This window comes from Salvia hispanica, chromosome 6 (assembly GCF_023119035.1).
Source record: "Salvia hispanica cultivar TCC Black 2014 chromosome 6, UniMelb_Shisp_WGS_1.0, whole genome shotgun sequence".
Taxonomy (NCBI): Eukaryota; Viridiplantae; Streptophyta; class Magnoliopsida; order Lamiales; family Lamiaceae; genus Salvia; species Salvia hispanica.
The window spans coordinates 39,514,857-39,586,945 of record NC_062970.1 but is presented as its reverse complement, the minus strand read 5'-3'; the positions used below and the strand labels follow the sequence as shown (position 1 = coordinate 39,586,945).

Here is a 72,089-nt window from a genome sequence, read left to right as displayed (position 1 = left end):
TGGCCACATCATGGCTGACCATAATTTGACTTTTCAATCATATTTAATGCACTCGTAAAGAATAAAAAAATTCAAGACTATTTTACCCATTTCCTTAATTCTTCCATCAATATTTTCCTCAACTTTCGATAACGCTTTATACTTTATTTTATTTTATTTTATTTTATCAAACACCTTCACGGTGGAGGACGCTTTATACTTGTTACTCTTATTTTCTCGGAATTTTATTTATAATAAAAATTAAGAATATTAAATAAATGTAGTATAATATAATATTATAATTAAATATTTAAATTCATTTTATTGTACACGTCTGAAAAGTGTGTGTCACGTTTTGCACTAAATAATAGGAGTACTCTGTAATACTAATAGTATATGATAAATTAATAGTATAAATTTAGTGATATAAAGTAAAATACAAAGTTTAACATTTGAAATTGATGATTATTTAAAAAATAATGTTATTATAATAAAGTCAACGACAAATAGCATACATTAATAAATATTAATAATAGTAATAGTAATAATTACTATCACATTTAATTGTTTATAAATTATTGTATTAATTTGCAAATTTCGTATGACTAGTAGTACACTCTCATGTTTTGATGTTATCAATTACTGAAATAATTTTATAGAATATAGTATAATTATTAATATTGTGTGCTAACTACATATATAATGGAAATGATACACCCTCCGTTTCACAAGAGTACGTATTTTTTGGTTAGATACGAATTTTAACGTACAATAGGCAAAGTAAGAGAGAGAAAGAAATAAAAAAGTAAATAAAGTATTATTAGTGAAGAATGGGTCTCACCTTATTATAAATAATAAGAAATAAAAAATTTAGAAAGTACATACTCTTGTGGAACAGACTAAATGGAGTTGTAATTAGTATAGAGAGATTGATTTCAAATTTAAATTTTTATTAAATATATATTCTTTCTTCAAAATTGGAAGGATAAGGGTGATTATGTAAAAATACTTGAGCACTATCTAACACTATTATTTTATAATATTATTTGTTTCAATTATTTACAAAACTGTTATTGTGTGGCCAGTCACATTGTGGCCGCATAGCATTATTGCATTCTTAAAAAGAGTACTTCAATAGAAAACATTCAAAATTCAATAGCATGGTGAGGTAGAACACGTGTAGAATGATTAAGGTAGCTAAAACAATGACAAAATTAAGTGAGATGGTATGTTATGCACTTTATTAGTAAGGTAAGGCGTGGTGAACTTTTTGTCGAAACCAAAAAATTTGCATGTAAATTTAGCAGTGTGGTCCATATGCTAGAATCAGATCACATATAGATAGGTAGATATTGGGTGATTAATGTCATTAATTTGTCACTCCTCCACGCCTACAATATTTAATACGACTCTTAAAATTCAAGTTTTGGTCTTTTCCTCATTTCGTAATTTGTATTTTGTTGACAATACCATCAACATATTTTAAACTTCAATTCGGGTTCTCACTTATTTGTAGATACTTCTGTGTAATGCGTCATAAAAATTTCGAAATTAAATTATTCAAGTGGGTGAAGATATAATTTATTTCATGAACTTTGAATTCATAATAAAAAGGGCTAACAGCTGAAAATACACCAACTATATATGCCAATTTAGATATTTACCATTAATTTTGAATGTGGTGTAAAAAAATACTTACATAAATTTTTTAGTGTGTAGTCAATTTTCCCACGTTCAAGTATTCTCCTAAAATAACATCAAGTGAGGTATGTCAAATTACATTTTTAAATAAGGCGCAGATGATATGATAAAATTAGTGTTCAACACGTCAAATGATTTTGGTTTGATGATTGATTATGTGAACCTTTTTTAGTACATTGTAATTTGAAATTTTTATGTATTTTAGGACATGAATGACACTATTTCGATGTAGTTAGACATTCTAACATGGCATCTTAGAATTTAATTTTGGTGAAATTCAATTTTATAGGATTGGCTACAGAATAAAAATTTATGTATTTTCGGCTATTAAACCTTTATAAAATTAGCAAACTTAAATACTCTTCCGTCCTACAAAAATATGCATTTTCTAATTTTGGAAGATTTTTTTCTCTTTAATGAGATGGGACCCATTCAACCATTATCCACTAACAATACTTTAATTACTTTTTCTCTTTACATCTGTCTTAATTTATCAATTTTATATTAAAATTTGTGCCAAATTCAAAGTGTATATTCTTTGGGGACGGAGGGAGTAACAAAGAATGGCTTAAAACTTTCAACAAAATCGGTGAAAGTGGCACTAGTTTAAAATGGAGTGAACCCCATTTAAGAAGTTGTTGGGCCCATTTAAAACTAGCCCAATTTGGAGCTCGATAGGAAATGGTCCACATTCTATGTCTCTGGATATAGGCCCCTACTCTATTATTCTTGAATAATAAAGTAATATAAATTATCATGATAATAATTATTATAATTTTCAATGCCTCAATTAAAATGGAGTGAGAGAGAGAGTTAGTGAGGACAGCAGCCCCATGTGCAGTGAATGGAACTACCTCTATCTCACACAAAAACACACAATGAAAGGTTGAACAACACTCTGATAGTCTGATACACCATCCATACCCAATAATGTACTACTACCCATTAATAGGTGAAACACAGCAGGGGGAAAAAGAAATGAAAAACAGATAATTCTTCAATCTATGATTTAGGACACCAACACAGTGGGAAAAAAATACAGACAATAATGTTGACATTTTCACCACTTGTGAATCAATATCTGTGAATGTAAAGAATAATGATCTTGGCATGGACATTTTAATCATAGCATTCACCTAAGCATATTTTGAACTTACACAAACAATGGCTGCTTCATGTTAGATGTCGATTAGGGTGCGATTTCAAGTCTCGGTTCGAAGCAGAAGCCGGTGAAGAGCTGAAGGGGGAACCTCTTGATCACAGGGCATTTCTGAGACCACTTCCACTGCTTCTGGTTGAAATCGAAGACAAGAAGCGTGGGCGCCCCGTAACTCTGAATGTATACGAGATCGCCCGTCCCACTGCTGGCGAAGACGTCGTCCAGCTCTCCGAAGCCTTGGAAGTATTTATGGGGCATCCGGGCTATCTCCTGCCACTCCCTCCCCTTCAGAAGCCAGATCCCGATGCCCTTGATGATGCCTGGTCGGTCGTGTTTCCCGATGCCTCCAACCATCACGAGCTTTTCATTCAGGTTCATCAGGCGGCCGCATGTTAGAGAACACGGCACTGGGATGAAACTCCTCATTAGCAGGCCATAAGGCGACCGGCTTCTGAGGTTATACATGATAAGGCCGTGGCGGTTGTCGGGACCACCGCCTCCGGTGGAGTAGATCAAGAAGTATAATACCCCGTCACATATCACACTCTCGTCACCGGCTCTCCACCCTGTTAAAACCTCTGTCAGATCCGTCAGCCACTCCCTCGTTTCTGAATCGTAGAGATGGATGGAGAGATCCCACTGCACGAAGTTCTCAGGGACCTGCTTGGATTTGACAATCGAGACGTTGTAACTTTGAGTCGCTCTGTTGACTGAGACCGATAAAGCACTGTAGTCTGGAAATTTAGGGCCAGGAGGCTCATCAAGCCCCTTGCAAGATTTGGTGATCGGGTTGCATACATACAGCTCGCTCCTGCTATCATTATCCATGAAGCAGACTAGTCCGCTCGATGAAGCAATGAACCAGTTGGATTTCTCAATGCAGGGAAGGTCGATACCGTACCACTTTCGGAGAATGGGATCGTATGCATAACCAATTGGTTCGTCAGAGCTCGTGAACATGAAGTACCAAGGCTTGTGTAACAATGCATGAGAATTGTTCCAAAGAAACCTCTTTGATGTCACTATCTCATGCCATCTTTTGCACACACAACCCGCCCTGAAGATGCTAGCAATGGGGAGATAGGTTAATATCCGTTCCAGTAGATCATCGGGAAGAACTAGATCCATAGAAACCGCAGTAACGTCCCTGTTGGTTTCTTCATTAAGATCCGAGAATGAATCAAATCCCACAGTGCCACTGTCGACGTTGTCAATACAATGACTAACCCATGAGATTTCCTCCTCCATCGTTTAGCCTACGGAAGAAATATTCGATAAGCAAATACACAAGAACCTTTATAACTTCTGTTACATTGCTATAGGTACAAAAAACAAAGAACCAATAACACGAATGATATCTCACTTCACACCAACATCTTCTCACAAGATAGTACTAGAATTGAATTAATTTGAATAACCAATGAAATGAAAAAGCTCTTTCAACTAGCACAAGAAACATATATGGAGTATTTCCATAGATTCCAAAACGTTTGAGAAGGATTGAACCAACAAAAACTATAATATCCTTGTTCAGAGCAAAGATTAAAAACTGAAGATCTAAAACAAGAGAGAGATAATGTAGATTTACAACAAAAAGCAGCAATAAATAGATTTGAGCAACACTAAGCGTTGAAAAGCTTCCAAACAAGTACACATCACATTTCATAGGCTATTTACAAAAAGATGAAATCCAGCCACACAATAAAGAGGCAAAGAATATAGAGAGAGGAAAAGACATTAAGAAGAGAGGCTGTAGACCCTTAGCCCTTTGGGCTAAACACACCAATGAGATTACATTATTTACTATTCACTTAACAAACGTCTACTTCAAGAATTTCACACCAAACCTTGAAAATTTTGCATTCTCTAAAAAATGAACCAATGTTACCAAACACCCAATATCAGCAGCAATAAGGGAAAATTACCAAACACCCCATACCAATACAAACAAATCGTCAAACTATGAAGAAGAGCAATAGCTAGCACAGACAGATCTCAGAACAAGCTCAAAATCCCATCTGAAAACAGCAAAAAGATAGGATTTTTTTCGCATAAAACATCCAAAGATTGTACCTTTATGAGAAGGGTCACACCAAGAACCTCAAAACCCTCCAGATTCGATGCGAAACAGAGAGTTATTAAATGGCCCTAAATTCCAATGTATTTTGGTAAGTTGTATCCACCAATGTCACATATATAACCGGGCAGGGAGAGAGAGAGAGAGAGAGAGAGAGAGGGTATTTTTATGTTCAAATCAAATGAAGTAGACGAAACGACAGGAATGGATGAATGAAAGAGAAGGGCGCATTTTTTTGGTTTTGTTGACATAGACAAAAGTGAGTTTCACTAAGTGTTGAAGTGTTTTTGAAGGAATTTATCGAGGAATTTTTTGATCGATCCAGGGTTTTTAATGGATGACAGTGAAACCCAAAATTATATATACTCACTTACTTAAAAATTACTAGTAAAATGGAAAAATTGTGGGCAGCTTTGTTCATGTTTTTTGGTCACAAATTATAAATTTATAATGGTGTCTTACTCATCTTCTATACTATCGCCTTCCATTTTTCTTCCTTGAAATCGTTGTTTCGCTTATTACTTTTTTGCCTCGCTACTTCCACTTATTTCCATTTCTACCCTCAAGGTAATTATGAAAATAGTTACTCGTATCAAATACTAGAAGCATGGTCATTTTTTTTCAATAATTTCATCCCTAAATGAGTTATCACCCATACCAAACATGTCATTATTATTACTATCGTAAGTACTATATAATTAAAATGTAATCCAAATTACTCGGTTTCGACACCAAATATGTGTCTCCAATAATTAAATAAATGTATGCATCAAATACTATCTTTTAAGCACAACATTTGTTGCAGAGTCACTGTAAGACTGCTCTGCCTGCATACCTATCATCTACCACTTTGAATCGTTCTCATCCGTCCCTTGTCTATTAAGCACAACATTTGTTGCAGAGTCACTGTAGCCTGTAGGACTGCTCTGCCTACGTACCTATCATGTACCATTTTGAATCGTTCTCATCCGTCCCTCCTAATATGCTCTAATTTACTCTTTTTATTCTTATTTGCTGTAGAATAAATATACAATCTGAAAACGGTTATATATAATCAAAATTTTGGGAGAAAAGGAAAAATGAAAAAATGAAGTAAATATTAGGTCATGGACTTGGGATATGGACTTTTTGATCATTTGATGATTCATTTATTCATATTGAATCCAAGTTCCAAAACCTTGATTTTATTGAAACTGGGTTCCATCTTTTCTTGCATCAATTTTTTTTTTTCAATCAAGATTTCGTAGACACTATTTGGAGTTGAGAAATTTGAGTTTTTATGTATTTTTGCTTTAGATTTATTCATTAAAATGCGTTTTCATGCAAATTGTTTCAAATTAACAGTATAAAAACTGACAGCTGAATATTGTCTTGGCTTTACACGTGAATTGATATTTGAAATTAATAAGTTGTCAGTAGGTAATATTAGGAGTAATAAAATATACTACTACAACTGTATTTGTAATATGTTTGTGTAGCGCGTGAAAAAAATTTGTAGTGTCAATTTTTTTCTGATATATTATGATATCAATTTATGTATTTCGTAATTGATTTATAGTTTTTCATCAAACTATTAGTTTATATAGTGGATTTAAAATTCTCTCAAATCAATAGCTCGATTTTTTTTTTGTACTAAGTTTATAGCTCAATTTTTTTTAAAGTTTATATAGCCTTGAGGCTCCTAACTCTGATTTAGTTTATTTTATAGGTTGAACTTAAAAAAACATTTTAGTCCCCAATTTGAGAAAAGAATCCTAAAAATTCTTTTGTTTATTTATAATTAGGAAATTGGTCTCCCCTAAAACCATGAACTTTGCCTAAAATTTGGTATTTCCCATGAACTTTGAAATTGGTATATAATATCACGAACTTTGCATTTTGTTTGGTATTTTCCGAACTCACTCAAATAAGATATTTTAATCAAAATCTTGTTTAACATAGGCAACAATGATATGTTTTATAATATTTGAAGCCACTTTTTAAATTCATAACATGTAGCATAAAAAGTCATGTTGAAAACTACGTTGATTTAATTGTGTCAAGTATGATAAAAAAAGCCTCGTAAGTTAGTCAAATATAGTAATAAACATGCCGTAGGAAATACCAAACAAAATGCAAAGTTTGTGATATTATATATCAATTTCAAAGTTCATGGGAAATACCAAACAAAATGCAAAGTTTGTGATATTATATACCAATTTCAAAGTTCATGGGAAATACCAAATTTTAGACAAAGTTCATAGTTTTAGAGACCAATTTCTCTTTATAATTTTGGTACATTCGTTTTCAACAAGAACAAGGTTTCGCCCTTATAATGCATCAATGATACTACTATCTTTTTATCCCTTCACAACTTTTTACTGGAAAATTAAAATAAATTTTGGACATGTAATTAAAAATTAATAAACACTATAATTCAATAACTTTTAATACAGTCGAGACATTTCGTCAAATGTGCATGCTTTTACGGTTTTACCTAACCTCTCTATGCATCGAGCTTTTAGTGGAAAAAGAACAACATATTTTATCGCACTAATATTCTTCATTTGACATTAAGAATGGTAGGTTTGTCAAATACTATTTGTTGCTTAAATATTGTCTCTATGTAGTAGAAAATTGGTAAGAAAGAAAAATAAATACTAGTATATTTTTCCTGTTGGATTAGGGGAATGGATCCCTGCTGTGGCAAATAGCACAGCAGGGGACTGCAGTGTATAAAACGCAAGATATAAAGCATGAAACGCAGCTATTTAGTTTGATATGAATATTATATTCTTTGCATTCCATTTATTTTATTGTTAACATTCGTTTTCATAAGGAGTACTTGTCATCTTTAATTTTGGTTTCACGATCAATTATTTTATAAATTATTTTTCGGTAATGATTTAGTAATCATGCATGGACCATTTTCGTTCTTTCATTAAATCCAATAAAAAAAAAACTCTCTTTCTATGAATTAATATAACTTATATATTCTGATTACAATCACTCCTAAAATAAATAATTACCGAAATTATATTAAAGGAAAGATACTAGTACTGATTAAAATAACTTTAAAAAGTAATTTATGGTGAGAGGTACTGAGCAAAATTGAAGAAAATGAATGTCTTGCTTTTAAAATTTTAATAACAGTAATATAAATGGAAGGCAAAGAATATAATATTCATATCAAACTAAATAGCTGCGTTCATGTTTTAAATCTTGCGTTTATACATCAGAGCCCTTGCGTTTATTTGACACAGAAGAGGATCCATTCCCTTGAATTAGTGAAGACCTGGCAAAAATCCTGAGGGGGCAAAAATGATGTCTCTTTAAATTCAGTTAATTTTCACAATTATCATTATACAAACCGTTTTTTAAAAATAGCTGGGTAATATTTTATTGAAATAAGCACATGGTGAGAGGTAGGAAATAAAAATGAAAAAGTTCTAAATTTTTATTTTTGAATAATTAAAGTGATGAAGTTTGATGTGTATAAAATCTGGAATCACATGTTACACGTAAATTGATTAACCAAAATATTGCAGCCTTTGGCTTTGGGTAAGTTAGTTGAGAAATCTAATTAAGTATTATGTATTCAAATTTTATATAAAATGATTTAAATGGAAATCATCAAATATTAGAGAAAGTTACGGTCGAATTTTTGTTTTGGTAAGCCAAGCATGAATATGACTATTACAATAAAGAATAAGGTATTTTCGAAAAGTGCGTATAGAAGAAGTTGTAAATTTAATAATTAATATATTTGTTGAGAATGTGATGTATCAAGACAAAAAAATTAATTATTATTATTTCACATAGTTAATCAACATCAATTGTTTGTCAGTACTGCAACAATAATTTTAATGGCGCCAATCCACAGGTCAATTAATGTGGGTTAATTTTCATTAAAGAATAAAATTTGAGGTGTACATCAAAATCAAATTGATTGGAGCAGAACATGATTATTTAATGCTTGACTTTCATCGCACTATATATAGACTATAGAGTTTTAGCTACAAAACTTTACCGAACATCATTTATTTTTTAATTAAGTTGATTTTTCAGTAATTTTATTCATTTATTTTTATAGACAACTCGAGCTTTAATTTTGTGAAAATCGCATGCATAAAAATTGATATTTGTGAATCTGTGATATTGAATCAAGACTAATTGAACATGTAGTCCCATGTGATAATTTATTAAATTGCTAAAAAGATAAAATAAAAGTGATCAATTACTCAAAGTAATTTTATATATTAGTAATAGCTAAAAAGGTATTTGCATCACTACAGCCTGATATTTTAAATTTTTAATTACATAGTGTTATTAATTTAAGTAAAATAATTAAAACGGCTAAACGTATAAAAACAAATGAACGAATAAAAGTTCGTCCATGGAATATGCTATCCAATGCAAATCCCAATAAATTCGACTTAACATTTAATAATTCTTTCTTTAACATATAGTTAAACAAATAATATCACTTTCAACTGGATCGTGATGACGGCAACAAAAATCTTATTTAATCAAATCAAATAATTGGATTCATGAAACATGCAAAATTTTATTAGGTAGAAAATTTATCAGTTTATTATGCCCCTATCAATAATTTTTATGTTATGTGATCATAAATTATTAAAATTGCCAGATTATATACTATGGAAAAGAAATGAAATTTATAACCACTAGCACATTAAACAAGTCATGACTCATGTCTCACTTTTATTTCAATTCTGTAATGACTCGTCCTTTTTTCTATTTTTGTCCTTTTACAATTGTTTCCAAAATACGAACCACGTTCATCCAAAATTTTATATAAAATGTCAATTTGTCACACACAAACACATACAAATGGAATGAGACTTAAATTAAGAATGTGTGACACTTGAGTGGTGGCTAGGGTCAAGTTGATCGATCCACTCTAACGAAAGTTTTTCCCTTTTGTTTGGACACTTTCTTATTGATTAATACGTAAAGAAAGGTTGCATTTTCCCCCTTAATTAGTACTACCACGATCACAAGATTTGTGATTTTACCCATTTAATTAGTACTATATAAACTAGTATATAATTTTTCATAATTAAGATACCATATTACTGGGAGTGATCAATTGCTAACTCATCCCTTAGTTGCTAACTACAACTAATTTAAGACCATAAGATTTTAGAAATCTTGTGGCTACAATTTCATGTAATTTCGTTTTTTATTTTTTAATATTAAAAAGATAATAGCAATTATCAAATTTAGGGTTTAGAAATATAATGTCAATACGATATGAAATACATCAACACGAAGACATAATAATGTCAACAAAATTTCATATTGACATTTTACAAGCATAATATCGACATATTATATAGGCCAGATTGACATAATCGTTCATCAAAAATATGATAATTAAAAAAAAAATTCAATTTTTTTCAAATTTTGACGTCGGAACATATGCATGTAGTTTATCGTTGGACTCCTTATAAAATTATCTTTAATTTGATATATGTTATATGAATTTAAAGTTTTAGGATTTCTTTTAAAAGTTAGTTATAACTAACTTGACATTAATACCCCTATTGATTTTTATTAAAATTAATCCTATAGCCTTATTGACGTTTTTTGTTGATCGTATTGACATTTCGTGGTTGATGATCTAGACCTTTAATTTGAATATCTAATAGCTATTATTGAGTTGTGGTTAGCAATTAATCATTGAGTTAGCAATATAATACTCTCCCCCATATTACTACTATATAAACTAGTATATATTTTTTCATAATTAAGATACCATATTACCATGTGACTTCTATACATGAACAATCTTAGCATTGATAAACACTGATAATACGTGAATAACTAAATATTTATAGTAGGTTAATGATATTTCATGTTAGGTCATATTTCAATCTCCAAACTCGGATTTTGGGGAGATACAAACGAGTGATGTAAAATAGTCCCATTATATATGATTACTTACATACCATTAAAAAGAAAACTATATAATTGAGAAAAACTAATTTTATTTCAGTTAATTAGTTTTGTAAAATAAAATTTTAAATTTTAAACAACTAATAATTTATTAAAATAAGAAACTACTCCGTACTAGTTTTGCCTACACACCTTGATAACTTATTTAGAGATAGATCTTGTTACTCCTTAATAATTTTACGAAAAGAGTCTTGTTGACCTTTGACCGAGACTATTTTTAACACAATGACACGAGTTCCTACAAAAATGACCGAACAAGCGAACACGAAAAGAACCATAGTTTCTTGAATATCAATTAAATCTCAGAATAAAAATTGCATCTAAAATTTTTTTCCATAATATTTGGGGGTCCTAAAATTTTCTGAATCCCTAAACAATTTTAAAAAAAATCATAAGTTGAATGTTTTGCTCCTCAAACAACATCGTATGGATAAACTCCACTGTGCACCAACATTTTCACAACAAACTCCTAAGTTCAATTTTCTTGTGTTTCACGAGTCGTGTTCGAATTTGGACATTACGAAATATTTGACTTTTTTTGAGATAATAGTATCATAGATACACGACAGATTATTTGCACGTACTCGGATCTAATTGCACAAACTAGCATATTTCTTTTTGTAAATCAGATTGAATTTATCATACTTCCTCCATCCTATAAAAATATGAGCATATGATATGACACGAGAATTAAGACATAATCGATAATATAAGAGGATATGAATAATAGTTAAAGTAGCATTAAGGAATAGTGAGATCCATATTATTATTAGTGTTTTAATGGTAGTATCGTTGTAATAATTTGATGTGTAGCGGTAATAACTCGAGATGATTTTTTATAAATGGAAATATCTAAGGAGCGAAAAGTGCATATATTTTTATGAGACACGGAGAATATTTATTTTTGGACTTTCAGTAAATATTAGTATATCGTACTACTTACTTGATTTACCGACTGTTTACTTGCAAACTTTTTACTTAAAACAATGAAAGTAGTAGGATACTAACTAATTTATATGTTGGAGTTTATAATTTTCATTTTTGATGGAGTTTATAATTTTCATTTTTGATATCAAAAAGTGGGCAGGTGTTGGTGGTTTGGATTTGCGGGGTCCTTTTCCAGATTTACCACATCTAAAAACCACTACCAAGATTTTCAACCAAAACATGGATCCACATGTTGTTTTCAATTTCATCATTTTCCGATTGACCATATTTTGTTATATGTATTACACTCATAATTATTTTATTGTATTAAGAAATATCAGTATGAAAAATATAGAAAAAGATTTTTTTATTTATCGGACACTGAATTTTACTCCACCTAGAACAAATTTGTGGCTTGGACTTCGGGATAATGAATTGTCACGCACGCACTTTTGCTAAGGATAGCAAAGTGGGTAAATCGCGACTAATGGGGGGATTAAAGCGGGGAAGAAAAGGGGGAAAGAACTTGTGAGTATACTCGAAGGCCCAATCGAACATTTCATAGAATAGAAGCCAAATGTACCATTTCATGGTCTTAGAACTAGAATGAATATTACATCAATGAATCTGAGTTCGATGGTGAGATTCTAAGACTTCTCACTTTACAAAAGAGCAACGGAATAATTCCTTACTACACGACTTCGTGTATGAAGACACAAATCATGAAAGATCCATTGGATTTATTTAATAGCATCGACTTCGATCATTTCTCCATCCTCATGACGTTCAACCAGATCCTATGGATAACACTTACATCTCGTCTCGGCCTATAGGATTTTTTCTTAATCCTACCTCGGCTTTACTACTCGCAGAGTTTATTTATTCTCTTTATTAACTTGGAGAAATTCTATTTTCTCTAACTTAAATATTCGGGCACTTATTAATAAGAATAGGAATTCTTGGAAAGTCTCTTCTTAAATCCTTTTCTTCGGATTTTTCTTAAGGCCGCTCATGGCGTCGCGGGCACTCCGGCCGGCTTTCGCGTCTCCCACTTTACTACTTTATTTTCCCGGAATCTAGATAAATTATTTGGGAATTTATTCCTCGGCCTTCGAGCTCCAACTCTATTTTTCTCCATCTTTGGAAACTTAGTAAATCATTCGGAATTAATTTAAAGCCGAGCTCCAACTCATTCCTTAAATTAAATCCCAACTTCTCATAATTTAACTCTCGGCCCAAACAATAAATCCACTGGCCCAAATCAATAGAAATTCCTTGGCCCAATTTCTTAATTAACTACTAAGGCCCAACAACCATTTAAAATAAATTGGCCCAACACACTCTTCCATCTCCGGCGACGCCATCTCCGGCGTCGCCGGAGCCCTCTCCTTCTTCCCCTTATACATCTTCTCCCTTCAGACTCAATTATCTCAAAATTAGAAACCCTCTGTGAACAAGGGGACGGCGGCGGCTTCCCCTTCATCCCGGCGACCGGCGGTCTTCGCCGTCCTCTGTGTCGCTGTTCCCGTCACCTCTCGCGATTTCCACATCTCTTCTCCAAATTTCTCCCAGATTCGTCGAATTTCAAAATCCCTAAATTGGGAATCACATCGAAGAACCCGGCGGCGTCTCCTTCTCGTGCTCGCCGCGCTCCGGTCGGCGCTCCCTTTCCCCGGCTGGGTAGCGTGATAGCACGCACCGCCTCTGCTCCCTTCCTCTCGGCGGGATCGCGCCTCACCTGCGTCGGGCCGGCGAACTCGCCTCGGCGTTCTCCGACGAGCGCTCTCCGTCCCAGCGCCGCCGCGTCTCATCGGCGAACCTAAGCGGCAGAGAGGAGGCATCGCCTCCTTTCTCCCTCTCTCAGCCGCGACCTGCAGCTGCTCCGCGGAGGTTTTCGGACTCCGTCGACGCTCTTCCGTCGCCCGGCTGCCTCGCCCCTGCTGCCGCCGTGATCCGCAGCTTCTCCGCGGAAGTTCTTCGGCTCCGTCGACACTCGCCGTCGCCCGGCAGCCCCTCCGCCTAAGCTAAGTCTCCTCCCCCCCCTTCTACTCAAATTCCAACAATAAAAACGAAAGCTTGGGGCTCTCTAACACTTATTGATTCGAACTTGGCTGCACTTAATCACTGGAAGGAGCATGCTATTGTTTTTGCTACACTTAGTCTTGTTTATATGATTGTCATACTTGTGGTTTACTGATTTCGGAGTTCCCATACTTGACTAAGCATTGGTATCATGTGTTGGTGTTTGGTTCTATATGCTTGCTACTGTTATGACTATTCTATTGAGCTTCTATGAATCTAAGTTATTGGCTATCTATTGGTTGATCTACATGATGCGATGGAGATGGGTGTTGAGGTTGTTTACCTCACTTGTTGAACTTGTATCGGTGGTGGCTGTCCTTGCCGTCACCACTCGCTGCCCTCTCCCTCCTCCCTCGCTGCTCTTCGCGCTTGGTGTGTGTAGAATTTGTGGTGATGGAATGTGGTGGTGGAGGAGGTGAGGAGAGGCTGCTTATATGGTGCTAAGCTATTGAAAGCTAGGTTTGAGACTTGGAGTCAAAGACTCCTATTTTGGGCTTGTTAGCTCTCTTACTTTCGAGCTTGATGATTGTGAGATTCTTGCCGTTTTGGTGATTGTGGCTGATTCCCTTGGCTGATTTCTCGGCCTCGATCGACGGGGAGATGAGAGTTTGTCTCATCTTCTATTTTTGGGTTTGTGTAGGAGCTCGCTCTCCAATGCCCCTTTGTCTCGACTCCCTTTTGATGTTAGAGGAGATGGTGACCAAGATTTTCTTACCTCATGCTATACTTTGTAGCTTGCTTAGCTACATTATCACTAGATGCTCCATCTCTTTATTTAGCTTGTGTTTCCCTCTCTCTTTACTTGTGTGTCAATTTCTAACCCCAATTTGGTGTAAACTTTGTAGGTACATGGTTGGAACTTTGGAGCCTTATGGGCTGAAAATCGAGAAGGATGGGGAAGAAGAAGAAGAGGGGATCTTATCCCTACTATGCTTGCATTCACATTCTTACTTCTAGCTTGGAGCCAAAGTCTTAGGTCTTGAGACCATAGGATAGTAGTAGCTTGTCAATGTTCACTCTTGTACCAAATAAAGATGTATGTACTTAAATACTTTATTCTCATGCATTTTTATTTCTCCAAACATTTTCACATTTCTCTAGTGAAAGTATTTCCTCCACTTCTATTCTTGAACTAGATTTTCTTGCACTTTATTTCCTCCAACGAGAATACTTAAATTACTCCAAAGTCGAATACAACGAGGAAAAGTACGATTACACAACTTCTAAGAGAAAATTAGTTAAGCTACTAAATCCAATTTATCTCGAAAGAAAGGATCGAAATTTCCGGGGCGTCACATGAATTTAGAAAATAAATCTAAATACTAAAAGAATATGTCGGCGACCTAAAAATTTAAAGTATTGTAGATGACACGTGTCGGAATTACAAGTCCAGAACACACTAATTGCTAAATGAGAAAAAGTTAGTGGTGGTTGATTTGATATATTGTGAAGCGTCGCCCTTTTATGTGCATTTTAATATTTTATTGCATTTTTAAGGCATTAAATTTGATACACTCAAAATAAATTTTCAATCACAAATATCATTGTTATCAGCACATAGTTCACTCACTTCGATGAGTGATGATAAACGACTAAATTTTGTACGACTAAAATAAAGTAATATTAATAATTTAATATATTAATTATATATTAAAATCATAAATATAGTAAGTAGATAAGTTAAAAGATTTATTAGTCTTTAACTTTATTTTTAATTTTTATATTTAAATTTTTTTTCTATTATTTTTAAAATTTGAATTAAAGTATGCACTAATTACATTTATGGTTTCAAAAAATAAAAAATATTATACATAAATCATAAATATATGACCATAATATTATACACTTTCCATGTACTATATATGCATCCATATATTTTAATAAATTGTGTAAATAAACCTTTTTTTTCAAATAAACTAGTTTTTGATTGTACAAAATTTGGTCATATATACGTAAAAAATTAGCAGTAGTACTACTAAATAATTAGAATTTTGATTGATACAGAGTTTAAGAAATTGATTGATATAGAAGAAATAATTTGGGGATCGAAATTGTGTATTTACTTGAATGATTATTGTTACAATGTTCCACCTATTTATAGGTCTAGAGATAATCACATATGGAAAACTAATCTTTGCCTATTTTACAGGGATTATATTCTATCTATGGAAGGAGATCAATTAGAGTTATCCTACGATATCTTCCAACACTCTCAACTACTTTATGTTTCTTGCTCCTCCAAGTGACTAGATTTCCTCCAACAAAAGTGAAATATCCGGCGGTCGACTTTCTATCATTTGGGTTTCCAGCCCAATCCGCATCGGTGAGCCCATGTACTTCCAAGTGGCCATATTTTTTGAACAATATCCCATGCTCAGCCGTACCTTTCAAATACCGAACTATTCTTCGCACTGCCTCCCAATGATCTTCCTGTGGTGCATGCATGAATTGGCTAACTATTCCCACAACATATGTTATATCAGGTCGAGTGTGGGAAAATAGGTAATTTTTTCCCCCCAAGATATTCCCTTACGAATTCGCCCCCTTCGGTATCCAATCCATGGTTTTGTACCATGGGTTTCGGCAGTTTACAATCTATCTTTCCCGACTTCGCCAAAGAAATTAATTTTTTCTTTTGGTGATAAAATTTTTGTCTCGATCTCAGGACCTTAATTCCCAGAAAGTATTTGAGAGGGCCTAGATCCTTTATTTCAAATTCTTTGAACGGTTTTTTCGTAGCTCACTTATTTCTTCTTCATCATCCCCGGTGATAATTATATCATCTACATAAATAATCAGGCATGTGATCTTTCCATCCTTCTTCCTTGATAAACGGGTATGACCCTGATTGCTTCGTTTGTACCCTACTTTTTTCATTCCCTCATGAATCGCCCAAAACCCCACACCCTTGGGGGCCTTTTTAGTCCATACAACGTCTTCCCCAAGCTTGCACACTTCACCGGGTTGGAAATCATGGGAAAAACACTTGGAGGAACCATGTACACGGGTTTTGGTAGTTCTCCGTGAAAAAATGCTTGTCCGTCAAATTGGAGGGGCCGGCCTTTATTTCGCTTTTAAAAAATGGGCACTCTTAGGTATTAATCTTTGCCAGGGGAATGCTTGCAAAAAAGAAACCCCCCGTATGTCCTTTATATCCTTTCGCCCCCAGCCACCCTTTATATTCGTCAATTGCCCCGTCGGGTCTCCTTTTGATTGTGAACACCCTTTCCGCATCCCCCCGGCCGCCCCTTCCTCAAAAATTTTTCCCCTTTAACCCCGGATTTTTTTTTCTTTTAAGGTTTTCCCAATCTCGTGAACATCGCCTCTCCCAATGTTGTTTTTCTTTCCTTGGCGGTTTGGGGTATTTTTCCTCCCCTCATATAATGTTGCCGAAAAGCTCGGGCCATCTTCGGGGATTAGATTGGTCAAAGTTTGCCACTCCGTACTTATTTTTTCCCCCTTTTTTTTTACGGAAAATTTAGGTTTGGGGGAATTTCCCATTTTTTAATGTGGGCTTTCCCCCTTTCGTATCTCCATCTACCGTGTTCTCCTTGTTTCGCATCGTTAGTATTAAAAAATATATTCTCTTGGGGTTCCAAAAACCCCGGATATCGGTTAAAGGACAATAGGGGCGAGATGAGTTGACTCACGGGGGGTTTGCTCGGGGGATGGGAAACCCTCTGTTGGCTCCTCTAAAAGGGCTTGGAGGTGCCCAAAAACCCAAACTTAGGCTTGATGATCATTCTCAAGTTCTTTGTCCCCATGGTATAAGGTGGTGTGAATAAAAGAACTCGGTTTCTAAGAAATTGCTTTTTGGGGTGGTGATGATTTTTTTGGGGTTTGGGGGCAAACATCGGTACCCCTTTCCCGATTTACCCCTAACCCACAAAGACGATTTAGTCGCACATGGGAAAAGTTTGGTTCTCTCATGTTTTGGGAATGTGGGAAAATAAAAAAAAAAACTTTCGGTGTCTCTTTTAAAAAATTCGGGAAAGTTGGTTTTTTTGGAAAGGATATCAGGGGGTTTATTTTTTTGGATTTTGGTAGGGAAATCTGTTTTTAGGGGTAAAAGGCTGTGGCTATCGCTTTGGCCAAAGAAAGGTAGGGGCTTTGGAATCAATCATGAGGAAACACAGTTACCTCTAGGGTGGTTTCTTTTTTTTTCTCGCATCCCTTTTGTTGGGTGTATAGGGACATGAGGTTTGATGAACTAAGCCTTTCTCTCTAAAAAATTTTGAAAATGGTACTATTTAAAAACTCCCTCCCCTTGTCGATCGAAGGACTTTGATGGTAGTGTGAAATTGGGGTTTTGGGTCATTTGAAAAACAGGGTAAATTTTTCAACCACTTGATTTATTTTTCAATAAAATACCCGAATTAAATTTGGGAAATATCAATAAATTCACAAAATATCTAAAACCATTTCCCCCCCCAAGGGGCGGGGCCCACATCGGATGAATGGAAACAAACATAGATTTTGATACGGGTATTAGAAGATTTTTAAAAGATTGTCTTGGGTCTTGGGCAAAACATATGTCTCAAAAAAAATCTCTAGGCAAAAAATCGGAAACAATAGTTTAAAATAACCATGGGGGAAAGGGGGTCCCATGTTTCCCTCCACAACCAAGCCTCCTCTTTTTTGGATCCGTGAGCCGGATTGCACTCCCATGGTGAGCTACCCCGTCCACATAAATAGAGTTCTTGGTTTAAAAGGCCCCGAAACCTCCTAAAACCGAATATCCCCTGTTAAAAACTTGGGTACATTAACGGTTTTACAAAAATTCCCCTTTTTTACATGACTCACAGACATCAATCGTTGAGACAAGCTAGGAACAAATAAACAGTTTTATAATCGGAGATTTGGAGATATTTCTATAGTTCCGGGCCCTTCCACTATAATTAACTCCCCTTTTTGGCAAAATATAGGTTTTAGCAATTTTCCCAAAAATTTAAAAAAATCGGGTCGTTTGGGGTTTTAGGTTCATTCCGAAAAAAAAAAATCCCAAACCCCCTTTTTTTAACACTATCAATATTTTGTACACCTTTAAAACCAAAAATATTTAATAATGGTGCAAAAAAGATTATGGGTCTCAATTTTTGGTTAACATCCGGTCAAACCCAAATTAAGGGGGTTTTCGGGGGGAGTTTTTTATACTTATTCACAAATGGGGTCTAAAAATAATTTAGGGAAAAAAAGGGGGCAAAGAATTTTTTAATCCATATCCGATCTCCCCCGATGATATATCGGCGCTCCCTACGCCAGTGGCATCTCCGATTGGTGAAGAGGATGCCGGTGACATGATATTGCATCGAGTCGCCTCCTTTTTCACCAACGCGTAGGCCTCTTCGACTGAGGGGTATGGCTCAAGTTTGAGGATATCTCGCCGGATTGCATTATATTCCGGGTTTAATCCAGTGAGGAATTTGAAGAGCCTCTTCTCGCTTGTGAAATCTCTGAACTGCTTGATCCCCTTATCGTAGCACGTCACCGGTTGTTTTTGGCTTCTGTCGACATTAATCCATAATCCATGGATTCGACGGTAATATGTCTCAAGATCTAAGTTCCCCTGTCTGATATATAACACTTTGTCTTCCAGGTTGTAGATATGGAATGAATCCGCCTTGCTTTCGAACGTGATTCGAAGGTTGTCCCATAGAGCTTTGGACGTTTGATGGTGAGCAAAATCGTCAATAATATCATGTTCAATATTGTCGATTATCCACGAGAAAACCACGAGATCGGTTTCCTCCCAATCTCTATATCCCTTGTTGTTTGGTTCTGGTGGCTCATCGACTATGTGGGAGTATCATCTTCTTCCTCCTATCGCGACTTTCATAAGTCGTGACCATAACGGGTAATTTTTCCCGTTGAGTTTGAACGCCACGGTAACGTTCTTGCTTGACCTCAATTTCGAGGGTTCGATTATGGGTTTTTCATGATCTGTGTCTGACATTTTTGTGAATAGGGATGGATTTTCTGGGTTTGATTTCAGCCTCTTGGCCGAGTTTTTGGTATGGTTAGGGCTAGGATGAAATTTTTCTGAGCCCTAAAACCTGCTCTGATACCATGAAGAAATAATTTGAGGATCGAAATTGTGTATTTACTTGAATGATTATTGTTACAAGGTTCTACCTATTTATAGATCTAGAGATAATCACATATGGAAAACTAATCTTTGCCTTTTTAAAAGGGATTATATTCTATCTATGGAAGGAGATCAATTAGAGATCAATTTCAATTATCCTACGATATCTTCCAACAGATATTATGAAGAAAAATAAAAAAAATAAATTAATAGAATGTAAATTCCACTTTTATGTAGTAGTATTGATTTTATAATAAAATATGATGGCGAGGTTCATTTATGTGAAATAGTAAATAGAATTTAAAATTGTGAACATTTTAAAATAGTAAAGTAAAATATTTTTTCAAAGTTGGAAGGAGTATCAGTTTCCAGGCAATTACAAAAAATATTAACGTTTAAATTTTTTGCTTAAAAACAAGTTATCAGAAGATTTTTGTCCCATAAAATTTGGGCAATTTGGTTCAGATTTTTTATGGAGTATTTTTATTGTTATAATTAAAATAAATATTGAGTGCTAATATTTAACATCTTCGTACTACTGAAATATCAAAATTATAGAATAATCACCTTTTAAGATTATCTCCAACCATTTACACCAAACTCAAATTCATTTTTGAGTATACGTCACACTAAAAAGTAGTTTTACTTCAACCATTACACTAAATTCAAAATTTACACCATTTTTGGGTTTTTGTCTCACAAAATTTTTGCAGTAACATCATAATTGGAGTTGTTTTACAAAAAACACCAAAAATGAATTTGAGTTTGGTGTGTGGTTAGAGAAGATTTCTACACCAAAACTCATTTATGGAGTACGGTTAGAGACGGTCTGATATTTCTGTTTATTCATCTCTAAAAAAATTAGGCCCTGTACGACTTCTCTTAGTTGCAGCAGGAAACGTGGTTAAGGGGCTGCTAATAAATGAAAACAGCCAACGCTCTTACTTGAGCGGTGGGTTTTTTAAATCCGGTTTTTTTCCTATTTACATAAAAAAGTGAATTAGCTACACCCATATAACCCAAAGATATTCAATAAATCATCATAATATATGGCTGCGCCTCTCATATTATGACACCTGTCCGATTACATTATTGAATTTTGTTGTTGTGGCAAACATAAGTCAAGTCAAGTCAAGTCATGTCTTAAATATGGTTACTGTGTTGTTTAGGTATTTCATTAATGATAAATATATGACCTTTTCAACATAATGAACATAATGATTGAACTTTTCGACACACCAATGTACACTTAACTGAAAAAATTAGACAAAGGATTACTATAGATAAGAGAATTTGGTAAAAGTAATTAATGTGTCGCTGTTCGTTTATCCTTACTTTGTAGTTTCCTAAATCATTGAAATTGAAGTAAGAATGGTTTTATTTTTAGACTGTTTATCACTCACATAAGAACACTTCATAGAAATACATACATCTAAAACATTAAATTTGATATATTGAGAGAATAACTTGTATATATATCTTTGAAATGATAAACACTTTTGATAATAATTTACATAAAATATTAAATTTTTTATAGTATGATATATATACACGTATGGGAGGTGTTTTTAAATAATAGTAGAGGCTTAAGTGTACCAATACTCGTTGTAATTGTATAATTTGAAGAGGAAAGTCAAGAATAGAAATTTTGTCATTAACATAGAGAACTGACGAAGATTCTGTTAAAATCGATTCTTCCATATACAGGAAATCTCGTCATTAACAAGGACACCGTGCTCTACAAATTAAAATATTTTTACGCTCAGTCAAAGCTATATTTAAATTACGTGGGATATTTTTTGGTTATTGTATTTGGAGATTTTAGCAAAATAGATCTTCGAAACCCATTTATGTGAAAATGGATTCTAATTTCAAGAATATATGACAAGATCTCTGGGATGAAAATTTGGGCCAATAGGCCCGATTTAAAACATTTATAACTTATAAGTAATGTACCAATTTTTTATTCAATTTTAGTTTTGTTTGATTTTATAATTATTACCAAAAGTACATGCAACGCAAAACAGATATTACTCATATTATGGACTCGAAAAAACATTCGGATAGCGTTTTATAAAATGAAATTAATTTAGGGCCAGCATATTCATATCCTAATACTAAATAGGAGTACATGTAAAATACAAAACACATGTTAGTTCATTGAATCTTGTAATCTAACGGTTAGATTAATGTCACGTGTCATCTAATAATAGTATATAGATATTTAGCCTAATAATGTAGCATTATTATAGTCTAGTAATGTAGATTTTTGGTGTAATAATGTAGATATTAATGCGAATAATGTAGATTTTCAGTATAATAATGTAGCTCGACTATTATTATCACAACCATCCAATCTAATGAACCATGTAACACTCTTTACTCGATTAGTAAACCCACCCAATAAGTAATGTCACTATTTGGTATTGCCGACACTCATACATGTTTTATAATCCCAGGGCGTGATTTGTGTTGTGATTTACATCGAGAAGGTATAACGACCCTAATATACCTCAATATTGAAAATTATATGTACTTGGAAAATTTCAGAAGAATAAAGTACTCCACTATCAGATTATTTGTTTTTTTTTTAAAGCTAGTTGTTTCGGAGTCATGATCTTTCTCCGAGCTTCCCACCAATAGTCAGCCGGGCCCTCCAGTTGAAAAGAAACACAATTTAGTCGTTCTGGATCAGTGCATTGTAGTAGATTGAAAATACGTTCCATGCTGCGTATCCACGTCTCGGCATTAGCTGGGTCTCCCATCCCATCGAATACAGGCGGGTTTTGTTTGAGAAATGTTTCCTCTACACGCCGTCGTGGGGGTGGAGGTGGTGGACGCATATCATCCCGTTCCTCACAACATTCATATTCATTCCTTGGGACTCACTCGTTCCTTCTTGGTCGTCCGACTCTCCTCGGTAACATCCTGATTTGTTAACACCTATAGATTAACAAAGTCGTTTGCTATTATAGCTTAAAATTCATTTCCTATTGAGTTCTTTTCTTTACTCAACTTCTTTCTATGTTCTGTTTTATTTTTATCGTTCTAGAATACGATAGTAAAATCATTGTGATTCGAGGTCGAACCATATTCTTTTAGAAGAGAGGCATGCATCCTACAACATTCTATATTATGTGAGAACCGACTAAATTCTTATCGGACTCGTGCTGTAAAAGTTTGACTCAAACAAGATACCCTTTTCTTTCAAACATTATAAACTTTTCACGAAAAGTTAACAACATCGTAAAACTTTCACTTTGAGAATAAACTATTTTTCCTTGGTTCAAAACACTTTAACTGGAAATAAATAACTATAAATTTTAAACTTCAAATCTCACTCTTTTCTCAAAAACTCATTTTCCTTTTTCTCTGAATTCTGTCCCTTAAAAGGGAATACGTTTCCTCTTTCTTTACTGAACAAAACTTTGTCAACTTCTCTTTCTTTTCAAAAAGCAAAAAGTTACCTCTTTCTTGGCTAAGCGGGACGAGTCGGGGTGTTGAGCCTGTGGCAATTTAACCTTTTAGTCTAGGGATACAAATCTAGACTACGATTGAAAGAAGACTCTTGGGTCCAGAGCGGAAAGAAAAATTGCTCTGATACCACTCTGTCACGATCGCACTTTGCTAAGGATAGCAAACGCGGTTTATCGCGACTAGGGGATGATTAAAGCAGCGGGAAAGAAAGGGGAATCTCGGCAAAACTGATATGAACGAAATCAAATTGGAATAACTGTCAAAATATATCAGAGTGCATGATACAAAGGAACATAAGTTCAACTTTTACACTGCAGTGGAAGAGTCAAGAGAGAATGACACCGTGTATGGAGACACGATTCATCCGAGCATTATAATACTGAAACACATTCGCCATCTTTGCTCAACACCGCCCTTCGTCATCACCGCTTAACCTGCACATTTTTAAAACATATGCAGGGCTGAGTACTTGATGTACTCAGTGAACACAAGGCCGAAATATAATTTTCATAAAAACTGGTTTTGTCAAGCCATAACTGAGTGAACGCGGGGTTTTACTGAAAATGCCCGAGAACACTAAAAACATTTTCTCTTTAAAACTATGACTGCGCAGTTAATTTTTCCTGGAACATATACCATATCTGAACTTCATTCTGGTGCCGAGAATGTGGCCACATTCCATGGTCACAATGACCGGCCAACTCGAAGGATGGCTCCCGGTCCCTGGTGTACACTAGCCTGAGCAGGGAATCTCTCCCACACTCAGACCCGAATTCGATTCACAACATAACTGGTCTAGTAGGGACGCTCCCCTTTCTAGACGAACAGATAGGTAATGCTCAAAACAAAAACATGGCAAGACAAAACATACTTTGAATTTAAACAACTGAAATCATATTTGCCCACATAATAATGTAGGATATAAAGCCCACAGTAAAACTTTAGTTTGAAAGCCCACCTCGTTAGTTTTTCCTTAACTTGAATTTCTTGCTCCGATCTTAACTTGCGGAGGTAACCTTTTTGAAAACATCACAGTATAATAATGCACTAATTAGACTCAAGGAAAGATCTACTTAAATTAGAATGCATGCCTCATATTTAATCCCTTTTATTATTTTTTTTTCTCTATTTTTTTTAATAAATTTCTAAAACTCGCATACCATTTAATACTTCGTCTTTCACCATTCTCGACTTTGAATTGAACTTTATACTTTACTTCAAAAATTTACTCTCATGCAAAACTCTAAAAATAAAACAAAAGAGCAATTATTTGATCTTAGTTACACCATTAGAAGAAACCATATAAAAACATATCAATTGAACCTTATTTAAAACATAGACTAAAATTCAATATTATATTTTATCCCAAAAGATAATATTTTCGGAATTGACTAAACACTCTCCATCATTTCCAGCCCGTAAGATAATTAAATTCCGGCAGAATCCCATTTTGGAGATAAATTTCTTTAACTATCTAGTTCTAGCCATTGTAGGATTTTAATCTCTCCATTCCATGTGTTTTGTGAATTGTGAGTATTTTTCTAGCTACTTAAAAGAAGACTTGATGGTAAAACTATTTTTTGAACTTGCTGTGTATTGTTAAATCCAAATTTGGGCAAATTCTAGCTTCAATTTATAAATATGCATGCTTGTACATATATGAAAGAAAGGAAGGGTTTGGGGTTTACCTTTATGACAGTGAAAAAGTGTTGTTGGGTCGTAGGGCTCGACTCTACAATTGTGCAAATCTCCTCCTTCATACTCTTCTATTCTATGTTGTGTTGGTGTGTGTGAGAAGAGAATTTTAGGATATTTGATAGTGATGTGTGGCTGATTTTGGAAAGGTTTGAGGTATATATATAGGCTTCTCATCTTGGCAAGTGGCTCAGGTGATTAATGATTCATATCTTATTAGATCTTTACATGATCTTAGTCAAAGATTTGTTGGATTTGGGGATGATCTAAGCCGTTGGTGTAGATTTGATGTATCATTGAGTATCTAACTATATCCTCATAATACATTTATATCTAATGTCATTAATAAAGATTTATGTCCGTTCTTGGACTAGATTTCTAAGCCCATCTCACATTTCTAACTCTCTTCTTTTGTAGGAAATAGCATCTATTTAAGGAGCATGGGCTATCCTCGTTGATGTATCGGCTTTCCTTGGAGCTTGAGCACGACCGTTGAAAGGCTGCCCGAACTTGCACGCCTATCTCTAATTGTAAAAGATTAGGATTTGGTTGTGTTGTATACTTTTATCGGACTTCTCGTCATGTACTATTATTCGGACTTTTTAAATTAATCATGGTAAAACAATCAACTTCTTCTGTATATTTCGTCTTAGATTTCTTTATAACTCAAAAGATCGATATTAAAAATTCAAACAGGCAGTTTATAAATACTACATTGATCACTTATTTATAATTATTTGTAGTTAAGATCATAATAATAATACTAAGGTTCAAAAGTTGGGGATGTTACAGATAAGTTATAATTTAATTAGCTAAGTTTGTAAGTTGTGGGATTGATAAAGTCAAAGAATTTAATTGGCATTATTCCATATTATTATGGACTGAGAATATTTGAAAATTTATTAGAAATAACTTAATTTTGAGACTAACGAATTTTAATTCACGCGTCGATATAATTTATTGAAAATTCAAAAGATAATTGGAAGTAAATGTAAGAGCATCCACAATAGTCGGTGAGCGACCGGCTAGCCGATTTTCGGCTGACAAACACGGATTTTGCATGTTTTTAAGGGCTAGATTGACTCGTTTTAAATGTCATTCATGCAAATTGTGTTCTTAAATTGCATATGTTATACATTTGGTATTTTTAATGTGTTTGTTGATAAATGATAGAAAAAGATAGAAAAAAAAAAGGTGCAAAAAGGCCAAGGTGCAGCAGTCTCTGTTCGAGCCCATTCTGCCATCAGATTTGGAGTCCAATCAGTAATTTATACATACCATTCTCTTCCTCTTCGAAAGAGCTTCGCGTGGATATCTCGCACGTCTCAATCGGAGTTCTGTGGAGAAAGTTATGACTATTCTACGAACTTTGCGCAGTGTAGTCAAAGCTGGCGGGAATTTAGGCGGAAATTCACGGATGAAAAGAAATTATTATATTGGGATGCCAAATCTCTCCTATATCTTGTAGGCCACGAAAATTATCAAAAAATAAACCTTTTAACATCCTATAAATACTCTAACTTAATTCATAATCTTCATCTCAGAGCCTCCAACCCTTCCCGCTCTACACATTCTTCCATTCCATATTCCACAAATAATTCATCCATCTTCCATTGGAGCGGGGCTCTGCAGATCCAGACAAGAGAGACTGCAGATTGAAGATTCAACTTTGGGTTTTATCAATTTCTTTAAGTCCAGTACTTTTATTGATTTTACTACTTGTCTATGAGTAGAACATCTTTTGTGGATTTTTTGGTGAAGATATTGAATTGATTTTCCGTGTTAGCTCTTGTAGTTATTTGATTTATCCTTGTGCCTTCTATATTCAATTGATTAGCTACCTTTTGAATACATGTTAGAATTGATTAGAGTACTCGGGAGACGAAATAATTGACTTGGACGAGGGATAATTCACACTTTAATTCAATAGAACTCGGGAGAGTTGAGGTTTCATGTGAGGTCATTGGTCTTACAATCTTTTAGGAGTTAGGTCTAAGAATTAGAAGAGACTTCAATTATTACACATAATCTACGGATTTCTCACCTTGAGAGGGGGTTTAATCTAATTAAGTGACCGACTTAATAACTCTAGAGACCGTAATTCAAGGAAGTCAATTGTGTTTTGAATTCTTAAATTCTGCTTTCTTACGCCTGCTTTGTATCATTGTTTTTATGCTTTTTGTTATTTGTTTATTTATTTTCTATCTAGTTTAACTAATCCAAAACCAAAAACTCTGTGTCTCTATATAGTATGTGATGCTTAGTATATGGTAATCAGTTGCAATCTTATTCCCTATGTTCGATATCCCGGTACTGACCTTTAGCTATACTAGATCTACCATGTATGCTTGCAGGTATTTTTAGTGCTAATAAATAGTGCATCAAGTTTTTGCGTTGGTCGGTCCGCTCGCCAAACCATTGCAATTGGCGAGCGCTGGCCGATTCCCGATCGTTGACCGATCCGCTGGCCGATCCGCTCACTGCCATTGTAGGCTGGCGATCGGCGAACGATCGTTGAACGCATTTTTTTTTAATTTAATATTCGCAACACTATATATACGCGATTTGAACGTCATTTTCATTTGCACCGCTTGTTTTAACGAGCTTTCTCTCTCTCTTAATTTCTGTACAGGAGCAATAACGCGAAATGAATAACGCGGGTGGTAGTGGTAGTAGTGGTAGAGATGCCGAGGAGGAGTTCGAACGGCAAGTGTTGGAAGTTTTAGAGGCCTATACGACCCGCGAGGCAGAGCGGTTGTTACAAAGGGCCTTACAGCCGTCGGTACCTCGACCTCGACCCGTTGTCCACCGCCGAGCAGTGATTGATCGGGATCACCAACCTGCACATCAGCGGCTATATGACGACTACTTCGCTCCGGAGCCGCGGTTTGGGGCAACCTTTTCAGGCGGCGTTTTAAGATCCGCAGGGAGCTGTTTCTGCGTATCGTTGACGCTTTCGACCATCGATACCTGTGTTTCCAGTTCAGGTACGACGCGGCGGGCAGACCCGGCCACACAGCTATACAAAAGTGCACTGCGGCTATCGAGCAGCTTGGCCTAAGGAGGCGCGGCGCACATGTGGGACGAGTACCTCCACATCGGTGAGACGACTGCCCTGCAGTGTCTGAAGTATTTCTGTGAGGGCGTCGTTGAAATATTCAAGAACCAGTATCTTCGAAGCCCTACCCCGACAGACTGTCAGGATCTAATGCAGATGCACGGGGAGAAGCATGAGTTCCCGGGGATGTTAGACAGCATAGATTGTATGCATTGGGAGTGGAAGAACAGTCTCGCTGCCTGGAAGGGGTTCTACACCACCGGCTAGAAGGGAAAGAATCTCATGATGATCCTTGAGGCTGTAGCTGATTATCGGCTGTGGATTTGACATGCGTATTTTGAGGTAGCCGGGTCGAACAACGACCTCAACGTCCTCAACTCGTCACCCCCAACGTACGAAGGGGGTACCTCAAGATGAAATCGGCCGCCTCCAGGCACTTGTCGACATGCGCCAAGTGGATGCTCATATTCGACTCCAAAAGGATTTAATTGAAGAGTTGTGGGCGCGGAGGACTGCAACACAATAGTTTTTTTTGTTTTATGTATTTTTTTTTATTATGTAATTTTTTTTAATTAATGTACTTTTTTTTAAATTAATGTACTTTTTTTTATTCTAATGAAATTAATGAATTTTCCTGTATATGTGTCGTAAATTTAATTCCGTATTTTCCTTGTCCTGATGATGTAACATGAGGAATTTTAGTGCTGATAATGTGGCAGGAGGAGTTTGTAGGCTAGCCATAGGCTAGCCTAGACCAATTGTGAATGCTCTAAGAGCATCTCCAATGGTAGGCTAGCCACCGGCTAGCCGATTGACGTGGCTAGCCGAACCATTGGAGTAGGCCAGCCGATTTTCGGCGAAAAACCCGGCCAAGGCTAGCCGATTGCGTGTGGCTGGCCGATGCGCTAGCTGCCATTGTGGCGGCCAGATCGGCCAGCGACGATTTTTAATTTTTAAATTTTTTTTTAAAACCTATATAAATGCGATTTTAGTTTCATTTTCATTTGAACAACTAAATCTAATCTATCTAGGATATATCTAGATAGATATAATCTATCAAAATCTCTAAGATATAGATTAAAATTCAAACCTATATTAAATCATAATAAATTAATTTAATGATATTCCAATTATTAAATTTAATTTTGATTTTAGTTACTACATAGCATTTGACCGATTACAGTATAATCAATGCTAACTAAAATGACCAAAATTAATTTCAACGAGACATAGAGTCTCATTCATATTCACGTAAGGAAACAATTCATTATTCACAAATTGGTTTCACAAAATCATGCAAAGAGTATAAAATCTTTGTCCACAATTCACGCAATTCACAAAAAAAATATCATGCATTATTTGACAAAATAAGCATAACAGCATATAATTTCAGAATGAGATTTAACATCCAATTCTAAATTCACGCAATAAGTTTCAACCGAAAGTTTGGGAGAAGCATATTCTCATAACAAACCACGTAGTCAGTTCCCAACAACCCCGCATTTTGCGGCAACTCCACACAGCGCTGCTCTCTGACGTGAAAACACGCCCAGTAACAGCCTCCGCCGGACCTCGAAACTGATCGCCGGTCAGCAGCCTTGGCGCTGCTCTCGCCCGAGAAAACTCGGTCAGCAGCACCAACCACCAATCGACTCCGCTGTATGCTCGTGTTTGCCACAACAGACTGCTCTCGGCCGGAAAACCACAGCCAGCAGCTGTCCGCGTCAGTTTCCGATCAAGGGAATCGCCGGCGCTGCTCTTGGCTAGAAGTTCAGCCAGCAACGCCCTTCGGCTCCCACTGATCCAGCCTCCTCGTTGACCAGCCAGCCCCGTAACATGGTCGAAACTAGTCGACCATCGGCGCCTGCTTCCCGTCGACTGAACATGTGTGATCCGGAGCTGCCCTCGGCTTTCTACCAGCAGCTCCCATTGATATTTCGTGACACCGATTGTCTCGCCCAAGGGCACAATCAAAATGCTTTTCGAAAGTTTTAGTTTTACAGTTCACCATTCAATAAGAATTGATAAAACACCAAAACATGCATCGAAAACTTTAAACATGTATTCATACAATCAAAGCACGTAGTAAATCAAACAATCAGAGCTTAAAAACAGGCTCTGATACCAATTGTTGGTTTTGCAGCGGAAATCTATTTAGTTTGATTGAAAGATTTACATCTAAACATGCTTTTATCTGATTGTAAACTAGAAACATGTTCATAAGCATATAATCAAGATCATACTGAATATATATGCAATTAAATAGAACGATTTACCGTATGAATTCAAGCAATTGAATTCGAACTCCTTCTTCAATCGATCTCTACCACGGATCTTCTGATCTGTTCCCTTTAACTTGGAATTGACCTTTGTGTGGGCAAAGCTTGTCAAATCCTCAAAAGCCGGAGAAGAATTGGAGACAGAAATCTCTAAGGAAGAAGAACCCTAGAAATCGATATTTCTCTCATAGATTGCAGAGAACTAAAATTATCGGTAGAATTAATTCTGTCTTCTCTTCTTCTCCAGTTAATTATTTTGGGCCAGACCAGGGATCTATGGAGAATTGGATTGGGCCACAATTCAGGCTTTCACTAATTAAATTAAAACTAATTTAATTCAAGCCCAAACTTAAATATTATTATCATCCACTATAGATATAATATTGACTGCCCGTCCAAACCGAAATTACGAGTATTCCGGGACTTCCTCTTTAATTAAATCATTTCCCGTGTTAAGGATATAAATATCCATTAATTAATATCAAGTCTGCTATCTGACTTTTATTAATTAATTTCTTTTTCCAAGAGTGGTCTAGTTTAGAAACATTATTTATTATTCATGGAATAAATTCCAACTGGCCAGTTTTCTGAATAATAAAACCTTTTTCTAAACACCTCTTGAGGATATTATCAGACTGGCCTCTCCCAGCACACGATTCATTGCAATAACAATACTAGCACCACTTAGACATTAATGATCACTACCCAATCTATCAGGATTCTTGGGCAACGAAATACCCTCACCATTTGATAAGTCAAAGTTATTTTCAATTAATATCGTATGCTCAATGTTATGTCAACAATGATTAAGAAATGACAATCACCGAGACCTCGTCTTTCAGTAAATAGCCAAGAAAGACTTATCTCACTGTTTGATCCTTTCAGTGCTATACCACACCGACGTCGTTCATTTCCTTAGGTAAGAAAATTTTCGGACTGACGTCGCAACCTTTCACGATAGGTAGTCAAAGTCTATCTAGGTTGTGAAACATTTTTCTTACTGCAAGAACCGACAAGTTACCTACTGTGAACGCCGCTCACAACTCGTCTACTGTGCAGAAGACTTAGACTCATTTTGCTTAAACTATGTATTTAAATGGAAAACATATTTCAACATCTCATAAATACATAAGTAACCCATAAGCAAAACACATTGTAACAAAATATTCTTTCTCATTAAATGGTAAAAATGGATAGAAGAGTTATTACATATACAAGCATACGAAAGATGCTTTTCCAGTATACTAAACTCTAACAAAAGAATCCCACGTTGATCCTCGAGGCCGTAGCTGATTATCGGCTGTGGATCTGGCATGCGTATTTTGGGGTAGCCGGGTCGAACAACGACCTCAACGTCCTGAACTCGTCTCCCCTCTTCAACGAGAAGTGCCAGGGCGTCGGTCCAGCCGTCTCATTTGTGGCCAACGGCAACCGGCATGATATGGGCTACTACTTGGCGGATGTGATATACCCTCGGTGGCCTGTCTTTGTGAAGACGATCAGGCAAACAAGTGATGAAAGGAAGGCCTACTTTGCGGAACGACAGGAGTCGGCGCGCAAGGACGTGGAGCGCGCATTTGGTGTGCTCCAGTCTCGATGGGCGGCAATTTAGGGTCCAACGCGTTTGTGGGATGTCACATGCGTATCCCAAATAATGTACGCCTGCATTATCCTGCACAACATGATCGTCGAAGACGAAGGCGTACAACTGACTAGTTGGGCCAATGACGATGAAGCCGGTCCAAGCCACGGAACGGCCACCCCTAGTGTACGACGTGGGGTACCTCTCGATGAAGCCGGCCGCCTCAAGGAATTTGCCAACATGCGCCAAGTGGATGCTCATATTCAACTCCAAAAGGATATAATTGAAGAGTTGTGGGCACGGAGGACTGCACGGCGATAGTTTTTTTTCTTTATTATGTACCTTTTTAAATGTAATTTTTTTTATCTATGTACCTTTTTAAATGCAATTAATGAATTTTCCCGTATATGTCTCGTAAATTTAATTCCGTAATTTAATCGTAATTTTAATTCCGTAAATGTAGTATATTTTGAATTTTTTTTATTGCGGCTGGCCTATATCTGATGTGGCAGGTGGATTTTTAGTGCTGCTGACGTGGCACGGAGAGAGAGTGGCTAGCCTATGGCTGGCCTAATAGCATTGGAGATGCTCTAAGTGCCGAAATTTTGAGAAATTATTGAATGCTCTACTTGATTATTTTGGAAACATTATTGAAGAAATAATTGGATCGATATGAATTGGGTGTCAAATTCACATTCCTTACCTTCGTCATCGCCGCAACCACCGTTGCGCCGTCGATGCACCAGTGAATCCGACCGCTGCGTTTGTATATAGGTCTGGTCTTTTCTCGCTCTCTCTGTCTCTCTCTCTCCCTCTCTATGGGGTTTTTGCTTTGATTTTTAAATGTGGTTTTTGCTTTGATAATTATTGATAGACCATTGGGAACTTGAATATATTTATATCGGGAGAAGAAATGAAATGTTGGTGAAGGAGACGAGACCAAGGCCTTTTGCATAATCTCTGTGTACCAAAATTAGGGATTCATTTAGGCTCAGGGAATTGTTTATTAGCTTTAACTTAATTTATGTTAAATGTGTTAGAAAATTGTTGTAGGTGTTGAATTGTGGGTTATAAAGTCGAAAGTTTGGTTTAATATGTGGAAGTTGTAGGTTTGAATAATGGTTAGTATAGGAGTTGTATAATGGTTGGGAATTGATGTTTTGTGATGAAGAAATTGAATCGAGTGCTTATTACTATAGAAATATGTCACATATGAATAGGGGTGGCAAATCGTGCGTGTCGGGTCGTTATCGTGTCGACACGATAACGACACGAACACGATAACAACAAACACGAACACGACCCGTTAAGAAAACCTCAAACACGAACACGAACACGACCCGCTACCCTCAGACACGAACACGACACGAACACGACACGAACCCATTAACGGCACGAACCGTTTCGGGTCAACACGACACGAACCCGTTAATGACACGAAAATAAGTATTGAAAAATTAAAATAATAAGAATAATAATATTAAAATATTATGTGTTAATAAGAATAATAATATTAAAATATTATGTGTTAACGGATAACACGAACACGACACGAACACAACACGAACACGCATTGTTAACGGATAACACGAACCCGACACGAACACGACACGAAATTTTCGTGTCCTTAATGGGTCGACCCGATAAGGACACGAACACGATAAGCTCTGACCCAAACCCATTAATTTCGTGCCGGTTCGTGTCGTGTTATCGTGTCGTGTCAAAAATTGTCAGCCCTACATATGAACATGCGACGTGTCTATCCTTTATTTATTACTCCCTATTGAGTTGTGACTTATGACCTAGCCTTTATTTATTACTCCCTAATTTATAAATATACACTAAAATTTTTACAAAACCCATTGTCAATTCTTGGGCTCATGAACTGCTGGACAGAAAAGGAAACTCTGATGAATCTGTAGTTGTGCTAAAACCTGTGGTGTCTGAGGTATACAAAGAATCATATACTGCAATTGACATTGCAGGCTCGGTTTCTTCATCACAGGTTTGCAGATTCGACACTAGTTTCCCCATTTGGATGGCTTCCAACTCCATCGCCGCTTCCTTCATCGTCGGCCTTTGCTTTCCGTCCAAACTCAGACATCTCCGAGCAAGCCTCGCCACCGCCACAATATCTTCCACCACACCCTCTCTCACCACATCCTGATCAAGAATGTCGAACAATTTATCGTCTTGCATCGAGTGCAAGAACTGCGCGACCAGACTCCTCCCTCCCTCCTCCTTAGCCGCTGCAGTGACCGCTTTCTCCCCAGTCAGAAGCTCCACCACAACCACGCCAAAGCTGTACACGTCGCTCTTTTCTGTGAACTGATTCGACTGGAAGTACTCGGGATCCATGTACCCGAAAGTCCCCATCACTCGCGTGGTCACGTGAGTTTGATCCACGTTGAACGACCTCGACGTCCCAAAATCCGACACTTTGGCGTGATACTTCTCGTCTAGGAGTATGTTGGTCGACTTGATGTCTCTGTGATAGATAGGAACCGATGCAGAGTAATGCAGGTAAGCAAGAGCAGCTGCTAATTCTGTTGCGATTCTGAGACGAATCTTCCATGGCAAAGGGAACTCATTGCCTAGATCGTGAATGTGTTGGAAGAGCGTACCGTTTGGAACAAACTCGTAGACGAGAAGAGGAACCTCGGTCTCCAGACAACACCCTAGCAACTTCACCACATTCCTATGATTGAGCTGGGACAGTATGGCGACCTCATTCACGAATGCTCCAACCTCGGATTCATCCATCTTCTCTGACTTTTTCACTGCGACGATTCTACCATCGGGTAACATTCCTTTGTAGACAGTGCCTTGTCCGCCGCGACCAAGTACGCGATTCTCGTTGTAACGATCAGTGGCCAATGCCAATTCTTTGGAGTCGAAGAATCTGATATTCTCGGGAGTGTTATTAGTAGAGGACAGCAGCAAGAATCCGCCATTTCGCTTGAAGAACTTCTTCTTACGGTTGGCTTCGATTCTCTTCCTCGCGACATTGGAAGACACCAACGCACCTCCGAGCAAAACCAGCCCACCTAAGCCGCAGCTGACACCAATGATTACTGGTTTCATCCTGGGTTCGTTGTCGTTGGCCGGAAGTTGACATGAGAATGAACCGGGGGGCGTGTTGACACATGTAGCCGCTGTTGGGCAGTCATTCAATGACGGATTCCGGCACTCGTCTATGTCCTCACAGCTCAAATAAGGATTGCCTTGATAACCAGGCCTGCAAGAACATACGGTAGAGCTCATGTTCTCTCCACCTAACAAGACAAGTGGCAAATCAATTTCGTTGCATTGAACCCCTGGCCGCGTCGTGGGATTGGATATCTCGAATTCCCATTCAAGCACCAGAGGCGCACGGAGATCCGATCGGAAGCTAACGGGGGACGAGTACGACAAGTTATGCAAGTTGGTGTAGTTAGCATATTCGTTGAGCAGCCATCTTTGATCAGCCATGAACACATAACCGCAGCTGAGAGCAGCATTGGTGCCCGCTTCGGGATTTCTGTAGAAGAACTCGATTTCTCTCTGGCGCGGCGGGATGATGTTCTGGCAGCAGTTTATTCCATTGCAGATGGATGACTCTCCGCAGATGGGGTTGCATTCGCCATAGGAAGGGAGGAGGGAGACGACGTTCTGGCAGCCGACAACGACCAATCTGTTATAGACGTTGGAGAAGGTGGCGTAAGATGTAACCATGGGCTGTGCCAGCTGCTGCAGCTTTCTATCGGTAGAGCAGTTGAGAGGGGAGATGGACTGCATCACCGTAACTGTTTTGGTGGCCAACGAGATATCCACCACTTCTCCGAACCCTACTTGGACCATGATAAACGGTCTCGGGGGATTGAAGGTTTGGTTGCAGATGATCGTGAAAGATATATCGGCGCTGCAGTTCGTGCTGATGCCGAAAGGATATGGAACGACGACGTTTCCACACATTTCCTGGCAGCCCGGCTTCGACAGAGAGGCCGTTTGCCCTGCCACCGTCGTGGCTAGGTGGAGGAAGAACGCGGTGATCAGGAAGAGTGAGGCCATTTTCATTTTGATTCCTAAACTTGTCTAACTGCATAAGTTTTAATGCTTGAAAATTGTATTAGTAAACAATTAAACGTGTTGAAATTGTCAAATTGATTTAATTCCACGCCCCTGTAATGTTCAACTCCAGTCAATGTATTGAAAATTCTAAATTGGTGTGAACAAGACTTTTTCAAAAGAAATCCAAATTCAGTATACGTCTCAACTTTTTACAACAATGGTCAACGACCATTCACACATACTCCCTCCGTCCCACAAAGATAGTTCCACTTTGACCCAACACGGATTTTAAGAAATCTAATGAAAAATGAGTTGAAAAAGTTGGTGGGATGTGGATCCTGCTTTTAAAGTATTAGTTTTATAATAAAATGTGAGTAAGAATGAGTTGGTGAAATATATGATCCACTATTAAAAATGATAAAAGTGAAATGGGACAAACTTTATGGGACGAGTGGAAATGAAAAAATGGAACAATCTTTATGAGACGGAATGATTACTACATAATTACATATATTCATGCATTTCTTGATTGAGTGGTTGTGGTCGCTCAGAGAGGAAGTGGTAGTGGGAACTGGAATGAGCATCACTGACATGTGTTAGGTTGCACATAATCTTTACTCTTTTAGTCCAAAAAAAATAATCCATAAATGGATGACACAAATTTTAAAAGAAAAGCCAATGAAGTAAGAAATAAAAAGTGAATAAAATATGAGTGTGAAGTAGAACAAGTGGGTATAGTACGAGATAAAAAGAGAAAAAATGAATAAAGTATGGTTAATAATTCGAGAGAAACTTCCATTTTTAGATGATGCTATTTTTAGTGGACAACCATCTATTTTTCGTAGAGGAAGGGATTATCATAATAAACATATATTCGGTTGCACGTACTTCATCTAATAATAGTACTATATGTGAATTTAAACTATAATGATTTGATCGATTTTCTTATTATAATTACTCCCCCCGTCCCCCAAATATTGCCCCACTTTGACCCGACACGAGTTTTAAGAAATGTAATGAAAAGTGAGTTGAAAAAGTTAATAGAATGCGAGTCTTATTTTTATATAATTTTATAATAAAATGTGAGTAAGAATGAGTTTGTGGAATATGATTTCCACTACCAAAAATGGTAAATAGTGAAATGGGACGAATTTTGTGTGATGGACGGAAATGAAAAAATGGGACAAACTTTCATAGACGGGTGAGTATTTTTTTTAAGGGACGGGGTGAGTAGTTGATATTGAAAGACGTTTGAATGCATATCTATTTTCACTATTCAATACTCCCTCCGCCCCATGTTATTCGTACTTTTCAGTTTTGGTTTATGCCAAACTAGTGACACTGTTTCTATTTTAAGTAAGAATTAGAGTATTTAGTTTTATATTATATTATAGTTAGTTGAGTATTCCTTTATTAAATGATTTGTCATTACACTTAAAATACAGTAATTTAATTACACTAAAAAATAAATCCAAAATTTACGACAAAAAAATGAAAAATGCGAGGAACAGAGGGAGTATATTAAAAGAAATTAGAGATTTTATAATTTTAAAAAAGTCATATTTTAATTAACCGGTAAGATTCACAAAAGAAATAATAAGTGAGAAAAACACATTAAATAAATCTAAAATTATTTTAAATATTATGGAAATATATTAAGTGAATATAGGAAATATAAAAGATACTTAAAATTGAGAAAAGGGTAATAATTTCAAATAATTTGTTCTGGATTTTAAAAGTAGTAGTTTATTTAAATAGAAAGATATTTAAATTTAGTTGGATTGAGGAAATTGGAAAATAAATTGGAAATACGAGGGGGGAGTGATCAATTGCTAACTAATTAACAATCTTAAACTAAGATTTAGTGGTTGAAATAATGTTAAATGGATTATATTTTTAATCAAGAAAATTAATAAATAAAATTAGAGGGTATTAATGTCAATTATCTCTCATTAAAATCATCTTAAAACTTCAAATTTACGTAACTCTCTCGATCTAAATTATTTTTTCGCAAAAAATATATCAAATTAAAGATAATTTTATAAGGATTCCAACGAAATCTCAATTGCATATGTTCCGACGACGTTCGGATGATGAAATCTGATATTTTTTATTTTAGTTTTTGTAAATGTTGATAACCAGATTTTTATCAACAAATATATCAAAAAATCTCAACAAAACCATGTAAAAATCTTAATAAAACTATGTAACAATCTCAATAAATATGTGTTGATATTTTCTTGTAATAGTGTTGATATTCTTATGTCATATTGTTGATATTTGTAATACACTATGTTGATATAAAAAAACATTCACGAAAATTATCATATGATAACATAATGACGATATTACATTTTTGTTGATATTTTGTCTACAATTTATTGAGATTCGTAAGATTTAATCTCATCCACTCATTTTAAAATTTAAGGGTGAAGATTTGGTCTTAATTTTGGATTAAGATGCTATAGCATTAAAATATGACTCATAAGATTTAATCTCATCCACTCATTTTAAAATTTAACGATGGAGATTTGGTCTTAATTTTGGATTAGGATGCTATAGCATTAAAATATGACCCGACTGTGGAGTACTTCATTTTTTTAAGCAACGAATTTACGTATAAAAATAATTTAATGAAAATTAAAAAATAATTGTAATTAAATAAGTTTGGAGAAAGTTTGAGAAATTATTGAAAAATTAATGATAATTTTGGAAACATTAATAATTAATTGGATCAAAATAACTAAAATTGGGAGTCAAAGTCACATTCCTTTTCTTGGACATCGCCGAAACCACCGCCACGCCGTCGCTGCACCACTGACTCCGACCGCCGCGTCTGTATACAGGTCCGGTCTTTTCTCTTTTTCTGCATACACTTGACACAAACACATAGGCTAGCTGGTTCTTCATTTTTAAATTGGGTTTTTGCTTTCATAATTATTGATATACCATAGGAACTTGAATACTACTGTTTTTAAATCGGGAAAATAATTAAAACCTAGGGATGAATTTTTTTGCTAATTTGGTTTGATTAAGTTGAATTCAATTAATTTATGTTTCATTAGGAGGTAATGTAGTAGGTTTGAATATGCATTGGTGAAGGAGACCAAAGCCTTATGCATAAGACCAAAATTAAGGGTTCATTTAGGGTCAGGGAGTTGTTTATTAGCTTAAACTAATCTGTAATTATGTTGAATGTGTTAGAAAATGGTTGTAGGTGTTCAACTGTGGGTTGTAAAGTCGAATGTTTTGGTTTAATATGTGGAAGTTGTAGGTTGAATAATGACTAGTATAGGAAATGGTTTGGGAATTGATGTTTTATGTTGAAGAAATTGAATGGAATGCTTATTACTATGGAAACATGCCACACGAATATGAGGTGTGTTTATACTAGTGACTTGTGATCTGATGCAGTTGCTATCTTTTCGATTTTTGTTTTGTGAATGACTGAATGCATGTATGTCGAAAGAGGATTTTTCATGGCTGACCAATTAAGAGGAACCTCCTTGCTATCCTAGTCCTTGGAGAAGAAACGTCTTACAAACTAAGTTGACTTCATTGCCTCCTTATCTTAATTGTTACAAACAGAAACACTTCAGTTCATGAACTCCTAGACAGAAAAGGAAACTCCGATGAATTTGCAGTTGTGCTAAAACCGGTGGTGTCTGAGATATACAGAGAATCATAAACTGCAGGCTCTGTTTCTTCTTCACTACATGTTTGCAGATTCGAGGCTAGTTTCCCCATTTGGACGGCTTCCAACTCCATCGCCACTTCCTTCATTGTCGGCCTTTGCTTTCCATCCAAACTCAGACATCTCCGAGCAAGCCTTGCCACCACCACAACATCTTCCACCCCACCCTCTCTCACCACATCCGGATCAAGAATGTCGAACAATTTATCGTCTTGCATCGAGTGCAAGAACTGCGCGACCAGACTCCTCCCTCCTTCCTCCTTAGCCGCTGCAGTGACCGCTTTCTCGCCCGTCAGAAGCTCCACCACAACCACGCCAAAGCTGTACACGTCGCTCTTTTCTGTGAACTGATTCGACTGGAAGTACTCGGGATCCATGTACCCGAAAGTCCCCATCACTCGCGTGGTCACGTGAGTTTGATCCACGTTGAACGACCTCGACGTCCCAAAATCCGACACTTTGGCGTGATACTTCTCGTCTAGGAGTATGTTGGTCGACTTGATGTCTCGGTGATAGATAGGAACCGATGCAGAGTAATGCAGGTAAGCAAGAGCAGCTGCTACTTCTGTTGCGATTCTGAGACGAATCTTCCATGACAAAGGGAACTCGTTGCCTAGATCGTGGATGTGTTGGAAGAGCGTACCGTTTGGAATAAACTCATAGACAAGAAGAGGAACCTCGGTCTCCAGACAACACCCTAGCAACTTCACCACATTCCTATGATTGAGCTGGGACAGTATCACGACCTCATTCACGAATGCTCCAACCTCCGATTCATCCATCTTCTCGGATTTTTTCACTGCGACGATTCTTCCATCGGGTAGCATTCCTTTGTAGACAGTGCCTTGCCCGCCACGTCCCAGTATGCGATTCTCGTTGTAGCGGTCAGTGGCCAATGCCAATTGTTTGGAGTTGAAGAATCTGATATTCTCGGTGGTGTTATTAGTAGAAGACGTCAGCAAGAATCCACCATTTCGCTTGAAGAACTTCTTCCTACGGTTGGCTTCGATTCTCTTCCTCGCGACTTTGGAAAACACCAACGCCCCACCTAGCAAAACTAACCCACCTAAGCCGCAGCTGATACCGATGATTACTGTTTTCGTCTTGGCCCCTTTGCCATCACCCTGAACTTGACATAAGAATGAACCGACTGTGTTGACACACGTAGTCCCGTTTTGGCACTTGTTCAATGACAAATTCCGGCACTCGTCGATGTCCTCACAGCTCAAATATGGACTGCCTTGATAACCAGGCTTGCAAGAACATATGGTCGTGCTCATGTTTTGTCCATTATCTAACAGGAAAAATGGAAACTCAATTTTGTTGCATTGAACCCCAGGCAGCGTCGTTGCATTGGATATCTCGAACTCCCACTCAAGCACCAGAGGTGTACGGAGATTGGGTGAGAATTTTTTGGGCTCCGTCATGTTATGTAAGTTGGTGTGGTTAGCGTATTCGTTGATCAGCCATCTTTGATCAGTCATGAACACATAACCGCAGGTGAGAGAAGCATCGCTATCGACGTTGGGATTACTGTAGAAGAACTCGATTTCACTCTTCCGTGGCGGGATCACGTTCTGGCAGCAGTTCATACCTTCGCAGGTGGATGAGACTGCGCAGATGGGGTTGCATTCGCCGTTGGAAGGGAGCAGCGAAACGACGTTCTGGCAGCCGACGACGACCAATCTGTTGTAGACGCTGGAGAAGGTGGCTACATAAAATGCAGCCATGGGCTGTGCCAGCTGCAGCAACTTCCTATCTTTAGAGCAGTTGAGAGGAGAGACGGACTGCATCGCCTTAACTGTTTTGGTGGCCAACGAGATATCTACTAACTCTTCGAACCCTATTTGCTCCATAAAAAATGGTCTCGGGGGATTGAAGCTTTCGTTGCAGATGATCGTGAAAGCTGCATTAGCGCTGCAGTTCATTCCGATGCCAAAAGGATATGGAACGACGACGTTTCCACATTTTTCCAGGCAGCCCGGCTTCGACAGAGACGTGCCTTGCGCTGCCGCCGCTGTTGCTAGGTGGATGAAGAGCGCGGTGATCAGGAATAGTGAGGCCGTTTCCATTTTGATTCCCAAACTTGTCTCACTGCATAAGTTTAATTTGAAGAAGAAATCAAAACATGATAATAAAACTTGATCTAGATAGTATTATAAAGAAAGTTGATAATCTATAAAGTTTTAATGCTTTAAAAAATGAATTAATATACTTCATTTGTCTTTAAGTAGTTATCCCAAGTTAGTTGAATCATTTTATTTTGTCTTAATCTGCTCTAATAATGGCTTCAACTTCATTCTTGCAGACGGTTGATCTTCCTTTTGAGAAAGTGACATCAAATAAATCTTCCATCAAAGACAAACTGACTGTCTCCATGGAGTAGATAAGTAATTATACATAATCATAATATGAGTGTTTGACTGAGTGTTAATAACATCATAATAGATCACTCCGGAGAATGAGTTTTTTATGCACAACTAGTGTCTAGTAGTAGTATATCAGAACAGAGCATTTTAAAATTTCTATTTTCTCCTCTGTTTTGCAGTTTGGGCTTTCTAATTCTGATACCCAAAAATTGGTGTTAGTCATTTGTAATTATTTTCACATTATTAGTGAAATTTCCTCCTATGGCCATCGACATAGGTCACATTGACGGTATTGTGTATGTTGTCCAATCTATTGATAATGTAGAGGATTGTGTTAAGCGGGGCATATCATTTCCAATCCAAGCAATGGCAGATTCATGAACAAAACTTGTGAGGTTAAACACATTGAAGTAGAAGATGGAGTAGAACTTAGGTGAGAGATTGGTGTCCACATTTCTCCTTTTCACCAAAGACATAGTATTACTAGTAATTAAGAATTTTAACAATATCATAGTTTGAGTGAGACCATGATTATCACACAAACATCAAATTTTGTCATAAGAAGCTAAGTGAGTTCTTTCGCAACACACGATTATATACGAACTTCATCTCCTTGCTTGTATGTAGATTTTGATTAGTTAGCCCCTATTGGTGGCTAGCTTGTTTGTTCTTTTGTTTGTTTTTTAGTCTCTTCCTCTTGTTCTTTCTAACCGAGGGTGTCTCTCATTTTCTTCTTTCTAACACGATTATATATATGATGATTTTTAGCTTTGTTTTTGTTAAATTTGGGTTCGACACTTCGATAAATTTAAGCATTTGCTTATTATAGAAAAATAATTTAACAAGCTTTTGAAATATATGTTGAATAAGTTTTCAACGTATAATCTATGAAGTTCTAGTTTGTGGGTTGTATTAGTGTTTTTTATTAGCAGTTAATTAGTTAGATCAATCTATGTGTGTCATCGTTTAAATTGACATGATAATATACTTAATCGACAAATTAAATTAAGACAATTAGCGTAAAATCAAGTGGTTTTACCTGCTTGATTGGACTTGCGTGTTACCGAATGATTTAATTAATTAACTAATTACGAAATATGCTCATTACAAAAGCCCATCTCTGTCGTCATATAATATTACTACTTCATTTAGCCTTTTTTTTACGAAATGCATATAAACAATGCAAGATCTATGATTTATGTTGCTTTTTAAATAATGATTATTTATACAAATTTACTTTTAATAATTTTATTTTTGTCATTCAGTATTTTAATTTTATAATATTGCATTTCCTATTTTTAAGTTTTACGTTCAATTTTATTTTTTAATTTTTGAATTTTTATTGAATAATTTTCAAATATTCATTCATTTTATTCTATTTTACTAATGTTGTAATTTAAATAAAAATTAAAAATGAGAGAATAATATAAAAATGATGAAATCAAAAAAAGTAATTGTGAATGAATTTATGACTAAAAATATTAGTATTTGGTTATTGTAGCTAAAAAATGACATGATGAACTTGACAACTAAAATATAATTATGGCTGAATCTGGAGTTAAATACATAATCATGAGTATTTGTTGACTTGACACAAAGTGACATTTGCTAGGAAGAAAACGTTGGCTTTCTAAATTTAGCTCAAATGTCTTGGTCACATGCATAGAAATTTGATGTGAGAATATTGTGGACTATTTCTCCATTTTTTTCATATTTAGAAGCCGTGAAATGTGATCAAATGAAAACTCTAAATATGGTAAAACTTAAAACTATGATTTGAACCATTGAAAAATGTCAACAGATCACAAAAAAGCATCAACAGGAATGTTAACAGAATTTCAACGATAGTCAATGATTGATGTTGTGTTGATATTAAAATCTTCAAATTTTACACTGTGTTAATATTGTATTAAGAATGTGTTGAAACTGTGTTGAGGAGTTTTGAGTTTGTACAATATATAAATTTGCATTTTATCACTACCCTATAAGTTGTTGTCAGTTATGTTAGAACAATATGTTAATATTGTTAAAGTGGGAAATTAATGAATTACTTGTACCGGATGAGGAAAATAGTACGCAGGAAGATAGTATAAGTCTTATTATATCATTGTATAACAGAAAATTCAAAATTCAACTATTATTAGTCTTGTCAACAAATTCTCTCTTATTGCATTCCCACGTATATAGGAGGAATACTTATTCATCATAGGAAGCAATCCATCTATATAAATATTTACTCTTTATAATCCAGATTTTGGTCTGCAATCTTCAACTCCAATCATCAAAGTTCAAGGGTATGTTCTACTACTCCATTTCTTTTCTTCTTAAGATCATAAGATGCTGGTCACGTTATTACACAAGAATAAATTAAATGGTTTAGCCCTAACGTACCGAGTCTTTCTTGAAGTCCATTTTAGTTGTTGCTAATTTCCACTTATTTGCTTCAGTTTGATGCATTGAATTTCCACTTATTTGCTTCATTTTGATGTTTTGTTTTTGAAGACGTATCTTTGTTTGGAATTTTCTCTAATTAGGCCACGCACATCAAATCCTTAATTGAACTCATTCCCACTTGAACACATGTATCAAACATACACAACATGTTATAGAATAACATGGATAAAATCTAGTAGTACATGCTTTTATTTTTAGGTGGAAGACTCGAAAAGTCCAAACTACTTTTGTTAAACGCATTTCGTAGAATTGTTCAAAGTGAGTGTTATAATAATCTGTTTCAACTCCTTGCAGCTGTGAATCAAGAGAACAATGAATCTACTTCCATTAACACTCCTCATCATCACCACCTTTACCTTATCATCATCTCAAGAAACACCACTTTCCAAAAAAGGGTGCCAAGAAAAATGCGGAGACATAAGCATCCCTTACCCCTTCGGCATCGGCCCCAACTGCAGCTTCAACTCCTCCTACGCCATCGAATGCACCAACCACTCAAAACCAATCCTCAAATCCACCGGTTTGGAAGCCACCGAGTTCTCATTAAACGACAACACAGTCCGAGTAATGCAGAAAACCACCCCTCTCAACTGCTCCTCAACCAAAGGCCAGTTCCAGCTCGGCCAATCCCTCCTCCACTCCCCCTTCTCCTACGGCGCTTCCATCAACCGCCTCATCGTAGTCGGCTGCAGCTCCGAGGTCTCCCTCGTGGGCCCCGCTCCCTCCTCTGGCGGATGCCGCCCATCTTGCGGCGACTCCACCAATGCCTGCTACGGCATCAACTGCTGCTCCATCATCGTGCCGGAGATGTCCCAGCGAGTCGAGGCCGCCTACGCCGTCAGTGGTGGTGGTGGTGATTCTCTAGTTTGTGGGTATGCTTTTCTCGCAGACTACAGATGGCTGTCGAGTGAGTACGAGAACTACGTGAATTTCTCAGCTCCGGTGGCCGAGATGGAACTAGCGATGAGGACGGTGCCAGCAACGCTGGAGTGGCGGCTCGATGTCGATGAATGGAATTTGATGAGTGGGGTTGTGTGTGAGAATCGGAGCGTGGATGCACATACATTCGATGATAATGAGTATAGCTTCAACATGAGCAGATGTCGCTGTCGACAGGGGTTTCAGGGGAATCCATATTTGTCTTGTGTTGACATCGACGAATGCAGCAGCTCCAGTTTGAGCAATATCTGTGGAATTGGAAGTGATTGTTTCAACACACAGGGGAGTTTCTACTGCAAGAATCGAAGCAGAGACAGCCGCATCAAGTCTGTAATCATCGGCGTTGGAAGCGCCGTCGCAGTCTTAATGTTGTTAACTGGATTATGGTTATTGTCCAAACTGATCAGGAACAAGATCAGAACTAACCGGAGAAGGAGATACTTCAAGAACAACGGAGGGTTGTTGCTGGAGCAGCGCCTCTCTTCATCCGGCGCCGCGGAAAGAATCAAATTCTTCGACCCCACACAGCTGGCTCGCGCGACGGATGGGTACAACGAAGACCGCATACTAGGCCGTGGCGGGCAGGGCACGGTCTACAAAGGGATGCTTCGCGATGGGCGGATTGTGGCGGTGAAGAAGGCGAAGAGGGTTGGAGATGTTGAAGAATTCGTGAATGAGGTGGTGATAATGTCGCAGATCAATCACAGGAATGTGGTGGCCTTGGTGGGGTGTTGTCTCGAGATAGAGGTTCCGGTCCTCGTCTACGAGTTTGTCCCGAACGGGACCCTGTCCCAGCATATCCATGTCCGGAACAGGGATTTTCCGTTGTCGTGGAGGATGCGTGTCAGGATCGCGGCTGAGGTGGCTGGAGCGCTTTCGTACTTGCATCATTCCGCGGCGTCACCTATCTATCACAGAGACGTCAAGTCGACAAACATACTGTTGGATGGCAAGTACCATGCCAAGGTTTCGGATTTTGGGATATCGAGGTCAGTGGGAGTGGAGCAGACTCATCTCACCACTAGGGTGTTTGGGACTTTTGGGTACTTGGACCCGCAGTACTTTTGGTCGAGTCAATTCACAGAAAAGAGCGATGTTTATAGCTTTGGGGTGGTTGTTGTTGAGATTCTAACAGGGGAGAAAGCGGTTTCGGCTGCTGGAGTGGAATCAGGGAGGAATCTAGCTGCGGATTTCTTGGATTCGATGGAGGGGAATCGCTTGTTCGACATTCTTGATCCGGAGGTTTTGGAAGGTAGTGTGGACGAGGTTGTAATTATGGCAGATCTCGCTCGGAGATGTCTGAATCCAATTGGTAAGAAAAGGCCAACGATGAAGGAAGTGGCAATGGAAGGAATTAGAGCAAGGGAAGAAGCCTCAGTTTTGGCATCTTATCATGAGGAATCTGATTTCCAATCCATTGATTTTGGAGAGGAATGTGTTTTATCAGACAGCAGCACTAGTTTGATTGGTATTACTCCAAAGTCATCCTAATGCAGGGCATCGTATCAATGTCGGATCCAGGAAATAGAACTCACAACAAAAAAGGTTGTCAACAGCCTACAAAGAAAGATTCGGTGCAGTGGTTATTGCTTAAAATGGATGGCGGATGAAGAAATCAAGAAACAGAGTGAACCCCAACCTAAGGTTGGGGCAGAGCTACCTTACCATGAGATGGGATCATCGGCAACTCCAATGATTGAATTTAAAAGGGTCGGTGATGTGTTAGTTTATCCACAGACTCCGCTTGAATCTGCCAATGAACGTAAGTAGAGGCCTATTGTGAGATTTATGATTACTCATTATCGCAATCTTTTTTTTTTCCGTTGCACAAAAATATACTCCAAGTGTATGAATGTGTTTTATGTACATTGTATTTTCGTATCATTCACGTACATTGATTGTATTGACTATAGATAAAAGAAAGCAACCATCCATATATTGTAAAGCCAAAATATAAAATGAACTCTTTATGATATTTCAAATAACTAATAGTGACCACAAAAAGAGTTCAAATGACCATAAAAAGAGATTCTTCTGCTTATAGTTATTGAGTGCACATACATAGAAAGAGGTTGAAGATAATGAAACACAAAATAAGATCGAGTATTAAGAATGACAGCTTCCTCCATACTCTCCGACCGTGAACACAAAATCTATGGACTATAGTTAGCATTGTTGCATTCTACGCTAGGCCTATCTTAACCACAGTGGCCTGAACCCATCTGGGGCTCTCGTGTCTGTGGTAGGCCCGCTTGTCATCAAGTGGTCTAAAATTCTTTCCATGCTCATGCTCAAGTAAGTTCAGGAATCACCTAGGTGAGCAAACTAATCGAAAATTGTATATTCAATCTGAATCAAATCGAAATTTAAAATTTGATTCGTTTTTTTTTTTGGTTTTCCGGTTCGATTTGGATTGGATCGAAAAAAAGCTGAAAAGCTGAAAAATCAATTTTTTTTAATAGTACTAATATTATACCTAAAAATAAACTCTATTTATGTTAATTCATATTAATAAATATAATAATATTTAGATTTTATAAAGATTGTAATTGTTTGGATATATTAAAAATAAGGTCACACCAGTATTTCGTTATACTCATATTCTAATTTCTAAGCAATGTAAACAACAATTCTTTGAATAAACAATGGTCTCAAACGATAAACGTGGCTAGCTACTTGTTGTTACATGTGATTATGATAATGACTGAACAGTTCATAGTTTTAGTTTTGCTTTCTTTTTTGTGTGTTTTCCTCGTGAGGAGACTAGACTTTTGTATTGATGCATTTAAACATTTTGTATCCCTTTAATTTTTTCGTTTATTTTATAGGTCTACATATTTTATTTTAAGAATTGGATTTTTATGATGAGCGTGTTAAACAACTTCATAAATAATCAGCTTAGCTTTAAAATCACGATTACATATAAAATCATTTAAAATTTACGTTTATGGAGTATCAAATTAGAAAAGAAAAAAATGTTGAGATTGAGAAAATGAGTTATGATTGGTTGACTTGACTGTAACTAAGTTAATTTTCAAATCACAATCGTCGATATCCTTAGACCATCTCCAATTATACACTAAAAATGAGGTTTGGTGTAGAAATCTTCTCCAACCATACACCAAACTCAAATTCATTTTTGGTGTTTTTTGTGAAACAACACCATATTTGGTGTTATTGCAAAAGTTTAGTGTGACAAAATTCCAAAAATGGTATAAATCTTAAATTTGATGTAAATGGTTAGAATAAAATTATTTTTTAGTGTGATATACATTCAATATGGATTTAAGTTTGGTGTAAATGATTGAAGGTGGTCTTAGAATGTAGTAGTAAAATAAAGGAACTCCAGATTTGAATTAAATTAATTAATCCGATCAACTAAGTTAGTCATTTTTTCAAATGTATCAAAATTTATCCATTTTATCAATTTAAATCATTTTAAGTTCTATTCATTGATGTGATTTATTATACAAAAATTTGAACGATACGTAGAATAATAAATTCAATTACGATGAATGTTCGAAAACAATAGTATTAGTCGGCAATAAATGATTAGAAACAGATAAATACGCCCACAGAAATCCATAGAAAGTTCTGGACAGATGCCAACTTTCTCTCACATGTAACACCTAAGCTTATTCAGTCATTCTCACCTACCTTTTTAATCATTTTACCACAATAAAAGATGTGATTAGTTGATCCAATTTATGTCCTCTCAACTTTTAAGTAAATTCTCAGAAATTTAACAAATCACTATTACTTTCACCTTCTTCAAAATTAAATTAATTTTACAATCTCATTATCCCCTTCAATTTCACTAATAAATTAATAATAATTTTTTTTTTGTTTGGATTATTCACCAAAAATTAAGCTAAATTTATTTATAATAAGTTTTTTCTTTCTAATGAGTTGATATCATTATAATTAATACCAACACTTTAGCCAAATTTTCTGTCCAATACTAATTAGTTTAGTAAATTAAAATCCATACTATTTTGTATACAATAAAAAATTAATTTTTGTGAGCAGTATTTATAACACGTCGCTGCTTAGTCCATTTCAAAGCTAGATAACAACATACTATTCCATTTCTCTATCCCCTTTCTCCGCCCAATTCGAGAGACGATCAGAATAGATGGTGTTGCACTTGTTCTTCACGGTGGCGTTCTCGGCGGCGCCGCTCACGCTCTACATCCCGCCGGTGAGGAGCTTGAATCTGTTCATTGAAACAATTGAGGCTATGTGGAAGGAATCCAGCGCTCAAACTCTCAGGCTATATCCACGCCTGCGCTACGCCTTCTCTCGGTTGATCAATTCTATGCTCTCCACCTGACTTCAAATCGAAAACACAAGCTGTAAATATTTATTTCTTTTTCCTTCTTATATAAGCGGGAGGAGTAGATAGATACGTTGAGTTGTACTGTTAATTGAATAAATTGGAATCGGACTCTGCTGTTTTGGCTGATTGCTGCTTTAATTTACTATACTTTTCACTTGAATTTTCCAATTTGTTTTTATTTAGGGTTCATCTGCTTCCAGTTTGAAAAGTGTTAATTGTGCATTTGGTTACTCATCACGATTGAATTTACCAATTTTATTCATTGAATTGTCAGTTGCGTTTACTGTTTTCATCTGAGAACAGAATGTAAAGGATCAAGTAAAACAAATTTCGATTCCTCTAACCAGTTCAATCATTCATATTCATGAATTATTATAAGAAAATCAAAGGAAATGCCGAATTCAGCCTACTTTAGTAACCACAAAATTCCTAGGGGATAAGCTCTCAATTAATAACATTTCGAGCCGGAAGAAATGCAAGGAAACCAGCGACGCCGACGGAGTAGCCTCCCCTCACTTTTCCGGCAACGAAACCCTTCACCTTCCGATTAGACTTCAACTTATTCTGCAGCTCCTGCCAAACCCGCTGCTTCCTGAGCCTCCGCGGCTGCTCGCCCCCGCACGCGGAGTCCGTCTGCCGTACCATGTCGTGGCGTTCTGCTTCGTCCGGGAATCTCCGGTCACCAGATCCACGAAACATCGCTGCAGGAGCGAGATATTCACCGTCGATTCGCCCTTGAAGGCGTGGAGGAAACCTACGTTGGTGGAGAAAGCGGCGGATTTGGGTGGATCTATCAATTCATTGGCCAAGGCGGTCCGGAGGCGGTCGATGACGTAGGTGTCCTCTCGTAGGGGCACGGTTCGGTTTTAGGGCGTGTCGCTTTGGAGGAAGAAGCTTGAGTTTGATTTGGGGAACATGCGCCTCATACACATGCTCATCTTCTCCGATCACAAATTTTTTACTGAAATTGTAAAACTTGAATCTGTGGGGGATTTGGGGAAAGAGAGTCTAGGTTTCTCTGTAATTGCGGATTTGCCCCTTTGCTTTTCGAAATAATATTTGCTACCCCAAAACATTAAATTCAAATGACAAATTAAGCGATCTTCATTCTTGAGATTCAAAAGTGTTATGCCACATCAAGAAATCTTGTTTTATGAATATAAATGCCTGGACTACTATTAACATCTATTTTTGCAAGTATATCAATGTTTCAATGCGACCACAACTACTTTTTTCTCGCTGTAGTAAATGGTGCAATCTAAACATTTTTGGGGACATTATCGCATCAAATGGAATACTATTATTTTGGGTCAAATGGATCTTAGGTGAGACATGCATTATAGAGCACAAAATTCCTATAGGATGGATCCATCTGCGACCCGACCCAACTGGTGGTGCTCACACAACTGACAGTTGTGGAGCATCTATCTGCGTATATACCGTCCCTCAACAGGAAGCCACTTCTATAGACAAATGATTTAATGTGCTACTCTACCATACATATACAAACGGAATACTGGTAAAGAGTCTATTCATGAGTATCATATAGTACTCCATAAAACTTAAAAGATCAATCTTTACCAACTCAATCTTGTTGAATCTGGCACCAAATATGGATGAACCATTTCACAAAAGTATGTACTCCATTTGGATAATCCAAAGTCTCGATAGTTAGCATTGAGTCTTCCAGTCAAAAAACATGATGATGCAGGTCTATAGGTGCACTATCAAATCAAGATCACTCAAATCCAGGTTGTAAGACTTCATCACAATCGAGCGAACAACAAGGTAAGCATTAAAATGATTAAGGAAATTAGTGTAGACTAGAGGGAACACAACATAAGCATCAAAAACAAAATTACATTCACACCTCATATTAGAAATAACTTCTGCATTCACTTATCATCGAACCATATTTAATTCGAACTCTCCAAAATTCAGGTAGCTAGATTCTCAGAAGACTTCGACCTAGGTGCATAATACATTAATACTAGTACTTATTATATCAAGCTTTTTTACTTAATTAATTAGAGATTAAAACAAGTGACAAAATGATTTATTGGTAGAATAAGATGACACGATAAAACAACCTAATAAAACATATCTAGATAGGAGATGGAGCTAGAGGAGCCTCTTCTGCTTCTGGCGCCGGTGATGGACCCTCGGGCTCTGGCTCTGGCTCGTACATTGGTGGTGGAGGCGGAGAGTGGCAATGTTTGTGAAGAAGATAGAAAAAATCACCATAAGTTGGTGGTGGTGGTGATGAAGAGTAATAGTAGTAATATTTTTTGCAGTAATAATGATCAAAGTAAGTAGCGTTTATGGTTGTGATGGACGACATAGATAACAGAACTACAAATACCCAAAATTTGAGATTCATTTTACTCTCCACTACTTGCTAGTTATAAGTAGTAATGCAATTTTCGAATATGAACTCACTGGATGCATAAATGGATGAATGTTTCTCCATTTATATAGGACTTATTCTTGAACTATTAATCTAGATTAGTTAAGGCAATAACAACTTTATTTGTATAGGTTTGGCTATTAATTTAATTTGAACGATAAGCTTGTGTAATACTACTACTCAGTAGGCTCCCAAGACTACTACTTAGGCCACCTTAGGTAAAAAGCTATAAACACATTTGAGATATTGATTTTATGAAGTGATGGACCAACGAATCAATGAAGCAACTATATATAGGCGATTTCCAGCCTTATTTTTCTATCAAAGTCTAGATCAATAATTGAGGGTAGTGTGTCCAGTGAATAAAAGATGAAGTTAATAAAATTAGCAAAAGTGTGTTGAGATATGCTGCCGCCGAGATTTGGTGCTGCCGGCAGATTTGGTCTCTATGGATTTCAGCATTGATAAATATTCCGCTTGACTTCATCTACAACTAAATTCAACTTACCACATAATGAACTATATTCACTAAATAATGAACCAAATGAACTTTAGTAATGAAGTGAAAATGACATTTTATTGAAATACAATGTTAATTGTGTTAAACGTCAAGAGGTGGTAATTAACTTATTACTTCATTCAGTTATGCTATCTATTACTTCATTTCATTAGTTTATTACTTCAGAATGTGTTATGACATAATTGTCTCTCGATTGAAGTAAATACGGTGTATAATGAACTATATTCACTGCATACAGGGGTGTAGCTAGGATTATGTTTAAGGAGGGGCAAAAATTTAGCATATAGAAAAATTTTATAGATCTGAGAAGGGGCAATTAGTGTGTTTGATCTATATAATTGGAAATGTGCTTATAGAAATGTAATAGTAAAAGAAGGGTGTGGAGGGGCAAATGCCCCAGTTGGCTATATAGTGGCTCCGCCCCTGACTGCATAATGAACTAAATGAACGTATGTTATGAAGTAAATTTTCGCATTCATTATATACCGAATTTACTTCAACTGAAAGATAATTATGTCATAACACATTATGAAGTAATAAACTAATGGAATGAAGTAATAGCATGACTGAATGAAGTAATAAATTAACGGGATGAAGTCATAAACTAAATGAATGATGTAATAAACTAATGAAATGAAGTAATAGCATGACTGAAAAATGTAATAAGTTAACGAGATGAAGTATTAAACTAATGGAATGAAGTAATAATTTCATTACTACTGCTTGACGTTTAACACAGTTAACATTGTATTTCAATAAAATGTCATATTTACTTCATTACTAACATTCATTTGGTTCATTATTTATTGAATATAGTTCATTACTACCGCTTACGTTTAACACTAAAATTTGTTGTATCATTAATGTATTTCAATAACATGTCAAAATTACTTCATTACATACTTCATTTAGTTCATTATTTACTGAATATAGTTCATTATTTACTCCGACAAATTTTTATTGAAGAAAAAAAATAAGAAAAATTAAAAAAAAAATAATAATAAAAAATAATAATAAATAAAAAATAAATAAAAATAAAAATAAATAAAAAATAAAATAAAATAAATAAAATAAAAAAGTTTTATTAAATAAAATATTAAATTAATTGTAATTAATCCTAACCACAAGCTTAAGAAAATGGATGGCCCTAATTTGGTCTCTAGTTCGGTCTTTAAGAGTGGATTTGTGGATAATAGGACTCTATATATATATATATATATATATAGGGATGTATTCATATCAAAACGCTAAGTATGAGTAAAACTTAAAACACTTGCAGTCCATTGGATCGTGTGATCTAACGGTCAGATTAATGCCACGTGTCATCTAATAATGTAGATTTTTAGCCTAATAATGTACATATGATAATAATGTAACATTTTAGTCTAATAATGTACATTTCCATTCTAATAATGTACCTCGGCGAATAATGTACATTTTTAGTATAATAATGTAGCTTATCACAGCCATCCAATCTAAGGATCCAAGGGCTGTGATTTGTGCTGTGTTTTACGCTGAGATGCTGTTATGACCCTAACATACCCCTATATATATATATATATTTGTCATTGTATTATGCAGGAGGACCTACTGCTACTGCTACTGCATAATGGAGTATCAACTAGTGACCGCCTTAATTTCACTATAGAAAGTAATGTTTATTATTATTGATAAAATTATATTGATATTGTATCCTCACAAGGCCATTTTACCTTATTGATTTATGAAATTTTATTATAGAATATATTATAATGTGCAAGAATATGACGTATTAGTTTTCCCCTACAAAATATCATGATACCTCTACCTACATAATTGCATATCTCATGTGATCAATTGCTAACTAATTACCAATTCTAAATTAAAACCAAATCTTAGTCATTAGATTAGGAGATGTAGTGGTTGAAATAATGCTACATGGATTATATTTTTAATTAAAAAAATTGTTAAATAAAAATAAGAGGTATTAATGTCAATTTTCTTTCATTAAAATCATCTTAAAACTTTAAATATGCGTAACTCTTTCGATTTAAATTATTTTTTAGCAAAAAATATATCAAATTAAAGATAATTTTATAAGGATTCCAACGAGATCACAATTGCATATGTTCCGACGACGTTCAGATGATGAAACTTGATATTTTTTATTTTAATTTTCGTAAATGTTGATAACCAGATTTTTATCAACAAATATATCAAAAAAATTCAATATAATGCATATAAAATCTCAATAAAACCTTGTAAAAATCTCAATAAATATGTGTTGATATTTTTTTGTACTAGTGTTGATATCCTTATGCCATATTGTTGATATTTGTAATACACTATGTTAATATAAAAAAACACTCACAAAAATAATCATATGATAATATAATGACGATATTACCCTTTTGTTGATATTTTGTCTACTATTTATTGAGATTCGTAAGATTTAATTTCATCCACTCATTTTAAAATTTAAGGTTGTAGATTTGGTCTCAATTTTGGATTAGGGTGCTATAAGCATTAGAAGATGACCCTTTATGTGAGTATTTATATGTATGTGGTTTGATTTAAAATATCTTAAAATTTATTATTTGACAATATTACTTTTATAAATTATATGAAAAAATATAGGTCGCTTTATTTTTATTTATTTATTTGAAGTTTTATAGACAAATTAACAAATTGAACTTTGATTTTTAATTAATATATGAATCTAGAGTTAATGACTCATTAATAAATTTTGAAGTACTTCATTAGATAAAAAATAAGTATAAAACAAAACCACTCATAAGGTCTATAATTATATATATTTGGCGACTGGTATACGAGAAAAGGGGTTGAAAAACATGTTAATACAGAATATATAATACCGTGTCTTTTTCTTTGGCATAATTTGTGCAACGAAACTAATCGGATTTTCATGTGTTTTTTAAAAGAAAGGTAACTAGAAATTTTATAAACAATGAAAATAGAATATCTTTTCAGTATTCTTATTTTAATTTTTTTAAATAGTCTTTTTCACAGTTCACGATTCTTACTTATTTAAGTATGTAATATTATTTTTATGATTTGATTAAAATAAAAATTATAGGAGTAGTAATAAATGCCCAAACATCCATCCACTTTGAAAATTCAGCACGATGTTTGGAACGTTACAATAGACAACATAAAATTCTTTTTCCCTTCACAACTCACAAGTCACACCCATATCCACGGAGGTGAGGTGATAAATAGATATATGGACGTGGATTACGTCATACTACTATGTAGAATTGGAAAACGACCTTAATTGCGTATGGTTTGAATATGGACACTAGATTACATTATACAGAAATATGCACATCGATAATATTTTCTACGGTACATATTTTATAGTACTAGTAATAAATGTTTTTTAAGTAGTAGTACTCCACTATAATCAGTACGTAGTACTAGTTCATCTGTACGAATATAAGTACTTATTTGTTGTTTATTTATTTTTGCAACAAAATTTGAATAAAATCATGTAATTTGCTTCAGGAGACCGATAGATGATATTAAAAATATAATTTTGAAACAAGTTAAATTTATTTATTGAGTAATGCTTGTTAAACAAAGAAAAGGCTAGTAAATTGACAATGTTGCAAGCATAATAGGAGTGTGCATAACTGAAAAAGGATAATTAGTGATGCAAATTAATTTAAGCTGGAGTCGGAGAAGGTGCTTCTGTCGGCGGCGGAGGAGGATGAATCGCCATAGGTGCCAGAGAAGGAGCTTCTATTGGTGCCGGAGTTGGAATAGAAGCTTGTATAGGTGCTGGAGAAGGAGCTTCTATGGGTGCCGGAGTAGGCGCTTCTATTGGTGCTGGAGTAGGCGCTTCTATAGGTGACGGAGAAGGTGCTTCTGTAGGTGGAGGAATGGCAGTGGGTGCCGGAGAAGGCGCTTCTATGGGTGCCGGAGAAGGCGCTTCTATGGGTGCCGGAGAAGGCGCTTCTATTGGTACCGGAGTAGGCGCTTCTATTGGTACCGGAGTAGGCGCTTCTGTAGGCGGAGGAATGTTCGTTGGTGCCGGAGAAGGAGCTTCTATGGGTGCTGGGGAAGGCGGCAGAGGAGGATGAATGGCTATTGGTGATGGAGAAGGAGCTTCTAAGGGAGCCGGAGTAGGCGGAGGAATGTTCATTGGTGCCGGAGAAGGAGCTTCTATTGTTGGTGGTGATTTGTGTTTGTGCGATTTGTGTTTGTATGGATGTGGTGGTGGTGGTGGTGGCTTATGTTTATGTTTATGTTTGTGTGGATGCGGTGGTGGTGGTGGTGGTGATTCGTATTCAGGGGAAGGTGGTGGTGGACAATATATTTTGTAGTGGTGGCCGTGGTGGCCATGGTGGCCGCGGTGATCAAAAGGAGACCAATAAATAGGCCATTCTATGCAGTGCTTCATGTGAAAAAAGAAAGTTGCCTCAATGCTTGATACCAACATCGACAAAATAGCTACTAATAAAACACATATTTTGAATTTCATTTTTGTTGGCTAATTAACAACAGATAGGGCTTGGTTTGTTGTTGATTCCACTAATTTCAGACCATTTATATAGAGGCCAACATGCTTCAATTACTTTTATTTATTTATAAATGGCTATTCATATGTAGGGCTGGCTAAATTAATCCATCCCTACACTACTAAATGAGCTCAAAAAAGCGAAATTTGAAATAGTGCTCAAAATTAGCATTTGCTTCGTATATATGTATAACCGATTGAATTAAATTTGACCGGAAATTCTTACTAAGTTTAATTTACAAGTATTGCTTTTTATAACTGAAATATTTTTATATAAATAGCTTCAAATATTATAGCTACCTTGTACTTGTGCATATCATCTAATCTAAACCTTGTAAGATCATACAGATTTTAATAAGGATATATTAACATTTTTTTATATAAAAAAAAAAACCTTGTAAGATCATAGTAACTTATTTTTAAGCATCATGCAAAAACCAATAACTAAATTTTGAGACTCATCATTTAATTAATTTTTTTCAAAGTATATTCGAAGATTATTAATTAATAAAGAGCACATTAGCTAGGTTTTGACTTGTACAGTAGAAGTTAAGCCGGAGCAAATAAAGAAGTGCATGCTATTTAAGATAGAGAAATTAAAATAGATCCATATGTAGCCCGTCATCAATAACTTATTTGTACGTGCAAATTAAACTAAAGAAGTGATAGTTTACCCCCTAATTATGAACTCACAACCTCAACCTAGAAAGCAAAAGTAACACTACTAATATTGATTAAATTATTTTACACATTATTTAGATTATATTTTAGGTGAATTGAACTTTCGGTCTCTCAGTACCCTTAATTAAATATTAAAAAAGTACACTTATTAAACGTAACATTTTTCGTTAAAGAAAAACTATAATACCAAAATAAATCTGAATTTTTATGTGACATTATTGCAAATATATTTTGATTAATTTATATTTAAAATAAACGTATTTATAATGTTCATATAATAAAAATATAACATGAAATTATAATTTGCTGAAATAGAGAAAAAATATCTTGAAATTATTTCTTTAATTTTTCAAGCTAAAAAGTTTCATATCTATAGTATAAATCTAATTAATTAGTACATATAGGGAAATTTTATCACCGTATTTCTCATATTAGTTATTGCATTTTATTCAAATACAAAAAATATGATGTAAACGAAGAATTTATAAGATAAAAATATAAATCGCATTAACATTGAATTTGTTATTAACAGGACATAACCAACGTAGACTAAGTTGCCGCTCTAGGAAGGGCTTAATTGTTCGGACCCACTCACTGGTAACCAATGGAGGGGAACTACATGGAGTTAATAAGGGGCTTTAGCCCCTACTCAATTACGTAATTCATTTTTTCATTCATATACCATCATCGAATTTTCAGTATTTTGTGTTAATCGTTATGCAAAAACCCCTATTATCACAACAAAACATGGGGTAATTATGTTCTCAAATTTCTGAATTGTTTTTCAGCCTCAAACAAAACAATTTTTTGCGTCCGCCCCTATTAGCCGGTAACCAAGGTGGGTTGAAGGGATCGACGAACGCAAACTCTCCCTCCAACATTCACGGACCAAAGGGCGATGAGAGCGAATTGGGGGCAAACTCTCCCTGCCACGTCATCAGCACTAAAATTCCACCTGCCACATCATCATTTTAAGCAAATAGGCTAGCCGCAATAAAAATAATTCAATTTACGGAATTAAATTTATGACAAATTATGGAAATAAATTTATGAGACATATACGGGAAAATTCATTAATTTCATTTAAATAAAAAAGGTACATTGATTAAAAAAATTACATTAAATAAAAAAAATTACATAATAAAAAAAAATCGGGCTTCCACACACGAGCCCCGCCTCTCTCTACTCCTCGTCGTCGTCATCAGTAAAAGTTTCGGTCCAAACCCAATCCACCTTCTTTTGTTAATACTCTCTCTTCGTCTCATTAAATATGAAATATTTATTTATCGGCATGAGATTTCAGGTAGGATTATTTTATAAATTAATAAAGAGAGAATAAACAGAGAGATGTTATTTCAATTTTAGAAAAACACTTCATTTTTTATTGGACAATCCAAAAATAAAATATTTCATTTTTAATTAAACAGAGAGATTATACGCTAAAGCCTAAAGCGTTGCTTCTACACACAGAGTGAAAGGAGACACCGGCTCTTAAGGTAAGTAAGCTTCATGATCTATTAGTACATCATCCGTCTCAACTAAGTTGAGTTGTATTCCTCTTTGGGATGTCCCAACTAAGTTAAGTCATTTTCTTTTTTAACAAAAAATAAAACATCTAATCACTCTTACTTTATTCCACCATCTATTTTTACTCTCTCTTTATCTTTCTTATTTTATTCCTCTCTCTTACTTTTTAACACAATTTCATAATCTCTGTGCCCAAAAATTGTGTCTCAGCATAATTGAGACGAAGGGAGTACCTTTTTCTAAATTTCAACGCTTTGTTTAAATATCAGGTTCCGTCACATTTGAGTTCTTTGTAACGCTATCTTTGAATTTAATATTGTAATTATAAAAAACAAAGAAAAAACTAAGATAATTAAAATAATTTTTATTTTAATTGGCTTCTAATCAATTCTATAATAACTTGAAAAATGACTAATTAAATCATAATTTTTTACATTTCTCAATCATCTCTTACAATTAACTTTTTAAGTTAGAATGATGTTTATAGGAGTGTGATTTGTTGCTAACTTTTCTTAAGTTGCTAACTTACTAACTCATCAATGCAATATATTGAAAATGTCAATACGATGGTACTGAAATGTCAACATAAACTTAAGTTAATATTTTAATACATTATGTTGACATTGATATTTAAATGTCAACACAAATATGTGTTGACATTTTAATGCGATCGTGTTGACATTTTTAATATCCTACGTTGATGGGTTAACAAATTAACAATTTAAGAAAAGTTAGCATTTTAACGCACCCCAATATCTATAAATATGATCTAGGACTTAATTAATAACTCCATGAGATGCAATAGGAATGAATTTCCATATTTATAATTATAGGCATCATTCATCAATTTGAAGTGATAAGTCTCCGATATATTAACTCTTGGCTTTGTCACCCTTTATTTTATTTAATGTAGTTTGGCCGGTAATTAAATACAGTTTACTTATATTATTGTTAGACTTAGTGGTATTAGTATATAATACGTACTTGATTAGTATTTAGTCTAACAAAGTTGACTTACTAGCTTTAAACCACGCACTCAGTAATTCTGGAATTTTTTTTTTGATCAATGTCTCTAATTATATTTATCTTTAATGAAAAATATTGAGTACAAAGTTATTGGCAATAAATTAATATTATCTACTTTAAAATTTAAAGCTGGTGGGTATCGTTAAACTCGAATATGCTCCCGATAGTCGAAATATACTACTACTATTATTCAGTAAATGGAGTATATAACAAACCATGCATTAAGTTTATTGAAAATGAGTAGTATATATCCATTTTTACTCTAGTTAAATAATACTCCATCCGTCACACAAAGTTTATTCCAATTGAAATCTTTCCAAAAATAGACATTAAATACACCCCTCGATCTCCTTAATGTGAAAGCCTTATTCCACTACACACTCCCATTTAATACAAAGTCAAACAATTTCTTCAAATTGAGACAAATTTTGTAGGACAAAAGGAGTACATAACACTCATTTAAATAATGGATTTTGGTTATATTCAAATTAGTTTCATGAAAATTGAAAATAAAATATTAAATTATAAAATTTTAGTTTTTCTTAATTTTCCTATCAATATACAAAATGATATCTTTTGATAAAAGGATGTTTGAATTAAATCAATACTTTTTTTTCCTTTCTTTATGGATTTTAACTAATAACATTGTTTTGAGAATCACCAAAGACGTCGTTTTGTACATGAATGAAAAATTGAGTAAATTTGAAACTTCATGATTTACTAATAGTATTTCGTTTTTTCAACTTTCATGCAAACTTTCTCGAGAAAACTGGTCAATCTCGTCTCGTGGCAATTCGGCATATTTAATTTTTAAAATATAGTATAACTGTATAAGAATATGGCATGATGATATAGGGATGTAATCAAATACAAACTCTAAGTATTGTAGAAACTCCAAACTATAATCTGGACCGTTAGAAAATGTCAACAAGTGACAAAATAATAGCAACAAAAAATGTCAACAAGTGACAAAATAACAGCAACAAAAAATGTCAACATAGTGTCAACGGTCGATGCTGTGTTGACATTAAAATTTTGAAATTTTACACTGTGTTGACATTGTGTTACTATGTTGATACTGTGTTGAGGAGTTTGGAGTTTGTACAATATATATCACTACCATGATGATATATATATATATATATAGATGGTTAAGCACGCGGATGATATATAAATATAATGTAGTAATATAATGGTACAAGTGTTTAAATAATCTGGTTAAGTTGTGATGATACATTGATGGCGGAAGCACATGGCTTCTTATTGTGTGGAATGATAGTAGATTAGTAGTAGAGGTGCAGGACGTAATAGTCATGCGAACCAGATTTAGTGTTGTTGGTTCATCCTTCCGCTGGAGTTGGAGCAAGTGGTGGCAAAGCCTCAGGAGTCGGAGGAAGGAATGGGGATAGTGGTGGCAAAACATCTGGAGATAGTGGTGGTAAAGGTTCAGGAGTCGGGGGAAGCAGTGGTGGTAGTGGTGGCAAAGCCTCAGGAGTCGGGGGAAGCAGTGGTGGCAAAACATCTGGAGCAGGAGCAGGAGTCGGAGGAAGCAGTGGAGGTAGTGGTGGCAAAACATCTGGTGCAGGAGTCGGAGGAAGCAGTGGGGGTAGTGGTGGAAAAACATCTGGAGCAGGAGCAGGAGTCGGAGGAAGCAGTGGAGGTAGTGGTGGCAAAACATCTGGTGCAGGAGTCGGAGGAAGCAGTGGAGGTAGTGGTGGCAAAACATCTGGTGCAGGAGTTGGAGGAAGCAGTGGGGGTAGTGGTGGCAAAACATCTGGAGCAGGAGCAGGAGTCGGAGGAAGCAGTGGTGGTAGTGGTGGTAAAACATCTGGAGCAGGAGTTGGAGTCGGAGGAAGCAGTGGTGGCAAAATATCTGGAGTCGGAGGAAGTAGTGGTGGCAAAACGACTGGAGTCGGAGGAATCAGTGGTGGTAGTGGTGGCAAAATCACTGGTGTTGGAGGAGGCGGTGGAGATGGAGGAGGCGGTGATGGAGGAGGCGGTGGAGATCGAAGTGGGGGAGGAGGTGGTGATGGAGGCGGTGGAGATGGAGGAGGTGGTGATGGAGGAGGCGGTGATGGAGGAGGCGGCGGTGGAGATGGAGTAGGTGGTGGTGGGCAGAATATTGGAATCGAGAAAGGGAATGAAAGGGAAATTGGAGGACGTGGAATACAAACAAGAAATGCATTTGTAGTAGCAGCCATTGCCAAGAACAATAGAGGCAAAATATTCCTTGTTTTGAGATCCATGGCTGCCTATTCCATGCAAAACTACTTTCACTTATTTATAGGCGTCACACAATGCCCTAATTCTTCAACTCATTCTTGCTGTATTTTTCTTTCACTACAATTCATACTTCATTAATTAAAGTAGTACTAAAGTTAGGCAAAATTTATTTAGTAACCTAACTGTAAATCACCTTGTTGATCAAATTAGGCAAAGCCACAGTTATTAAACTAACTAGGCGTATTTGTAATGCGTTGACATTATAACCTTGCATCAACTGTTACTTGTTTAAAGATCACGCACCTTTTAAAAGTTGCTTATTCAACATTTTTTCACAATGTATACTACAATTGACACTTTGACTTTAGATTAATAATATTTGTCATGTTGCACCAATTAGCTACATAGCATTTATATGTGAGCAGTATTCTTGTTAAGTCTACTTTAATATTTTCATTTTTTTTATTTTATAAAATTAACGACATCAATAATACTCCCTCCGTTCCATAGTAATAGGGGCGTTTTTCCAGCCCGCAGGGGCTTAGCGTAGTTGGTTCCGGGGGAGCAGATATTGCTACAAGGAGCTGGGTTCGAATCCCACTACTGGCGTGTGGGAGCTTCCATCTCTCAGGCACAAGTGTGAGGCCTTGGGAGATGGGCTCCTGTCGGGACAGTGGGTTGAAGGCCTCCTCTCTAACGGGCCGTTGTGTACCCTGATTGAACCCCCTCACAAACTGTCGGGCCGGGGTGTGGGGGCGGCCAGGGTGACCGCATCACCTTTTGCTACAAGGGGCGTTTTTCCATTTCCGTCTGTTCCATAGTAATAGAGTCATTTCCTTTTTTAGTAAAAGTCAACACATTTTTCCACAACTACTTTACTCTCTCTTACTTTTTCTCTCTTCATCTCTCTACCTTTTTCATTTTCCACTTTATTCTCTCATTACTTAATTCACCTAACACAATTTTTCTTAATCTCCGTACCGAAAATTTTTACCTCCATTACTATAGAACATAGGGAGTAACTTTTTAAGTTTTTAATTAAACCAAATGGATAAAAAGAAAAGGCTAATGCAAACGTTATAATAAATGAAAAAGAGCGTTCACAAATGATGCTCAAATAAGGTACCACGTAAGCATGTACTTATATAACGTGGGTACATTCAGTAGCGAACGCAGGATTTTTCTAGTGGGGTCCAAACTATAGTTAAAAATTGTTGCATATGTTATTATTGTCGTCACCGAAATAATTAAGAAATTTATTTATTTTAAAATACAAAATATAACTTTCAAACTAAATTAACTAATATTAATATATGAACCCTAAAGATTCGTTCCATGTTAAAAGAGACATATCTTTTCGACACGGAGATTAAGAAATACTCCCTTCGTCCCGGATAATTCATCCCAGTTTTTCATTTCAGTCCGTCCCACATAATTTGTCTCATTTCACTTTTACCATTTTTGGTAGTGGACCCCATATTCCACTAACTCATTCCTACTCACATTTTATTATAAAACTAATATATAAAGGTAGGACTCACATTCCACTTAACTTTTTCAACCCACTTTTTATTACAATTCTTAAAATCCGTGCCCGGTCAAAGTGATCCGAATTATCCGGGACGGAGGGAGTACATATTTAATATGTGAAGTGGAAAGAATAAAGTAAGAGAAATGAAGAGATAATAAAGTAAAAGATATGAAAAAGTATGAAATAGTGCATTGCATTTTACAAAATATACAAATGAGTTGTAAATATCATCACTTAATATTTATACAAATGAAGAAGTAATTTTTTTTTACTAAAGTTAAAAAATATAAAATGAACTATTAAATAACTGTGTAGCATCAAAAACCACAAACAATGCCTAGCTCAGCATTTGAATTCGGACACTAGCCCTAGACACTAGCCCTCAATTTTCCAAGTCACAGTTGCCACCAACTCTACTACCTCATCTGCTAACATTATTCTTCTATGAATATATTATACATACTAATAATGAAAATATTTGGGGGTTCCGGGGATCCCCCATGACACCAATTAGGTCCGCCACTGGGTACATTAGAGTTAAAATGAACAACCAATGTGAAATCGTGTGGATGGTTAGAGATTCTACATAGTCCGCGTGAGAGGTGGAATCAAGCTAGAACAAACATGGCTCGCGTACTAGGGATGAACATAGTACATGGTCTGCATAAAGTGTGACATTGATGCAGAATATACAACACACAATTCACAAGCGCAATACCAAGAACACAATCCCTCAACAAGATCCACGGTTAGAAGAGAAATACACGTCATATGGACCATGTGTCGGACTTTCCTACCTCGTAGTTCGCTTAAGATGGGTTTGACAAGATTTTGGGCTATTTTAATACTACCTCCGTCTCGGTGTAGTTGGGACATTTCTTTCGGACACGAGTATTAAGAAATTAAGTAATATGTTAAAAGTTAAAGTTAAAGTTAAAGTGAAGAGTAATGATAAAGTAAGAGAGAGAAGTAGTAAAATCTAAAAGAGGGAAAGAACTCAAGAAGTAAAGTACGTAAGAGGATAAAATGACTCAGACTACCTTAGGATAACTAAAAATAAAAGAAAGAACAGACTTAACTACCGTGAGACAAAGATGGTACATTTTCGTATAAAAAGCCCACTCAACTTCCTAACACGGTAACACCTATAAATAAGCCTAAAACTTGAATTATAAGGGATTCATGCCATGCTGTCTTAGATAGGCAAATAGAGATAGAAAGTTACAGAATTCACATGGAGAAAAAGATTGATCGAATAGTGGACTCTTGTCTTGCTCCAACTAAAATTTCGTCACACAAGAAAAAGAAAAATAAAAATGAGCTGCTTCATCAAATTACAGTTATACTCGAATGCAGTTTCAAAGAATGTATACTTTACGCAATGTTTTGAACTAAGATGCTTGAATACTGTTGTCACTTCTTATTGTAAATAAACAAAGGAATAAATTGTGGGTGAAACTAATGTTAATTTCAGCATTTAATTTAAGCAACTGTGGGTTGCAGTTTCTGAGCGTTAGAAAACAAAAAATTGGATGCCACTCTATTAAATAAATATAAGTAGATTTTCTAAACTACACACTAGTACACTCTGCATAGCTTCTATGTGTGAGAGAGAGCATAAATGTGCAATAAACAGCTCCTTCTCTATGGAACTTTCACTCAATTTGTGTGCTGATCATCGATCACCAAATACCACAGTGTTGCATACTGGACATGTCTGGAAAGAAGTGGAATCTGCTATTAATATAGTAATACAGAAAACACACTCGAGTTTTTAAAGATGGTGTCGAAGTGTACCTTGTTGATGCTAAGCCACTTCGAGCCACAGTGGGTGTGGTAAGCATGCTTACACGGTAAATTGATTTGTCTGTCCCCTCTTTTATATCGCATCTGGCAAATGACACATCTGTTTCTCCCACAGGAAACCATGAAAACACTTTAATTCAGGACTCTGAATAAAAACCAAAAAAAATCTAGTAATGATCCTGTCTTAAAAAGTGTTTTGCCATAATGATTTGGAACTTGGAAGAAAAGAATATTTGAAGGAATTTGGGGAAGTAGTAAGGTAGTGCATAAAAGAGAGAAAGTCTTCCTGTACATAATATCACTACAATTGTGTAGAAAAAAAAATAGTATCATTCATAAAATGTCACCTCTCTTCAGATTTTTTCCGTGAGAAAATTCCGCCAGACTTGTGTTTTGAGGTCGGAAGTTGATCAATGAGCTCTTGGGAAAGTCCTCGACTTTGAGTTCCCACTGCCTCGCCTAAATCAAGTAGTTCCTACAGAGGAATGGCAACAGATCAACAATTCAGTAGGGGTGGTAAGGCAAGAGTCCAAAACCCTTTGAAAAGTGGTATAACACCACACGTACATTCTTTTTGTCAATATTAAGCATTTAATCTTGTGAGACGACACAACTCAACAGCTTACTCTGAAGAGTATTTGCATTCTTCATCCCAATTCTAATTTTCCTTAATACCTAACAAAGATCAAACTAGTATTCCGAAATATAAATTTATAACTATAGCACACTGAAATAGTTTCCTATTATTCCCAGAAATCCTCCATTGCCCAACTCCATGAACAAATTCTACACTAAACATAACTCTAGAGTCAGTACTTCTCTTACTCATAAGTGCCAAGCTTACAAGGAAAAAGTTATTAAGAAGGGAGGAATCCACATTTCAAAATAAATGTTTATGCCATACCTCATACGTCATGGTATCGGGGTTAATATCATCTTGCCATGCAACCTACAGCAACACATACAAGAAACATAAGTTCAAAATCAAACTTTAGCAGAATTCTGCTTTCATTTATTTTGCAAGCATTTTTGTACTTGTGAAAATTATTTCAGGGGCTTAGTCTCAAACTCACAAATGTGTCTCACTTCACTAGAAACGTAGGATATGTAACATGTTTCAGAGTTCTCAATCAGCCAGTTTGCATTTACATTACTACTACTATTGAAAAAAGTAGAAATGTGTACGAATGAGCATATGCTAAAATTCCAACCTCATCACTGGCAGCATCTTGATCATTTGGTAATCCTGCGTATTTGGGGAATAATATAAGAACATGCTAAACTCAAGACTGGAATAATAATTTGGGTTTTAAGAAAAAAGGCACTAGATGTGTAAATGATTTTTCATCCTGCTCATAGGTAATAAATTTGGTGTTTGTGTTTCATCTCAACCTGTGCTCTAAGAACTTACTTTCCTCGGGAATAGAATGCACTTCAGAAACCACACTTTGTTCAGGTGGTATATCTACAGTTATAGGATCTTCTGCGGTTGTCATTGAAGAATATTCCCAAACTCTCCTGTTAGAATCCACTCTTGGGGCAAGGTCATTGTCTTCATAGAGTCCATAATAGATACCCTCTGGATTAGGTTGTCTATATTTATATGAATTCATATGCATTGACCAATATAAAGCTTCCTGAATGAAAATGAATAGTTTCATAAGATAGAATGAACTCTCAAATGCTTTTAGATACTTCTATAACCTACCACAATAATGTCAAAACTATAAATTCAAGAATAGAATCGTCAAAAGAAAATCAAGACTACCATAGGGACATATTCAAATGCATTCAGAAACTCCTTTAAAGAAAATAGAATAGGTAACCAATAATAATGACTACAGTTAACAGGAATATCCTCTACTTCAAAGCAGACATCTTCTCAAGCATACGATCTTGCTCAAAAGAAAAGTTTCAAAACCAATACTTCATGCTTTTCAATAACTTAGTCGGAGATATTTGCTACTTAGAAATCCCCGGCATAGCAAATATTCAAGAACTCATCTTCAGCATAGAGTACATTCCGAACGTGTATCAAAACTGGATTTATATGCAACCATTGATAGTAATTAGTAAGACAGCATACTTAATCCCTAAAAACCCTCCATTAATCAGACTGGCAAATGTCATCAGCCCCAACAACACGAAGTTACATTCATTGTTGTACTAACTACTAAATCTAAATCCAACGCAGATAGAGTTGAAAATGCATAACAACACAATAATAATACTATGCATCGCAAACAAAGTTCAACACTGATAATAAACTAAATACTGAATTCATATATGCAGTAACTCTTCCTTAACAATGAGAAAAGCAACATAACAGTATACCAGATCATGCATTGGGGCGAAGTTGAGATAATTCAAAGGGACTGTTGGCACACCGCCGAAGAAATCAACATAACCCTCAGAGACAGGGTAAGAGTAGCTGCTGTCCATGTAATGCACCACTTGCTCATTCTCGTTCATTCTTGCCTGCAAAACATTGGTCTTACATAAAACAACTGAACCAACTTAAATTCACAGACACACACAGCAACATAAATAGTACTACTATAAATTACAGAGCTTTATTACTAGGTTTCATCTGTAAGGAATTCCAAAAGCAGAGCAATTTAATCACCACATCCACAGTCATCAGAAGTAAAAATCTAAAATTTCCCAGAAAACATAAAGGAGCATTACACTAATAAAATTCAAGAATCCAAAATAAAGAGGTAAAAAAGAAAAAAATGCAGAAATAAACAAGAAAGGGATGAAGAAACGCAAAACACAAACCAGATAATAGCGGGGGTGTATACGTTTGGTGCTACAGATGTTGAGTGCGAATGAAAGGGGTGTAGATTCAGAGTCACACATACAGAGAGAGAGAGAGGGGGGGAGAGTGATGGGGTGTGGCAGCGTGTTTTGTCTGGGTTTGCTTGTGGCGAATTGAGCAGCACTACACGCCAACCTCCCTATTTTGTATGTACACTCTGTTACAACAACTTTTTGCAATTAAAAAACAAATAAAATAAAACAAAGTGTGAAAAAGTGAAATGTTGGAAGAGGGAGATGGGAATCGAGGAGGAGGCACAGCCGATTCCCCAAAATACTGTCTGCAAAAATCTTTGCCCTACACCTACACTGTACCAACAATATCTACAAATCCAATTTCTTTGTTTTGGTCCCCCTTCTCCTTCATTGTTTAATGGTAATCCCCTATTATTATTAATCTCGTTGTTGGGATGATCAACTGCTCTACTCCCCAACATCTTCATTGGTTAATGTTTGGTTGGGTTGATCAACTACACAACCCCAATTCTCTAACATAAATTGGGTAAATTGATCTGAGTTCAAACATATTCAGAGCAGAATTTGATTTTTAAAAATAAAAGAAAAGGGCGGCTAGATAGATAAAAACACATGAGGCGATCAGAGGGGCCCCCCAATTACCTTATATCGAAGCAAAGAATTCATCTCCTTTTGACTCAAACGTGATTTCACCAATGCTTACAAATCATATAAAGGAAAGAAACTTGAATCAATTGACCTGCAACTTTCCATTACTAGTTACAACAATTGGTCTCGATGGTTGTGTAAGCATAGACCACGGCATACAACGCCTGATAAAAACTACGGAGTAGTACTCCTCTAATCCAGCAGAGAAATTGACAAACTCACTGAGTTGAACTGCGGTTATTCAAACACAATTGCGGGACCTATGCCCCAGAAATTCGATTTTTCCGAAGAATATTTTTAATAATTTTCAACTGTTATTTCTTTTTATAATAGTAATAATAATTATTATTTAATTAATTAAATTTGAAACCATCCCTTAAATTTTCCTATCATCGATTTTGTTAGAGAAATTGATGTCACCCTTCGACTTGGAGATCGAGAGGTCATTAGATATTTTTAAAAATGTCTGATAACTGATTGTGATTTCAATACTAAAAAAGGTTTTTGCGGTAAAACTTTAAATTTATCGAATTCTAATTTTGCACACCAAATTTCAAATATGCATGTAAATGTATATTCACTTATTCTAATTTTACATTTCATAAAAAATTTGATACTAACATTGTTTAATATAAACTATAATTGAACAAATAAATTTTTTTTATCGTATAATTATATGTTGAATATTGTTAAATTGCCTAAATGTGACGTCATTTTAGTTAAGTTTCAATAATGTAACGTAAACCAAAACAATCATAGGCATGACATAACATTTTAATCCACCCTTATAACACCATAATCAATATTTTGGTAATAAAAGAGTTTAGTGAATAAAGCCCACCTTGACTCCTTAGATCACAAGTACGCTCTTCCTCTTTCTATCACGTCGAGAGCGCGAGTTATCACCTTTAAATTATTTATATCACAAGTAAGTCACAATCATCTACTCAAAATCATGCATGTTCCTAACGTTTCCCTTTTTCCCATCGATTCGTTTTAATTATCATTCAAAAATCATGGCATGATTATCATATCACTTTCTATTCGCACCACAACTCCAGATCCATCATCAAAATATGTCATGCATGAGTGTTCCTCAACACATCCACACGCACACACACGAACACACACATCATCCCATATTCATCAATTGTTTCCTCTTTTCACTTAAAATATATATGCATGAGGGTTCAAGAACACCGATTTGTCGGTTAGATGAGAAAAGATTAATATAAAAATACCTTTTCTCGGTAGAACGAACGGTAGAAACAAAGTAGAATCTTGATTCTTCAATAAGTCTTGAGGCTTCAACTTGAATTCTTCTCAAAAGATGAAGAAATCTTGGAGAAAAGTAGAAGAAAAATTGAGAGAGAGTTTTGTCTCTTATTTATAGAGTTCAAGATTATAATCCCACAATTAAATAAATAAATATTTGGAAAGATATGGTGGGAGAGTGGCGTTAATTCTAGTGAGAAATAAGGGGGTTTCGAATTTTAGGCTATTTAATTAGCCTATGATTTAATTTGGTATTTCACGGAGTAGAATAAAATATATTACGGAGCATAAATAAAAAAAATAAATCCTCCCAAATAAATATGGAGTAAGCGATTTTATGCCTAGGATTTAAATTCAAATCCTAATTTAAATAGGATATGGCAAGATCTCCTTAGATATGGTAAGATATGCTAGAATATTTATATTTATTCATGGAAGAGAATAAATAAGGGATCAAATAATACAATAAAATAATCCCTTCTCCCATATATAGGAGATTTATTCATAGTAAATAATTCACCACAATATTATTTCACCCGGCATCGAATATTCACACGGTCACATCACAAATTCAACCCCTTTTTATTATTCCACCTCCACGTCACATTCTCCACAATATTGACTATTCAATAGCCACGTCATATAATCAACAAGTTTGACTATTCAACTCAATCTCAACTCCAAAACGCAATTAGGTCACAAAGAATCATGCACTTACATCACTCATCATTTAATTCACATACTCCATAGCATTAAAAGCATTTAATGCAAAAATTTTATGTCTCGAAAATAATTAAGTAAATTTAGTATTTCCCTTTAATTTTGTTGTTTTTATATGTTTATTTCTATTTACATTTGCAAAGCTAAAAATATAAATACAAAATAGAAGTAAAATGCTTAGGGCGTCGCTTAGGGCGGGCTATAGTCCGCCCCACTGCAGGTGGAATAGGAGGAGGATAAAATGCTGACGTGGCGGTGCATAGGGCGTCGTTTAGGGTGTCCCATTGTGGATGCCCTAAGTCATCCAACTATATTAGCGCTCAAATCATGATTGCTTATAAAATCAAAATAAATTACTAGTTTTATTAAAAAGTAAAGAACAAATTAATTCAAAAATTTGCAGATATTCTTTAGTGTAGAGTTGTGATCAATGTCGAACCCTTCTTAAAGACCGAACTAGAGACCAAATTTGGGCCATTTATTTTTCTTAATCTTATGGTTAT

At 35.7% G+C, this 72,089-nt stretch overlaps 8 protein-coding genes across 10 annotated transcripts; 2 read left to right on the top strand and 6 right to left on the bottom strand.

The window, feature by feature from the left end:
- Positions 1 to 2,559: 2,559 nt before the first annotated feature.
- LOC125192239 (F-box/kelch-repeat protein At3g61590-like) lies at positions 2,560 to 5,248 on the bottom strand. Of its 2 annotated transcripts, none has more exons than XM_048089752.1 (2): positions 4,913 to 5,248; positions 2,560 to 4,095 (listed from the first exon to the last, which is right to left on the bottom strand). In XM_048089752.1, exon 2 carries the CDS (start codon positions 4,085 to 4,087, stop codon positions 2,870 to 2,872), a length of 1,218 nt encoding a protein of 405 aa, XP_047945709.1. In that variant the 5' UTR covers positions 4,088 to 4,095; positions 4,913 to 5,248; the 3' UTR covers positions 2,560 to 2,869. The 2 variants fall into 2 exon arrangements, with proteins under 2 accessions (XP_047945709.1, XP_047945710.1); XM_048089753.1 differs by lacking the exon at positions 4,913 to 5,248 and adding an exon at positions 4,428 to 4,856.
- A 28,557-nt stretch (positions 5,249 to 33,805) lies between these two features.
- Positions 33,806 to 36,135, bottom strand: LOC125193621 (wall-associated receptor kinase-like 1). The gene has a single exon (XM_048091454.1). The coding sequence runs from the start codon at positions 36,116 to 36,118 to the stop codon at positions 33,941 to 33,943; it is 2,178 nt and encodes a 725-aa protein (XP_047947411.1). The 5' UTR covers positions 36,119 to 36,135; the 3' UTR covers positions 33,806 to 33,940.
- A 3,298-nt stretch (positions 36,136 to 39,433) lies between these two features.
- Positions 39,434 to 41,086, bottom strand: LOC125193527 (wall-associated receptor kinase-like 8). The gene has a single exon (XM_048091344.1). It carries the CDS (start codon positions 41,084 to 41,086, stop codon positions 39,713 to 39,715), a length of 1,374 nt encoding a protein of 457 aa, XP_047947301.1. The 3' UTR covers positions 39,434 to 39,712.
- Positions 41,087 to 41,145: 59 nt separating this feature from the next.
- Positions 41,146 to 42,460, top strand: LOC125193528. The gene is made up of 2 exons (XM_048091345.1): positions 41,146 to 41,862; positions 42,115 to 42,460. Exons 1-2 carry the CDS (start codon positions 41,535 to 41,537, stop codon positions 42,120 to 42,122), a joined length of 336 nt encoding a protein of 111 aa, XP_047947302.1. The 5' UTR covers positions 41,146 to 41,534; the 3' UTR covers positions 42,123 to 42,460.
- Positions 42,461 to 44,941: 2,481 nt separating this feature from the next.
- Positions 44,942 to 47,504, top strand: LOC125195328 (putative wall-associated receptor kinase-like 11). The gene has a single exon (XM_048093492.1). The coding sequence runs from the start codon at positions 44,942 to 44,944 to the stop codon at positions 47,057 to 47,059; it is 2,118 nt and encodes a 705-aa protein (XP_047949449.1). The 3' UTR covers positions 47,060 to 47,504.
- Positions 47,505 to 56,364: 8,860 nt separating this feature from the next.
- Positions 56,365 to 57,339, bottom strand: LOC125197171 (vegetative cell wall protein gp1-like). The gene is made up of 2 exons (XM_048095880.1): positions 56,820 to 57,339; positions 56,365 to 56,771 (listed from the first exon to the last, which is right to left on the bottom strand). Exons 1-2 carry the CDS (start codon positions 57,315 to 57,317, stop codon positions 56,499 to 56,501), a joined length of 771 nt encoding a protein of 256 aa, XP_047951837.1. The 5' UTR covers positions 57,318 to 57,339; the 3' UTR covers positions 56,365 to 56,498.
- A 4,392-nt stretch (positions 57,340 to 61,731) lies between these two features.
- On the bottom strand, positions 61,732 to 62,841 carry LOC125193704 (vegetative cell wall protein gp1-like). Its single transcript, XM_048091571.1, has 2 exons — positions 62,212 to 62,841; positions 61,732 to 62,109 (listed from the first exon to the last, which is right to left on the bottom strand). Exons 1-2 carry the CDS (start codon positions 62,831 to 62,833, stop codon positions 61,928 to 61,930), a joined length of 804 nt encoding a protein of 267 aa, XP_047947528.1. The 5' UTR covers positions 62,834 to 62,841; the 3' UTR covers positions 61,732 to 61,927.
- Positions 62,842 to 65,787: 2,946 nt separating this feature from the next.
- On the bottom strand, positions 65,788 to 69,792 carry LOC125196493 (E3 ubiquitin-protein ligase BIG BROTHER-like). Of its 2 annotated transcripts, XM_048095024.1 has the most exons (9): positions 69,586 to 69,792; positions 68,929 to 69,125; positions 68,482 to 68,625; positions 67,559 to 67,784; positions 67,359 to 67,393; positions 67,052 to 67,096; positions 66,495 to 66,622; positions 66,139 to 66,247; positions 65,788 to 66,058 (listed from the first exon to the last, which is right to left on the bottom strand). In XM_048095024.1, exons 2-9 carry the CDS (start codon positions 69,007 to 69,009, stop codon positions 66,017 to 66,019), a joined length of 810 nt encoding a protein of 269 aa, XP_047950981.1. In that variant the 5' UTR covers positions 69,010 to 69,125; positions 69,586 to 69,792; the 3' UTR covers positions 65,788 to 66,016. The 2 variants fall into 2 exon arrangements, with proteins under 2 accessions (XP_047950981.1, XP_047950982.1); XM_048095025.1 differs by lacking the exon at positions 68,929 to 69,125.
- Positions 69,793 to 72,089: the final 2,297 nt, after the last annotated feature.

Bases quoted from the DNA above. Each gene is read 5' to 3' on its own strand.
- LOC125192239 (XM_048089752.1), bottom strand. From the start codon at position 4,087: ATGGAGGAGGAAATCTCATGGGTTAGTCATTGTATTGACAACGTCGAC.
- LOC125193621 (XM_048091454.1), bottom strand. From the start codon at position 36,118: ATGAAAATGGCCTCACTCTTCCTGATCACCGCGTTCTTCCTCCACCTA.
- LOC125193527 (XM_048091344.1), bottom strand. From the start codon at position 41,086: ATGAGCACGACCATATGTTCTTGCAAGCCTGGTTATCAAGGCAGTCCA.
- LOC125193528 (XM_048091345.1), top strand. From the start codon at position 41,535: ATGGGCTGTGCCAGCTGCAGCAACTTCCTATCTTTAGAGCAGTTGAGA.
- LOC125195328 (XM_048093492.1), top strand. From the start codon at position 44,942: ATGAATCTACTTCCATTAACACTCCTCATCATCACCACCTTTACCTTA.
- LOC125197171 (XM_048095880.1), bottom strand. From the start codon at position 57,317: ATGAAATTCAAAATATGTGTTTTATTAGTAGCTATTTTGTCGATGTTG. The intron at 56,772-56,819 runs ATAGAAGCGCCT...TCTCCGGCACCC, and splicing joins AAGCGCCTACTCCGGTACCA to ATAGAAGCGCCTTCTCCGGC.
- LOC125193704 (XM_048091571.1), bottom strand. From the start codon at position 62,833: ATGGATCTCAAAACAAGGAATATTTTGCCTCTATTGTTCTTGGCAATG. The intron at 62,110-62,211 runs ATGTTTTTCCAC...CTCCTGCTCCAG, and splicing joins GACTCCTGCTCCTGCTCCAG to ATGTTTTGCCACCACTGCTT.
- LOC125196493 (XM_048095024.1), bottom strand. From the start codon at position 69,009: ATGTGTGACTCTGAATCTACACCCCTTTCATTCGCACTCAACATCTGT. The intron at 68,626-68,928 runs GTTTGTGTTTTG...AATGTTTTGCAG, and splicing joins TACACCCCCGCTATTATCTG to GCAAGAATGAACGAGAATGA. The intron at 66,623-67,051 runs GTATGGCATAAA...ATTCCTCTGTAG, and splicing joins CCGATACCATGACGTATGAG to GAACTACTTGATTTAGGCGA.